The 72089-nt window shown below is 39.6% G+C and overlaps 2 protein-coding genes and 1 long non-coding RNA gene across 6 annotated transcripts in view; 1 reads left to right on the top strand and 2 right to left on the bottom strand.

Annotated features, from left to right (window-relative positions):
• LOC133572251 (uncharacterized) overlaps positions 1 to 9871 on the bottom strand; it is a 107494-nt gene extending 97623 nt beyond the window's left edge. Inside the window, exons 1-2 of the long non-coding RNA XR_009810514.1 lie at positions 9784 to 9871; positions 3900 to 4058 (exon numbers count right to left, since the gene is read on the bottom strand). This is a non-coding gene — a long non-coding RNA (uncharacterized lncRNA). The remainder of the gene's footprint in view (positions 1 to 3899; positions 4059 to 9783) is intronic.
• The window catches only part of syt6a (synaptotagmin VIa), a 188316-nt gene extending 166298 nt beyond the window's left edge, over positions 1 to 22018 (top strand). For all 3 annotated transcript variants that reach the window (XM_061925077.2, XM_061925059.2, XM_061925068.2), the window contains exons 4-7: positions 3924 to 4044; positions 19166 to 19337; positions 19432 to 19582; positions 20876 to 22018. In XM_061925077.2, coding sequence (XP_061781061.1) covers positions 3924 to 4044; positions 19166 to 19337; positions 19432 to 19582; positions 20876 to 20947 — 516 coding nt within the window. In that variant the 3' untranslated portion in view covers positions 20948 to 22018. The remainder of the gene's footprint in view (positions 1 to 3923; positions 4045 to 19165; positions 19338 to 19431; positions 19583 to 20875) is intronic.
• Positions 22019 to 43351: 21333 nt separating this feature from the next.
• olfml3a (olfactomedin-like 3a) lies at positions 43352 to 61377 on the bottom strand. Of its 2 annotated transcripts, none has more exons than XM_061925229.2 (3): positions 61189 to 61377; positions 56425 to 56731; positions 43352 to 45641 (listed from the first exon to the last, which is right to left on the bottom strand). In XM_061925229.2, exons 1-3 carry the CDS (start codon positions 61300 to 61302, stop codon positions 44866 to 44868), a joined length of 1197 nt encoding a protein of 398 aa, XP_061781213.1. In that variant the 5' UTR covers positions 61303 to 61377; the 3' UTR covers positions 43352 to 44865. The 2 variants fall into 2 exon arrangements, with proteins under 2 accessions (XP_061781213.1, XP_061781222.1); XM_061925238.2 differs by having other exon boundaries at positions 56425 to 56710.
• Between the last annotated feature and the right edge of the window lie 10712 nt (positions 61378 to 72089).

The following is a 72089-nucleotide window of genomic DNA, read 5'->3' as shown; positions in this document are numbered from 1 at the left end:
CATGGTAACCAGCAGCGAGAGCGATTCGGACCGAGAAAGCGACGATTTCCCCATTAATTTGAGCGAGGATGAAAGATTCGTGGATGAGGAAAGTGAGAGTGAAGGACTAGAGGGCAGTGGGAGCGATTCAGATAGGGAAGATGCTGTGAGAGGCGGGTGGGACCTGATATTCAGCTGGGAATGACTAAAACAGTAAATAAACACAAGACATATACAGGTAAAAGCCAGTAAATTAGAATATTTTGAAAAACTTGATTTATTTCAGTAATTGCATTCAAAAGGTGTAACTTGTACATTATATTTATTCATTGCACACAGACTGATGCATTCAAATGTTTATTTCATTTAATTTTGATGATTTGAAGTGGCAACAAATGAAAATCCAAAATTCCGTGTGTCACAAAATTAGAATATTACTTAAGGCTAATACAAAAAAGGGATTTTTAGAAATGTTGGCCAACTGAAAAGTATGAAAATGAAAAATATGAGCATGTACAATACTCAATACTTGGTTGGAGCTCCTTTTGCCTCAATTACTGCGTTAATGCGGCGTGGCATGGAGTCGATGAGTTTCTGGCACTGCTCAGGTGTTATGAGAGCCCAGGTTGCTCTGATAGTGGCCTTCAACTCTTCTGCGTTTTTGGGTCTGGCATTCTGCATCTTCCTTTTCACAATACCCCACAGATTTTCTATGGGGCTAAGGTCAGGGGAGTTGGCGGGCCAATTTAGAACAGAAATACCATGGTCCGTAAACCAGGCACGGGTAGATTTTGCGCTGTGTGCAGGCGCCAAGTCCTGTTGGAACTTGAAATCTCCATCTCCATAGAGCAGGTCAGCAGCAGGAAGCATGAAGTGCTCTAAAACTTGCTGGTAGACGGCTGCGTTGACCCTGGATCTCAGGAAACAGAGTGGACCGACACCAGCAGATGACATGGCACCCCAAACCATCACTGATGGTGGAAACTTTACACTAGACTTCAGGCAACGTGGATCCTGTGCCTCTCCTGTCTTCCTCCAGACTCTGGGACCTCGATTTCCAAAGGAAATGCAAAATTTGCATGGTTGGGTAACAGAGTGGACCGACACCAGCAGATGACATGGCACCCCAAACCATCACCCATCATCTGCTGGTGTCGGTCCACTCTGTTACAGAGTGGACCGACACCAGCAGATGACATGGCACCCCAAACCATCACCCAACCATGCAAATTTTGCATTTCCTTTGGAAATCGAGGTCCCAGAGTCTGGAGGAAGACAGGAGAGGCACAGGATCCACGTTGCCTGAAGTCTAGTGTAAAGTTTCCACCATCAGTGATGGTTTGGGGTGCCATGTCATCTGCTGGTGTCGGTCCACTCTGTTTCCTGAGATCCAGGGTCAACGCAGCCGTCTACCAGCAAGTTTTAGAGCACTTCATGCTTCCTGCTGCTGACCTGCTCTATGGAGATGGAGATTTCAAGTTCCAACAGGACTTGGCGCCTGCACACAGCGCAAAATCTACCCGTGCCTGGTTTACGGACCATGGTATTTCTGTTCTAAATTGGCCCGCCAACTCCCCTGACCTTAGCCCCATAGAAAATCTGTGGGGTATTGTGAAAAGGAAGATGCAGAATGCCAGACCCAAAAACGCAGAAGAGTTGAAGGCCACTATCAGAGCAACCTGGGCTCTCATAACACCTGAGCAGTGCCAGAAACTCATCGACTCCATGCCACGCCGCATTAACGCAGTAATTGAGGCAAAAGGAGCTCCAACCAAGTATTGAGTATTGTACATGCTCATATTTTTCATTTTCATACTTTTCAGTTGGCCAACATTTCTAAAAATCCCTTTTTTGTATTAGCCTTAAGTAATATTCTAATTTTGTGACACACGGAATTTTGGATTTTCATTTGTTGCCACTTCAAATCATCAAAATTAAATGAAATAAACATTTGAATGCATCAGTCTGTGTGCAATGAATACATATAATGTACAAGTTACACCTTTTGAATGCAATTACTGAAATAAATCAAGTTTTTCAAAATATTCTAATTTACTGGCTTTTACCTGTATATACTCTATTAGCCACAACACAACCAGGCTTATATTTAATATGCAACAAATTAATCCCGCATAACAAACACCTCCCCCCTCCCGATCATATAACCCGCCAATACAACTCAAACACCTGCACAACACACTCAATCCCACAGCCCAAAGTACCGTTCACCTCCCCAAAGTTCATACAGCACATATATTTCCCCAAAGTTACGTACGTGACACTTTTTGAGACTTTTATTAGTAGGTTGCACCGTGAAGTACATATTCCATACAATTGACCACTAAATGGTAACACCCGAATAAGTTTTTCAACTTGTTTAAGTCGGGGTCCACTTAATAAATTGATTCATGATACAGATATATACTATCATCATAATACAGTCATCACACAAGATAATCATCAGGGTGTATACATTGAATTATTTACGTGACATGCACATAGCGGCACGCATGTACGGGCAAGCGATCAAATGTTTGGAAGTGTACTCACGGTACCGCGTCTGCGTATCCAACTCAAAGTCCTCCTGGTAAGAGTCTCTGTTGTCCCAGTTCTCCACAGGCCAATGGTAAAGATTGACTGTCATCTTTCGGTAATGTAAACAATGAAACACCGGCCGTGTTTGTGTTGCTAAAGTCGGCCGCAATACACCGCTTCCCACCTACAGCTTTCTTCTTTGCTGTCTCTATTGTTCATTGAACAAATTGCAAAAGATTCACCAACACAGATGTCCAGAATACTGTGGAATTTTGCGATGGAACAGACGACTTAATAGCTGGCCACCATGCTGTCCCAAAATGTCCTTTTTTTTAGATCTTTAAAATAGAAACTGTAGCTGCCATTATGATGTGCAGTGATGTTTTCAAATGACCGTAAGTCTTGAACTATACAAAGTAGAGATGTCCGATAATATCGGCCGATAAATGCTTTAAAATGTAATATCGGAAATTATCGGTATCGGTTTCAAAAAGTAAAATTCATGACTTTTTAAAATGCCGCAGTACGGAGCGGTACACGGACGTAGGGAGAAATACAGAGCAGTTGCGTCTCCCAGTCAGAAGCCCCTCCCCCACACACAACACAGGAGTTGCAGCACGACTGCAGCATGAGAGGTTTACTGGCGACGCTTGATGACCTCATCAAAACGCCGCCAGCGGAGCATAACAACAAGAGTGTGTTGTTGCCGGTGCTGCAGCCGTGGCTAACAAGCCAGCTCGCTCGGTGACTGACTATCGACAAGGTTTTTCTTAAACTGTTCAACAATTTGCTCACGCATTTGTTGACAAAGTGGTGACCCTCGCCCCATCCTTGTTTGTGAATGACTGAGCATTTCATGGAATCTACTTTTATACCCAATCATGGCACCCACCTGTTCCCAATGTGCCTGTTCACCTGTGGGATGTTCCAAATAAGTGTTTGATGAGCATTCCTCAACTTTATCAGTATTTATTGCCACCTTTCCCAACTTCTTTGTCACGTGTTGCTGCCATCAAATTCTAAAGTTAATGATTATTTGCAAAAAAAAACCAATATTTATCAGTTTGAACATCAAATATGTTGTCTTTGTAGCATATTCAACTGAATATGGGTTGAAAATGATTTGCAAATCATTGTATTCCGTTTATATTTACATCTAACATAATTTCCCAACTCATATGGAAACGGGGTTTGTACATTCTGGGTGTCTCATTCAGTAAAAAAAATAACGTCATAACGTTTTTAGCATTCGATCAGACATTATTGTGAGGTTTTGTATTAGTGTTCCTAAAAATCAGATATACTATCCCCCCAGACACATGTTTTTCTCTAAATTTGGGGTCAAAATAATTGCCCAGGCCCGCTTTATATGGACACCTGCTCACCTGTGTCTTGTTGTGCGTCCCCAGGAGAGCGTGGACCTCGGTGAGATCATGTTCTCACTCTGCTACCTCCCCACTGCTGGCAGACTCACACTGACGGTCATCAAGTGCAGGAACCTGAAGGCCATGGACATCACTGGGTACTCAGGTGTGTCTTCGACCCTGGGAAAAAAAAAAAAAAATATATATATATATAAACACACAGTATATGAATGTATAATATTCACAAATATATGTACATCCATCTGAACTCTCATGACAATTATACTCTGAATTCACCAACAGTGGCCTTCTACTATATCACAGTGTAACTAGATGAAGCAATACCTGAAGGAATTGCATGTGAATGCTCCAATGCTGAAGCTGAACTTCTTTTTTATTTTAGTTTATTTCGAACATGAACACACTTACATCATAATACATCACACAATTTCATATCATTTCATTTTACATCATGCCCAAAAAGGAGTAGGAAGAAGCAAAGCTTATTTAATCCTACCCCTTTCCCACTTCAAAGCGTTTACAAAGATATAGAATCATTTACTGACCTTTATATATAATAAAATAACATCTATGAATTAGTATACAACAGTTTTGTAATATGTAATTAATTAATTAATTCAGTCATTATTAACATACTGAGATGAAGAATATCTTACTTTCAATAAGGTTGAAAGTATTTCTCATAATTCTTCTTCTTTGTACTCTGTAAGCACTATTATTTTGAACAACCTCTTAAACTGGATCATATCAGTACAATTTTTAACTTCTTTACTTAATCCATTCCATAATTTAATTCCACATACTGATATGCTAAAAGTTTTAAGTGTTGTACGTGCATATAAATGTTTTAAATTATTTTTTCCTCTAAGGTTATATTTCTCCTCTTTAGTTGAGAAGAATTGTTGTACATTCTTTGGTAGCAGGTTATAGTTTGCTTTGTACATCATTTTAGCTGTTTGCAATTTTACCAAATCACCGACCTTTAATATTTTTGACTTAATAAATAAAGGGTTTGTATGTTCTCTATATCCAACATTATGTATTATTCTAACTGATCTTTTTTGTAACACGGTTAGCGAATGTAGCGCACATTTGTAGTTATTTCCCCATATTTCTGCACAATAACTCAGATATGGTAACACTAGCGAGCAATAAAGAATATGTAGTGATTTTTGGCCCAGGACATATTTTGCTTTATTCATTATTGAGATGTTTTTTGCCACCTTATGTTGTATGTTTTGTATATGAGATTTCCAGTTCATTTGATCATCTATTAATACTCCCCAAAATCTAGTTTCTTTTACCCTTTCTATGTCTACTCCGTCTATTTGTATTTGTGTATGATGCTCTTTTCTACTATTACCAAATAGCATTATTTTAGCTTTACTGAGATTCAAAGATAGTCTGTTTTTGTCAAACCATCTTTTTAATTTGTTCATTTATTCTGTTATTATTTGTATTATCTTCTGTGTGCTCTCTCCTGAACAGAAAGCAGTTGTGTCGTCCGCAAATAAAACCAACTTTAAGTCCTTCGTAACCTTACAAATGTCGTTTATATAAAGATTGAACAATCTTGGTCCCAGTATTGATCCCTGGGGTACACCACAGGATATATCTAGCCGTGTTGACATATTTTCACCCATCTTCACATATTGCTTCCTGTTGGTTAAATAACTTCTTACCCAATTCAATACCAAACCTCTGATGCCATATCGTTCTAATTTTCGTATTAAAATATCATGATTAATTGTGTCAAATGCTTTCTTTACCATCTATTGCATTGGTAATTTCCTCTGTTATTTTGGTTAATGCTATTGATGTTGAGATATTTGCTCGGAATCCATATTGGTTCTCCACAAGCGTCCCACTTTTGTTAATAAATAAATCTAATCGACTATTGAATAATTTTTCCATGATTTTGGAGAATTGTGGAAGTAATGAAACTCTAAGTTTTCAAAATGACTAATCGTTGAAGCAGAGCACACAATTCCTGAACAGGCTGAATATTTTGAAGTTCGAACAGTTCGAATCAGATAAAACATTTGGTATTGGTGGAACTTTGAAGAATGTCCCATTGATTTCAATGGGAATTTCCCCCAAAATTGGGAATTTCGGGTAAAGCGGGAATTATTTTGAAAATGGTAACTAACTTGAATGGTTGGTGTTGGAATTTTTCAAATCGATCAAGAAATAATGAAGTAGTAACATGTTGAATTGAGAAATGGTATTACAAAATTCCTGGAATTTAGGGAAAATAGGGAATTTTTCCAGTTGTTTTTTGTCCTATTTAAGAGGAATGTTTTGACAAAGGAACGGTTAAAATGCGTTGAAAAATGTGGAAGGTGTAGTCGCCAGAAAAACGGGTGGAAAAAGGGCTTTGGAAAAACCAGGAATTCTGGAAAATCCTGGAATTTTTTGGAACTTGGAAAAAAAGGTAGTTTGAATGTCCAGGATGGTGGAATGTGTTGAAGGTGGAACGGTTTGAATCGGTTGAAAAATGTGGAAATGGTGGTAGTTTGGCAAAAAAACTGGCCAATTCATTTTGAATGGGAAAATGTCCCGGAAAAACTGGAATTCTGGGAAATCTGGGAATTTGTCAAGGGAAAGCCTGCGATTCCCGAATAGGCTGAACAGTTTGAAGTTGGAACGGTTTGAATCGGTTGAAAAATGTGGAAATGGTGGTAGTTTGGCAAAAAATTGGCCAATTCATTTTGAATGGGAAAAATGTCCCGGAAAAACTGGAATTCTGGGAAATCTGGGAATTTTTGGAATTTGTCAAGGGAAAGCCTGCGATTCCCGAATAGGCTGAACAGTTTGAAGTTGGAACGGTTTGAATCGGGTGCAAAATCTGGAGAAGAAGAAAAATAAGTTTAAAAAACATTCACACAATAAACATGTGTCATGAACATGACTTTGATTGATTAATTGAAACTTTTATTAGTAGATTGCACAGTACAGTACATATTCCGTACAATTGACCACTAAATGGTAACACCCGAGTACATTTTTCAACTTGTTTAAGTCGGGGTCCACGTTAATCAATTCATGGGTTATATTGAAAATGGTAAATAACTTGAATGGTCTGAATGCTGAAGTTGAACTGAAATGCTGACAGAATGTAGTATAAATGTACGAATAGTTGGAATGGTTTGAATGTTGAAGAGTTTGAATTTCCAGGAAAACCGGAATTTGGTTTGGAACTTGGGAAAGTGTTCGTTTGAATGTCCAGGATGAGTGGAATGTGTTGAATGGGTTGGAAAATGTGGGAATTTTGCAATTTGGAAAAATGTCCCATTCATTTCAATGGGAACTTCCTGGAAATTTGGGGAAAAGCGGGATTTTATCGAAAATGATTAGGAGCATGAATGTCCTGAATTAACTGAATTGGTTGGTGTTGGAATTGTTTAAATCGGTCAAGAAATGTTGAAGTAGTGACAGTTTTTCAATTGAGAAATGGTATGACGGTAAAAGCGGGAATTTTTTTGAAAATGATATAAAACTTGAATGCACTGGTTGGTGTTGGAATTTTTCAAATCGGTCAAGAAATGTTGAAGTAGTATAACATGTTGAATTGAGAAATGGTATTACGGAATTCCTGGAATTTAGGGAAAACCAGGAATTTTTCCAGTTCAAAAAACTTTGTTTTTTTGTCCTAATTAAGAGGAATGTTTTGACAAAAGAACGGCTAAAATTAGGGATGTCCGATAATGGCTTTTTTGCCGAAATCAGATATTCTGATATTGTCCAACTCTTAATTACCGATATCAACCGATACCGATATACCGGTATTCAGTCGTGGAATTAACACATTATTATGCCTAATTTGGACAACCAGGTATGGTGAAGATAAGGTCCTTTTTAAAAAATAAAAATAAAATAAAATAAGATAAATAAATTAAAAACATTTTCTTGAATAAAAAAGAAGGTAAAACAATATAAAAACAGTTACATATAAACTAGTACCGGTAATTAATGAAAATGAGTTAGGTTAGTACATACTTGCCAACCTTGACACCTCCGATTTCGGGAGGTGGGGGGCGGGGGCGGGGGGCGTGGTTAAGAGGGGAGGAGTATATTTACAGCTAGAATTCACTGAAAGTCAAGTATTTCTTATATATATATATATATATATATATATATATATATATATATATATATATATATATATATATATATATATATATATATATAAGAAATACTTGACGAAATACTAAGTCAAGTATTTCATATATATATATATACATATATGTATATACATATACATATATGTATATATATATATATATATATATATATATATATATATATATAAGAAATACTTGACTTTCAGTGAATTCTAGCTATAAATATATATTTATTTTATTATATATATATATATATATAAGAAATACTTGACTTTCAGTGAATTCTAGCTATAAATGTATATTTCTTTTATTATATATATATATATACATATATATATATATATATATAAAATAAATACTTGAATTTCAGTGTTCGTTTATTTACACATATACACACACATAACACTCATCTACTCGTTGTTGAGTTAAGGGTTGAATTGTCCATCCATATTTTTCGAACCATGCTGAATACCCTCTCTGATGATGCATTGCTGTGTGGCACGCACAAAAGTGCTTTCATCAAATGCACTAGATGGCAGTATTGTCCTGTTTAAGAGTGTCACAACATTGCTGTTTACGGCAGACGAACTGATTTACGGTAGACAAAAACGTGACTGCTGTTGTTGTGTGTTGTTGCCGCGCTGGGAGGACGTTAATGAAACAATAAACCCACATAAGAAACCAAGAACTCGCCCTCCATCATTCTACAGTTGTAACGTGATTGGGCGGGTACGCTGTTTATATTGTGGGTTAGCGGACAAAATTTGAATTTCGGGAGATTTTCGGGAGAAAATTTGTCCCGGGTGGTTTTCGGGAGAGGCGCTGAATTTCGGGAGTGTCCCGGAAAATCCGGGAGGGTTGGCAAGTATGGGTTAGTACTATTAGTGGACCAGGAGCACGCACAATCATGTGTGCTTACGGACTGTATCCCTTGCAGACTGTATTGATATATATTGATACATAATGTAGGAACGAGAATATCAATAACAGAAAGAAACAACCCTTTTGTGTGAATGGTTGAAAAATGTGGAAGGTGTAGTCGCCAGAAAAAAGGGTGGAAAAGGGGCTTTGGAAAACCCAGGAATTCTGGAAAATACTGGAATTTTTTTGAACATGGAAAAAAAGGTCGTTTGAATGTCCAGGATGGCGGAATGTGTTGAAGGTGGAACGGTTTGAATCGGTTGAAAAATGTGGAAGTTTGAAAAATGGCCAATTCATTTTGAATGGGAAAAATGCGCCGGAAAACCTGGAATTCTGGGAATTTTTGGAATTTGTCAAGGGAAAGCCCGCGATTCCCGAATAGGCTGAACAGTTTGAAGTTGGAACGCTTTGAATCGGGTGAAAAATGTGGAAGGTAGAGAGCACCAAAATCTGGAGAAGAAGAAAGAGAAGTTTAAATTTTTTTTTTGCAGCATTCTCACAATAAACATGTGTCATAAACATGACTTTGACATTCAAATATCTACACATCGTAATCTCAAATCTATATAAAAGAATCACTTCACACTTCTTCAGACGTGTTCTTTTCAGTTTTACCCCACAAAAGTAACAATGGGCAACATTCAGTCCCCATTATGACGTCATCAAAACCCACGCATGCGCCTTTTTTTCAACGTCGGCGAGTTAAGCAGGCGACATATTAGGACATTTAAATAGCGCTTGAAACAACTCAAAATACGTCCTGAGTGTTGTTAGCGTTCATGTAAAACAACACAGCAAGTTATCTTCGTTGTCGAACATCATTTAGATTCGTAGCGTACCCGAAGAAGACAAATAAGGACGTTTCTTCCACGGCGGCGCCGCTCCTACTGCTGCTGGCCTCTGCAGGCATCACTAATCGATCACCAGGTACACGAGAGCTCGATCAAAACACGCATTTTTACTGTCTTTGAACTATTTTTACATGACTTTGAATATGTCAATACTTCTTCAGGCATGTTATTTTCAGTTTTACCCCACAAAAGTAACAACAATGGGCAATATTTAGTCAAATCACAGCTCCGACTCGCACCATTATGACGTCATCAAAACACACGCATGCGCCGTTTGTTCAACAAATTAGGACATTTAAAATGGCGCTAGAAACAGTTCAGAATACGTTCAGAATATGTTGTTGGCGTTTATGTAAAAACAACACAGCAAGTCCTCTTCGATGTCGAAACATTATTTAGATTCGTAGCGTACCCGAAGAAGACAAATCAAGACGCTTCCATGGCGGCACAGCTCCTGCTGCTGGCCTTTGCAGGCACCACTAATCGATCACCGTGTACATGACAGTTCGATCAAAACACACATCTTTACTGTATTTGAACTATTTTGACATTAAGTGTAATATGTCAATATTTCACATTACATTTTTTTATTGACTGTTTAAGAGCCTTGAATGAGTTAAGTCTATATCAAAATGTCCCTTAAATTGCGTGTTTTTGTGTCTGTACTGTCCGATCACATAAGCACATGACCTTATTAGTTAATAATAATAATAATAATAATATGCTAGCACGCTAACATTAAAATGCTAACTATTTTTTGCTAATTTTACACTTTTTTTCTCGAATTCCGCAGCCATACGACTTAGTCATATGTTTTCTTTTTTTTTTCATTTCATTTATTTATTTATTTCAGGCAATGACATACAAAAATACTAATAATAATTTTTAAAAAAAGTACAAAGCTGACAACATATAATAATATAAATTAATATAGTGCAAAAGGTAATGTATAGTATGTATATAGTTTGCCTGAAAGGGAGTGGGAAGAAGATAACTTACTTTTTATTATACTTATTACTTGGTATGTGAAATATTAATTGATTGATTAAAACTTTTATTAGTAGATTGCACAGTTCAGTACATATTCCGTAGAATTGACCACTAAATGGTAACACCCGAATACGTTTTTCAACTTGTTTAAGTCGGGGTCCACGTAATCAATTCATGGTACAAATATATACCGTATTTTTCTGAGTATAAGTCGCACCGGAGTATAAGTCGCACCTGCCGAAAATGCATAATAAAGAAGGGGAAAAACATATATAAGTCGCACTGGAGTATAAGTCGTATTTTTTGGGGACATTTATTTGATAAAACCCAACACCAAGAATAGACATTTGAAAGGCAATTTAAAATAAATAAAGAATAGTGAACAACAGGCCTAATAAGTGTACGTTATATGAGGCATAAATAACCAACTGAGAACGTGCCTGGCATGTTAACGTAACATATTATGGTAAGAGTCATTCAAATAACTATAACATATACAAACCCCGTTTCCATATGAGTTGGGAAATTGTGTTAGATGTAAATATAAACGGAATACAATGATTTGCAAATCATTTTCAACCCATATTCAGTTGAATATGCTACAAAGACAATATATTTGATGTTCAAACTGATAAACTTTTTTCTTTTTTTTTGAAAATAATCATTAACTTTAGAATTTGATGGCAGCAACACGTGACAAAGAAGTTGGGAAAGGTGGCAATAAATACTGATAAAGTTGAGGAATGCTCATCAAACACTTATTTGGAACATCCCACAGGTGAACAGGCAAATTGGGAACAGGTGGGTGCCATGATTGGGTATAAAAGTAGATTCCATGAAATGCTCAGTCATTCACAAACAAGGACGGGGCGAGGGTCACCACTTTGTCAACAAATGCGTGAGCAAATTGTTGAACAGTTTAGGAAAAACCTTTCTCAACCAGCTATTGCAAGGAATTTAGGGATTTCACCATCTACGGTCCGTAATATCATCAAAGGGTTCAGAGAATCTGGAGAAATCACTGCACGTAAGCAGCTAAGCCCGTGACCTTCCATCCCTCAGGCTGTACTGCATCAACAAGCGACATCAGTGTGTAAAGGATATCACCACATGGGCTCAGGAACACTTCAGAAACCCACTGTCAGTAACTACAGTTGGTCGCTACATCTGTAAGTGCAAGTTAAAACTCTCCTATGCAAGGGGAAAACCGTTTATCAACAACACCCAAAAACGCAGTCGGCTTCGCTGGGCCCGAGCTCATCTAAGATGGACTGATACAAAGTGGAAAAGTGTTCTGTGGTCTGACGAGTCCACATTTCAAATTGTTTTTGAAAACTGTGGACGTCGTGTCCTCCGGACCAAAGAGGAAAAGAACCATCCGGATTGTTATAGGCGCAAAGTGGAAAAGCCAGCATGTGTGATGGTATGGGGGTGTATTAGTGCCCAAGACATGGGTAACTTACACATCTGTGAAGGCACCATTAATGCTGAAAGGTACATACAGGTTTTGGAGCAACATATGTTGCCATCCAAGCAACGTTACCATGGACGCCCCTGCTTATTTCAGCAAGACAATGCCAAGCCATGTGTTACATCAACGTGGCTTCATAGTAAAAGAGTGCGGGTACTAGACTGGCCTGCCTGTAGTCCAGACCTGTCTCCCATTGAAAATGTGTGGCGCATTATGAAGCCTAAAATAGCACAACGGAGACCCCCGGACTGTTGAACAACTTAAGCTGTACATCAAGCAAGAATGGGAAAGAATTCCACTTCAAAAATGTGTCTCCTCAGTTCCCAAACCGTTACTGAGTGTTGTTAAAAGGAAAGGTGATGTAACACAGTGGTGAACATGACCTTTCCCAACTACTTTGGTACGTGTTGCAGCCATGAAATTCTAAGTTAATTATTATTTGCAAAAAAAAATAAAGTTTATGAGTTTGAACATCAAATATCTTGTCTTTGTAGTGCATTCATGGGTTGAAAAGAATTTGCAAATCATTGTATTCCGTTTATATTTACATTTAACACACACATTAGAAATACATTTGATTATTTACATTTGGTTATTTACAATCCGGGGAGGTGGGATGTGGTGGGGGGAGGGTGTTAGTCAAGGGTTGAAGTTGACTGGAGGTGTTGTTTTAGTGCGGTTTTGAAGGAGGATAGAGATGCACTTTCTTTTACACCTGTTGGGAGTGCATTCCATATTGATGTGGCATAGAAAGAGAATGAGTTTAGACCTTTGTTAGATCGGAATCTGGGTTTAACGTGGTTAGTGGAGCTCCCCCTTGTGTTGTGGTTATGGCGGTCATTTACGTTAAGGAAGTAGTTTGACATGTACTTCGGTATCAGGGAGGTGTAGCGGATTTTATAGACCAGGCTCAGTGCAAGTTGTTTTACTCTGTCCTCCACCCTGAGCTAACCGCTAGCATGCTTATGTTAGCATGCTAGCATGATATCATTAAAGTGCTAGCTTTTTGAGCTAATTTTGCAACCATTTACCCTAGAGTCATATAACTTGGTATGTGACACTTGTTAACTGATAGCATGCCAACATTAGCATGATAACTTTTTAGAGCCAAGTTTGTCACCGTTTACTCCAGAGTCATGTAACTTGGTATGTGTTAGCATGCTAGCAAGCTAATATTAGCATGCTAACTTTTTTTCTCCTTATGTTTCCTCTACTTTCGCAGCCATACGCCTTACAGCCATGTTACTTGATATATTTTTAGATAACTGTAGTGGTTTTTCTTTGCTTAGTGGCCTTGTGGTTAGAGTGTCCGCCCTGAGATCGGTAGGTCGTGAGTTCAAACCCCGGCCGAGTCATACCAAAGACTATAAAAATGGTACCCATTACCTCCCTGCTTGGCATTCGCATCAAGGGTTGGAATTAGGGGTTAAATCGCCAAAAATGATTCAATGCTCACTGCTCCCCTCACCTCCCAGGGGGTGGAACAAAGGGATGGGTCAAATGCAGAGGGTAATTTCACCACACCTAGTGGTCATATAACTTGGTATGTGACACATGGTAACTGATAGCATGCTATCGTTAGCATGATAACTTTTTTGAGCAAATTTTGCCACCGTTTACTCCAGAGTCTTATAACTTTGTATGTGACACTCGTTAAGTGTTAGCATGCTAGCAAGCTAATATTAGCATGCTAACTTTTTTCCCCTTATTTTTCCTCTACTTGCGCAGCCATACACTTTACAGCCATGTTACTTGATATATTTTTAGCTAACTGTAGTGGTTTTTCTTTGCTTAGTGGCCTTGTGGGTAGAGTGTCCGCCCTGAGATCGGTAGGTCGTGAGTTCAAACCCCGGCCGAATCATACCAAAGCCTATAAAAATGGTACTCATTACCTCCCTGCTTGGCATTCACATCAAGGGTTGGAATTAGGGGTTAAATCGCCAAAAATGATTCCCGAGCGTGGCCACCGCTGCTGCTCACTGCTGCCCTCACCTCCCAGGGGGTGGAACAAAGGGATGGGTCAAATGCAGAGGGTAATTTCACCACACCTAGTGGTCATATAACTTGGTATGTGACACATGCTAACTGATAGCATGCTATTGTTAGCATGATAACTTTTTTGAGCAAATTTTGCCACCGTTTACTCCAGAGTCTTATAACTTTGTATGTGAAACTCGTTAAGTGTTAGCATGCTAGCAAGCTAATATTAGCATGCTAACTTTTTTCCCCTTATTTTTCCTCTACTTGCGCAGCCATACACTTTACAGCCATGTTACTTGATATATTTTTAGCTAACTGTAGTGGTTTTTCTTTGCTTAGTGGCCTTGTGGGTAGAGTGTCCGCCCTGAGATCGGTAGGTCGTGAGTTCAAACCCCGGCCGAATCATACCAAAGACTAAAAAAATGGTACCCATTACCTCCCTGCTTGGCATTCGCATCAAGGGTTGGAATTAGGGGTTAAATCGCCAAAAATGATTCAATGCTCACTGCTCCCCTCACCTCCCAGGGGGTGGAACAAAGGGATGGGTCAAATGCAGAGGGTAATTTCACCACACCTAGTGGTCATATAACTTGGTATGTGACACATGCTAACTGATAGCATGCTAACGTTAGCATGATAACTTTTTTGAGCAAATTTTGCCACCGTTTACTCCAGAGTCTTATAACTTTGTATGTGACACTCGTTAAGTGTTAGCATGCTAGCAAGCTAATATTAGCATGCTAACTTTTTCCCCCTTATTTTTCCTCTACTTGCGCAGCCATACACTTTACAGCCATGTTACTTGATATATTTTTAGCTAACTGTAGTGGTTTTTCTTTGCTTAGTGGCCTTGTGGGTAGAGTGTCCGCCCTGAGATCGGTAGGTCGTGAGTTCAAACCCCGGCCGAATCATACCAAAGACTATAAAAATGGTACCCATTACCTCCCTGCTTGGCATTCGCATCAAGGGTTGGAATTAGGGGTTAAATCGCCAAAAATGATTCCCGAGCGTGGCCACCGCTGCTGCTCACTGCTCCCCTTCTTCCCAGGGGGTGGAACAAAGGGATGGGTCAAATGCAGAGGGTAATTTCACCACACCTAGTGGTCATATAACTTGGTATGTGACACATGCTAACTGATAGCATGCTAACGTTAGCATGATAACTTTTTTGAGCAAATTTTGCCACCGTTTACTCCAGAGTCATATAACTTTGTATGTGACACTCGTTAAGTGTTAGCATGCTAGCAAGCTAATATTAGCATGCTAACTTTTTCCCCCTTATTTTTCCTCTACTTGCGCAGCCATACACTTTACAGCTATGTTACTTGATATGTGTGATAGAATGCCATCGTTTGCACACATGCTAAGTGTTAGCATTTTTAATGTACCCGTGCTAACGTTTCAGGCTAGCTCTGTAGCTCGTTTTGTACAGCTACACCTAAAACTCACGGATTCGTACACTCGGCGCCACCTTAAAAGTACGGGAATTTTCTCGTTAATAATAATATGCAAGACATGTAATATCAAGCCATTGTGGACTAATATTTTTTTTGTGTCGCACCACTGATACCGCTTGAGAAATGTGACATTTAAATGTCACGCTTTAAGCCCTAATTTAGATTTAATGGGACATGTCTTCAATGATTGATGATGTCATGTGTTTGAAATGATTATTTTCATTTGTGCATCAGAGACCAGAATGTGTATGAGGTCAATGTGTGTTTTTTTTGTTTTTTTTACGAAAGCTTTTTCCGCCACTTAATGTGTGTAACTGAATTTTATGCGTTTGTAGTGATGGGTTGATGAGGCGTCATGAAGCGTTTTGAAAACATTGCAAAACTGTATTGATACTGTGTCGATACTGTGTCACTAAATACTGACATCTGCTGGACATTAAAAATCCCTACAGGCAACCTATGGACCGACTCAACTGACACTGATTTTATGCCCTAGTACAGGGGTCACCAACCTTTTTGAAACCAAAAACTACTTCTTGGGTACTGATTAATGCGAAGGGCTACCAGTTTGATACACACTTAAATAAATAAATATATTGTCATTTGTAAGTTACCCGTAAGTGTGATTTAAACAAGAATACCTAAATAAATAAATTTATATATATAAAAAAATGGGTATTTCTGTCTGTCATTCCGTCGTACATTTTTTTTTTCCTTTTACGGAAGGTTTTTTGTAGAGAATAAATGATGAAAAAAAAACACTTAATTGAACGGTTTAAAAGAGGAGAAAACACGAAAAAGATTCAAATAAAATTTTGAAACATAGTTTATCTTCAATTTCGACTCTTTAAAATTCAAAATTCAACCGACAAAAAGAAGAGAAAAACTAGCTTATTTGAATCTTTTTGAAAAAATTAAAAGAATTTATGGAACATCATTAGTAATTTTTCCTGATTAAGATACATTTTAGAATTTTGATGACATGTTTTAAATGGGTTAAAATCCAATCTGCACTTTGTTAGAATATTTAACAAATTGGACCAAGCTATATTTCTAACAAAGACAAATCAGTATTTCTTCTAGATTTTCCAGAACAAAAATTTTAAAAGAAATTCAAAATACTTTGAAATAAGATTTAAATTTGATTCTACAGAATTTCTAGATTTGCCAGAATATTTTTTTTGAATTTTAATCATAGTAAGTTTGAAGAAATATTTCACAAATATTCTTCGTCGAAAAACCAGAAGCTAAAATATTTATTATTCTTTACAATAAAAAATAAAAAAATTTACTTGAACATTGACTTAAATTGTCAGGAAAGAAGAGGAAGAAATTTAAAAGGTAAAAAGGTATATTTGTTTAAAAATCCTAAAATCATTTTTAAGGTTGTATTTTTTCTCTAAAATTGTATTTCTAAAAGTAATAAGAAGCAAAGTAAAAAATAAATGAATTTATTTAAACAAGTGAAGACCCATCCATCCATCCATTTTCTACCGCTTATTCCAAGTGAAGACCAAGTCTTTCAAATATTTTCTTGGATTTTCAAATTCTATTTGAGTTTTGTCTCTTTTAGAATTAAAAATGTCGAGCAAAGCGAGACCAGCTTGCTAGTAAATAAATACAAGTCATTGTATTTCATTTAGGATTATTTCATATCTTCATTTAAATAAAAATATATTTGTATCTTTTTTAGATACAGTCAATAAATAATGTGAACATGTATCATAACATGGAAATTTAAGAGAACGTGTTGTGGATGATTGTGGACTGGGAATTTTTTTAATCTAATTTTTTTACACATTTTTATAAAAAAAGTTTTTCCGACGTATTACATTTTAGACGATTTCTCTTCTTAGTTATTATTTCTCCGGCTGTAGAAAAGACACGCTCACAGGGCGCAGAGGAGGCGTCAGTGCGACACAGTTCGCGTATCGGTCACGTGACCAAAACAGCTCATGATCGGTCACGTGACTTTCTAAAAGCGGTACGCGCACCGACACAGGGTTTTGCTCTATGAGCTCGACGCATGCGCCGATGCATCGGTGTTGCCGGACCCATCACTATGCGTTTGTATTTTGTGATTTTTTTTTTACATGAAACTATGCTGACAATTTCATAGAAACTTTTTTTTGGAGTATAATGCTAAGTAAATAAACAAGTTTATAAAAACTCAGTGCAGAATATTGTTGTCTAATTATTCCTTGCTTTAAAACTCAGGATCGACTTCTGGTATAAAAAAAAACAAAAACAAAACGTGTCACGTGACTGCAAATTTGAGACCTCATTGGCTGGTTCACAGTGTGGCGCATATTTGTAACAGTGTTAAAGTTTTTTATACTGGTACCCTCAGTGTAACCTGTATCGCTGTTGATGAAGTATGCGTTGCATTCACCCGTGTGTGTGTGTACCGAAGCCGCACATATCTTGTGACTGGGTCTGAACGATGTTAGAATGGATGAAAAGCGGACGTGACGACAGCTCGTAGAGTACGTTAAAGGCAGTGCATTTAAGGCACGCCCCCAAGACTGTGGTCCGGTTGGACTACGAGATATAATGACTGTTGAACACCTTCGTTCGATAATGAAGGTTGCCTCAGCTCAAAGCCTGAGCCCAGACATTAATGAACTAGCATCTAAGAAAAGATGGCAGGTATCTGGTTTGGGCACATCAGATTAGATCAGTGTGTTGCAAACTGAGCAGTTTAAAGTCCTGAATGGTTGGTTTATTCATTATTTTATTTTCAAATTTATTAGCCTGTGGAAAAAGTTAATGTTGATATTTACCTCAGAAGGCTGCAAATAGAAAAGAGGCATTCCATTTTTATTTAAATTGTATTTTATATGCCATTGATATTTTTTTAATTATTATTTTTATTAGAAACTCGATTTTGCATGTCACTATAAAGTTATATAAGCCTTGCTTGTTCAATATTCAATGCAAAACTTGTTTGGGTCCCTATTAAAAGGTTCATTTGTTCAACCTTGGCCCGCGGCTTTGTTCAGTTTTAAGTTTTGGCCCACTCTGTATTTGAGTTTGACACCCCTGCTCTATAAGCTCGACGCATGCGCTGATGCATCGGTGTTGTCAGACCCATCACTATTAAATATGTTCTTACCTGCTACCCTGGTCCGGAAAAGTCAGTTTGCATCCCGGGAGAACAATCCTCGCAGTAAGTTGCGAAAACCACGTCATGACACGAATAAGTGTTTGATGCGCTTTCCTCAGTCTTTTTTGCCACTTGTGCCAGCTTTTTTGAAACATGTTGCAGGCATCAAATTCCAAATGAGGTAATATTTGCAAAAAATAACAGTTTTCCAGTTGGAACGTTAAATATCTTGTCTTTGTATATAAGTTGAAAACGATTTTCTAATTATTGTATTCTGTTTTTATTTACCATTTACACAACGTGACTGGTTTTGTAGATCAAAAATGTCTATTACATTTTGAATTGTCCTTTCCTGCTTCCAACCAGATCCTTACGTGAAAGTGTCGCTTATATGCGACGGCCGGCGTCTGAAGAAGAAGAAAACGAGCATCAAGAAGAACACTTTGAATCCCACCTACAACGAGGCCATCATCTTCGACATCCCGCCTGACAGCATGGACCACGTCAGCCTGCACATCTCCGTCATGGACTACGACTTGTACGGGAACACACGAAACGGCCTCCGTTTAGCAGAACTCTTCGGGAATATTTCGAGAGCAGTCATTTCACGCGAAGGTGGTCTTCTCCCGCAGGGTCGGTCACAACGAGGTCATCGGCGTGATGCGGGTGGGCTGCAAGGCCGAGGGTCTGGGCAGGGACCACTGGAACGAAATGTTGGCTTACCCTCGCAAACCCATCGCACACTGGCACCCCCTGCTGGAGTCCAAGAAATCGGAGAAGGAGGTGAGCGCATTCCTCACATTAAAAAGCCGGCGCATTAAAAGTCCCCCCAAAACTGGGAGTCACATGCAAATTGTTACTTTTTAATAACTAAATGTCATTTAAGACATCTAAACTTTTTAATTTAAAAATTACATTTTAATGAGGAGGATACAATAGCTCAGTGGTCCACAGTACTGGTCCGTGGACCGATTGGTACAGGGCCGCACAAGAAAAAATAAATAAATAAATAAAAAATAAAAATAATATACATATATATATATATATATATATATATATATATATATATATATATATATATATATATATATATATATATATATATAATAAAATAAATATATATATATATACACACATTTTTTTTTGTCATAAAGAAATACAATCATGTGTGCTTACGGAATGTATCCCTGCAGACTGTATTGATCTATATTGATGTATAATGTATGTATTGTGTTTTTTATGTTGATTTAATAAAAAAAATAAAAAATAAAAATAAATATATATATATATATATATATATATATATATATATATATATATATATATATTTTTTTTTTTTTTTAATTAAAATAAAATAAATTATATCTATATATATTTTTTTAATTTTTAATTAAAATTAAAAAATAAATTTATGTATATATATCATTTTTAATTTTAATATAAAAAATAAATAAATATATATATATATATATATTTTTTTTAAATTAATTTGATATATATATACATATAATTTTTAATTTTAATTAAAAAAATAAATATATATATATATATATATAAAAATAATTTTTTATTTTAATTAAAAATTAAAAATTAATTATATATATACATATACATATATATATTTCATTTTTAATTTTAATTAAAAAATATATATATATATGTATATATTTTTATTATTAAATCAACATAAAAAACACAATATATACATTATATATCAATATAGATCAATACAGTCTGCAGGGATGCATTCCGTAAGCACACATGATTGTATTTCTTTGACAAAAAAAACCAACAAAAAAAAAAAAAATTATATATATATATGTAATTTATTTTTATAAATTTTATTTTATTTTATTTATTTATTTATTTTTTTTCCTTGTGCGGCCCTGTACCAATCGGTAATTAATTTCATAAATAAATGAATGTTATTTGATTTATTTTTTGGGTGGTGTTGTGTACCAGGCTTCATTTTTCCACAATTCTTTAGCTTATTGATGGCGGACTAAAATGGACGTGTGTGTGTGTGTGTGTGTGTGTGTGTGTGTGTGTGTGTGTGTGTGTGTGTGTGTGTGACAGTGGAAAGCGAGGACGGCGAGCTTTGACAGCCAGGGCTCCTGCCCCTCCCCTCGCCCCCCAGCGACACCCTGAGAGGCGCCACCTGAGACCCCCCCCCGCCACCCAGTGTGGGGGTAAGCGGCGGTAGTGCCGCTGTGTTTCCTGCCTCCTGCTGCTCCACTTCCTGTCTGTCTGACTGTGTACTCACCCCCCCAACCAGGCTCCTTCCTCCCACTCCCACCTTCAGCAGGTCAGGTCTGACGTTTGGGCGTTTGAGGGCATCGCGGTGGGCGGTCCCTCCTGGCTTTCCAGAAGGTTAAACCGAGCGCATAGTCCTTGTCGACGGGAAGGTCCGGGGTCACCGCGGGAGATTTCTTCGTCTGAAACAGGAAGTCAGAGGAGACAAAAAATAAAATAAGTGTTGCGTATAACAAAAACAAAAGTAAAAAAAAACAAATTTTTTGTGTTTCATGATGAGTTTGCAGTTAAATCAACATTATTATGTAATATTTCATTTTCCCGCACTAAGCGACTTTGCAGCCAAAATGGAAGATGTGTAATTGTTTTGTTTAAATTGATTTAAACAATCTTAATATTAATAAAAACTTAATTCAATTAAAAAAAATAGGCTATGACCCATAACACTGAATCAGTGCCATTTACTTTATCTCCTTTTTTGAAACCCTAAATCTGACAATACACATATTTAAATTCAATGATCCTGAGCCAAAGATAACAGGTAGTGAGTTTTTAAATAAAATAAAATAAACAGAAATGACAAATATGTACAACAGGAAAACGTAACAATGAAATAATGTGCTGCATTGTCATAGTTCAGGGGTCGGCAACCTTTACCAGTCAAAGAGCCATTTTGACCAGTTTCACAAATTATAGTAAACAATGGGAGCCGCAAATTTTTTTTGAAATTTTAAATGAAATTACACTCTATACCAAAGTTTTCTTTTTGCTTTGTGCCATGTATAAACCAGGGGTCTCAGACACGCTGCCCACACCTTTATTTGGAATTTGAAAGCTGGTGTGGCATGCGAGTTTTAAATGAATGGCGCTTGTCAGCATATAGCACCCACTACAACCAGCATGCCTGATCAGCCACACGTTGTACGGTGTTTCCGCTTGCTCACGTAGGGTGACAGCAAGGCATACTTGGTCAACAACCACACAGGTTACACTGACGGTGGCGGTATAAAAAAAAACTATAACACTCTTACTAATAATGCGCCACACTGTGAACCCACACCAAACAAGAATGACAAACACATTTCGGGAGAACATCTGCACAGTAACACAACATAAACACAACAGGACAAATACCCAGAATCCCATGCAGCCCTCAGTCTTTCCTGGCTACATTATACCATACTTGCCAACCCTCCCGAATTTTCCGGGAGACTCCCGAAATTCAGCGCCTCTCCCGAAAACCTCCCGGGACAAATATTCTCCCGAAAATCTCCCGAATTTTCAGCCGGAGCTGGAGGCCACGCCCCCTCCAGCTCCATGCGGACCTGAGTGAGGACAGCCTTTTTTCACCACGGGAGGACAACAGGGTGACAAGAACTAAATCATCCAGACTAGAGATACATTGTATTATTATGTTTATCTTACCTAAAAATAAATATATTTATTAATTTAAAAAAAAAAAAAAAAACTAAATACATTTTTACTATATTTAGCTAAAAACATCAAAATTAATTGTATTTTTATTTTTATTTTTTCTGACTCCTTATTACATCCAGCCATAGAATTTTACATTAAAATAAACATATTTGAAATAATTAATTTTAAATTATCATAATAATTCATTTAAAATGACCATATTTAATTATTAAAATAATTGCTTATTTATCAACAACTTTAGTATTTTATTCACTACATTTTGAAGCTCTCAGAAGCCAAGTTATGTTATATTCATGTTATATTTATTTATGCACGTTTGAAGTATCAATTATCCAAACACAGTTTTGTTTGCATATTTTCAGGATATATATATATATATATATATATATATATATATATATGTATATATATGTGTATATATGTGTGTATATATATATATATATATATATATATATATGTATATATATGTGTATATATATATATATGTGTATATATATGTATGTATATATATATATATATATATATATATATATATATATATATATACATACATATATATACACATATATATATATATATATACACATATATATACATATATATATATATATATATATATATGTATATATATGTATGTATATATATATATATATATATATATGTATGTATGTATGTATGTGTATATATATATATACATATGTATGTATGTATGTATGTATGTATGTATGTGTATATATATATATATATATATATATATATATATATATATATGTATATATATATACAAATGTATGAAATACTTCACTTGGTGAATTCTAGCTGTCAATATACTCCTCCCCTCTTAACCACGCCCCCAACCACGCCTGCCCCACCCCCGACCACGCCCCCACCCCCCACCTCCCGAAATCGGCGGTCTCAAGGTTGGCAAGTATGCATTATACACCCCCGCTACCAAACCCCGCCCACCTCAACCGACGCACAGAAGGGCCGGGGGGGTTGATGTGTGAGGAAGCAGGGTTGGGGTGGGGGCGGGGTTTGGTGGTAGCAGGGGTGTATAATGTAGCCCGGAAGAGTCAGGGCTGCATGGGATTCTGGGTGTTTGTTCTGTTGTGTTTATGTTGTGTTAAGGTGCAGATGTTCTCCCGAAATGTGTTTGTCATTCTTGTTTGGTTTTGGTTCAAAGTGTGGCGCATTATTAGTAAGAGTGTTAAAGTTGTTTTATATGGCCACCGTCAGTGTAACCTGTGTGGCTGTTGACCAAGTATGCCTTGCTGTCACGTACGTGTTCAAGCAGAAGATGCATATTGTATAACAAGTGTTGGGCTGGCACGCTGTTAATACAGATTGTAGAGAGTGCCAATTGTTGTACCATCATGGCACGCCCTTATTATAGCTGTAAGGGTGAAAATCGGTGAATATTAATCCCGGGAGTTTCCTGCGAGAGGCACTGAAATCCGGAAGTCTCACGGGACAATTGGGGGGTTCAGCAAGTAAGCTGCTGAGCCGCATCAGAGTGATCAAAGAGCCGCATGCGGCTCCGGAGCCGCGGGTTGCCGACCCCTGTCATAGTTGAAATATGATACATCATAAAATAACTTACTTTTCTTCGTTTCGCATGGCCTGCAGAGGATGTGAATGATGCAACTTCCTGTGGACCATGTGACCTGTGACTTTTTTTTTTAGTATAATTATACTTTGGACAAGAAGTGACACGAATATGTAAAAAAAAAAAAAACACATGTAGGTTTTCAATGGTTATATTTCATGGTAAAGTCTAATAACTATTTTTCCAATGTTCAAAGTAGTTTAAATCCATCTTTTAAATTGTACTTATTAAATATGCAATCCCATTAATTGCGTGATGAAATGAGCACGTACAGTTAACTTTATCCTGCTTTTATACATTTAATAATGGCACTGGTTGGGTGGAAACGCCCATAAATAAATGAGCACAACTCGTCACTTTCCCCGGGCGTTTTTTTCCCCTCCTTGGTGGTTTCTCCATCGTTTTGTACATTTTCGTGTATATTTTCATGTACAGTTGTGTTTCTTTCCCGGTAACCAGAGCGCGCATGTTTGAGCCTACACAGTGTGGCGTAACCAACGGTGATGTTTGGGGAACGAAACAATCCCTCTTCTGATACATCACACGGACGCACTAAAAAAGTGTGCAAAAAAAAAAAAAAGGAACGAAATAGAGCAGTTTGGTAGCAGCAGAACATGGCGGCGACCAACATAAAAAGTAGCGACATTGCCAAATTGTACGCACACGACGGCGCAGCAACGTCACTAAACACATGCAACTTCATAAAAAGCAACGACGTCTGAAAGACACACGGAACCCTCAAAACACAAAGCAAGTACAAACCTCGTTTCCATATGAGTTGGGAAATTGTGTTAGATGTAAATATAAACGGAATACAATGATTTGCAAAACCTTTTCAACCCATATTCAGTTGAATATGCTACAAAGACAACATATTTATTATTTTTTTGCAAATAATAATTAACTTAGAATTTCATGGCTGCAACACGTGCCAAAGTAGTTGGGAAAGGGCATGTTCACCACTGTGTTACATGGCCTTTCCTTTTAACAACGCTCAGTAAACGTTTGGGAACTGAGGAGACACATTTTTGAAGCTTCTCAGGTGGAATTCTTTCCCATTCTTGCTTGATGTACAGCTTAAGTTGTTCAACAGTCCGGGGGTCTCCGTTGTGCTATTTTAGGCTTCATAAGGTCTGGGCTACAGGCAGGCCAGTCTAGTACCCGCACTCTTTTACTATGAAGCCACGTTGATGTAACACGTGGCTTGGCATTGTCTTGCTGAAATAAGCAGGGGCGTCCATGGTAACGTTGCTTGAATGGCAACATATGTTGCTCCAAAACCTGTATGTACCTTTCAGCATTAATGGCGCCTTCACAGATGTGTAAGTTACCCATGTCTTGGGCACTAATACACCCCCATATCATCACACATGCTGGCTTTTCAACTCTGCGCCTATAACAATCCGGATGGTTCTTTTCCTCTTTGGTCCGGAGTACACAAGGTCCACAGTTTCCAAAAACAATTTCAAATGTGGACTTCGTCAGACCACAGAACACTTTTCCACTTTGTATCAGTTCATCTTAGATGAGCTCAGGCCCAGCGAAGCAGACGGCGTTTCTGGGTGTTGTTGATAAACGGTTTTCGCCTAGCATAGGAGAGTTTTAACTTGCACTTACAGATGTAGCGACCAACTGGAGTTACTGACAGTGGGTTTCTGAAGTGTTCCTGAGCCCACGTGGTGATATCCTTTACACACTGATGTCGCTTGTTGATGCAGTACAGCCTGAGGGATGGAAGGTCACGGGCTTAGCTGCTTACGTGCAGTGATTTCTCCAGATTCTCTGAACCCTTTGATGATATTACGGACCGTAGATGGTGAAATCCCTAAATTCCTTGCAATAGCTGGTTGAGAAAGGTTTCTCTTAAACTGTTCAACAATTTGCTCACGCATTTGTTGACAAAGTGGTGACCCTCGCCCCATCCTTGTTTGTGAATGACTGAGCATTTCATGGATTCTACTTTTATACCCAATCATGGCACCCACCTGTTCCCAATTTGCCTGCACACCTGTGGGATGTTCCAAATAAGTGTTTGATGAGCATTCCTCAACTTTATCAGTATTTATTGCCACCTTTCCCAACTTCTTTGTCACGTGTTGCTGCCATCAAATTCTAAAGTTAATGATTATTTGCAAAAAAAAGTTTGAACATCAAATATGTTGTCTTTGTAGCATATTCAACTGAACATGGGTTGAAAATGATTTGCAAATCATTGTATTCCGTTTATATTTACATCCAGCACAATTTCCCAACTCATATGGAAACGGGGTTTGTACAAAGAAAGCGAAAGTTAGCATGCTCCTAGGAAGCAATACCAATTTAACAATTTGTAATTTCCTTGTTTTAGGGGTCTGTGTGTGTTTTGGACAGCCACAATAAAACTGCGCTCAGGAGACCAAATCCCAAAACGTTATTAATTAAAAGGTGAAAATGAGTACAGGCTTTTCGTTGATAGCGACAAATATTCACTCTCTGTGTGGGGAAAAAAACACACTACGTTTCCCGTAGTAGCACAAACGTAGCAAAACTCTCCCCAGGGAGTGGAAACGTTGCAAAGAGGTTGCGTTTTTTACGTTGAAAAAAAAAAATGATTCAAAGTGCGCTTTGTATTTACGTAACTCGTACGATGTTTTGTATCATTAGCGTTTGTAACAATGTTTTCAGCACAACTTAGCTCGGATGCTAACAGGACACATTTTTAAGAGGGAAAGAACTGTTTGGACAAAAGGCTCACACTCGACCGTAGTGATTAAAAAAAGTGGTAGGTTGTTTTATTTAAGGGGGTGTTTGCAACCTTTCTGCGGATGGCTTGCGGGCGCTAGTGATGGGTCGATGAGGCGTCATGAAGCGTTTCGACACATTGCAAAACTGTATTGATACTGTGTCGATACTGTGTCACTAAATACTGACATCTGCTGGACATTAAAAATCCCTACAGGCAACCTATGGACCGACTCAACTGACACTGATTTTATGCCCTAGTACAGGGGTCACCAACCTTTTTGAAACCAAAAACTACTTCTTGGGTACTGATTAATGCGAAGGCCTACCAGTTTGATACACACTTAAATAAATAAATATATTGTCATTTGTAAGTTACACGTAAGTGTGATTTAAACAAGAATAGCTAAATAAAAAAATCTATGCACATAAAAAAATGGGTATTTCTGTCCGTCATTCCGTCGTACATTTTTTTTTTCCTTTTACGGAAGGTTTTTTGTAGAGAATAAATGATGAAAAAAACACTTAATTGAACGGTTTAAAAGAGGAGAAAACACGAAAAAATTTAAAATAAAATTTTGAACCACAGTTTATCTTCAATTTCGACTCTTTAAAATTCAACCGACAAAAAGAAGAGAAAAACTAGCTTATTTGAATCGTTTTGAAAAAAATTAAAAGAATTTATGGAACATCATTAGTAATTTTTCCTGATTAAGATACATTTTAGAATTTTGATGACATGTTTTGAATTGGTTAAAATACAATCTGCACTTTGTTAGAATATTTAAAAAATTGGACCAAGCTATATTTCTAACAAAGACAAATCAGTATTTCTTCTAGATTTTCCAGAACAAAATTTTTTAAAAGAAATTCAAAATACTTTGAAATAAGATTTAAATTTGATTCTACAGATTTTCTGGATTTGCCAGAATATTTTTTTTTGAATTTTAATCATAGTAAGTTTGAAGAAATATTTCACAAATATTCTTCGTCGAAAATACAGAAGCTAAAATATTTATTATTCTTTACAATAAAAAATTTTTTTTTTACTTGAACATTGATTTAAATTGTCAGGAAAGAAGAGGAAGAAATTTAAAAGGTAAAAAGGTATATTTGTTTTAAAATCCTAAAATCATTTTTAAGGTTGTATTTTTTTCTCTAAAATTGTATTTCTAAAAGTAATAAGAAGCAAAGAAAAAAATAAATGAATTTATTTAAACAAGTGAAGACCCATCCATCCATCCATTTTCTACCGCTTATTCCAAGTGAAGACCAAGTCTTTAAAATATTTTCTTGGATTTTCAAATTCTATTTGAGTTTTGTCTCTTTTAGAATTAAAAATGTCGAGCAAAGCGAGACCAGCTTGCTAGTAAATAAATAAAATTTAAAAAATAGAGGCAGCTCACTGGTAAGTGCTGCTCTTTGAGCTATTTTTAGAACAGGCCAGCGGGCGACTGATCTGGTCCTTACGGGCGACCTGGTGACCGCGGGCACCGCGTTGGTGACCCCTGCCCTAGTATATACAATAATATAAACCAAGTCATTGTATTTCATTTAGGATTATTTCATATCTTCATTTAAATAAAAATATATTTTTATCTTTTTTATATACAGTCAATAAATAATGTGAACATGTATCATAACATGGAAATCTAAGAGAACGTGTTGTGGATGATTGTGGACTGGGAATTTTTTTAATTTTATTTTTTTACACATTTTTATAAAAAAAAAAAAAAAAAGTTTTTCCGACGTATTACATTTTAGACGATTTCTCTTCTTAGTTATTATTTCTCCGGCTGTAGAAAAGACACGCTCACAGGGCACAGAGGAGGCGTCAGTGCGACACAGTTCGCGTATCGGTCACGTGACCAAAACAGCTCATGATCGGTCACGTGACTTTTTAAAAGTGGTACGCGCACCGACACAGGGTTTTGCTCTATGAGCTCGACGCATGCGCCGATGCATCGGTGTTGCCGGACCCATCACTAGCGGGCGCTAACTTTCCAATGTGTTTTAAGCATTATATACCGCCCGGAATGACGTAGAAAGGCTCGTCCAAACGCGCGTTAGCTATGTGTGTTGTTGGAATTTTTCTTGGTGCAATCGTGCAACATAAAACACATATAACACAGAATAGGTAATAAAAAGAGCTGTGACTGATAACTAACTGTAGCTAATGATAGCGATTTGGCTAGCTGATGTTAGCTATCATCAAAGACAATTACAACCTGGCCTGAAAATGCTCTAAGGTACAGCTCCCGCGTTCCTCTATTTATTCAGGAGTTCCACAGTCAACATCACAGAGGCCGCGGTCACATATAACATGCAAAGCAGGTCCAGTACGCACAATACGTGACGGAATGTGCTGGGGCCATGTGATTTCGCCTTGCCTCTGCTTCGTCTGCGTGCTGTCGCCTTATCTTCGTTGAGGTCCTTGAAGTCCTTGGCTAAAACAAAGATAACATCGGCAACTGAGGCCACCTAACTTTCCAATGTGTTTTAAGCATTATATCCCGCCCGGAATGACGTAGAAAGGCTCGTCCAAACGCGCGTTAGCTATGTGTGTTGTTGGAATCAGAATCAGAATAGTTTTTATTGCCATTGTTTGAGAACGGGTTCACAAACTAGGAATTTTTCTTGGTGCAATCGTGCAACATAAAACACATAAAACACAGAATAGGTAATAAAAAGAGCTGTGACTGATAACTAACTGTAGCCAATGATAGCGATTTGGCTAGCTGATGTTAGCTATCATCAAAGACAATTACAACCTGGCCTGAAAATGCTCTAAGGTACAGCTCCCGCGTTCCTCTATTTATTCAGGAGTTCCACAGTCAACATCACTGAGGACGTGGTCACATATAACATGCAAAGCAGGTCCAGTACGCATACTTGCCAACACTCCCGGATTTTCCGGGAGACTCCCGAAATTCAGCGCCTCTCCCGAAAATCTCCCGAAATTCCATGCGGACCTGAGTCCGCTAACCTACAATATAAACAGCGTACCTGCCCAATCACGTTATAACTGTAGAATGATGGAGGGCGAGTTCTTGGTTTCTTATGTGGGTTTATTGTTAGGCAGTTTCATTAACGTCCTCCCAGCGTGGCAACAACACACAACAACAGCAGTCACTTTTTTGTATACCGTAAAGCAGTTCGTCTGCCGTAAACAGCAATGTTGTGACACTCTTAAACAGGACAATACTGCCATCTAGTGCATTTGATGAAAGCACTTTTGTGCGTGCCACACAGCAATGCATCATCAGAGAGGGTGTTCAGCATGGTTTGAAAAATAGTGACAGAGAATAGAACAAGGATGGACAATTCAACCCTTAACTCAACAATGAGTAGATGAGTGTTATGTGTGTGTATATGTGTAAATAAATGAACACTGAAATTCAAGTATTTATTTTATATATATATATATATATATATACATATATATATATATATATATATATATATATATATATATATATATATATATATAAATATAATTTAAAAAAAATATATATATACATATATATAGCTAGAATTCACTGAACGTCAAGTATTTCTTATATATATATATATATATATATATATATATATATATATATATATATATATATATATGAAATACTTGACTTGGTGAATTCTAGCTGTAAATATACTCCTCCCCTTTTAGCCACGCCCCCAACCACGCCCCCATCCTACCCCGACCACGCCCACCCCCGCCCCCTCCCCCCACATCCCGAAATCGGAGGTCTCAAGGTTGGCAAGTATGCCAGTACGCACAATACGTGACGGAATGTGCTGGGGCCTTGTGATTTCGCCTTGCCTCTGCTTCGTCTGCGTGCTGTCGTCTTATCTCCGTTGAGGTCCTTGAAGTCCTTGGCTGTTAGCGGGCTAAAACAAAGATAACATCGGCAGCTGAGGCCACACCTCAGACAGTACGTTTTTGTCCTTGCACAGACAGAAAAAGTACAGCTAGAGCAACGGATGTTAAGCATACTAAGGTTGTGTGATAATATATACATGATTATTCTAACAATCATTGAATTCAATGTCTATCGTAACAACATGACTGCAAATTGGCAACGGGAAATTTGGACCGACGAGCAATTTGTATTACCGTATTTTTCGGACTATAAGTCGCAGTTTTTTTTCATAGTTTGGCCGGGCTCCAGTGCGACTTATATATGTTTTTTACCTTCTTTATTATGCATTTTCGGCAGGTGTGACTTATACTCCGGTGCGACTTATACTCCAAAAAATACGGTAAATATAATTAGTAACTTTGAAAAACAGACATTTAAAAATTGGACTTTGAGCAAGTTGCAAACAGCCCGTTGTACAAACGATCTGGGATAGGCGGCCCCGAAAGGAACGGGTGAATGGATGGATCTGGAATAGTGATTGGACAAAGACTGTCAGTGTTGGTTTTTTGTTTGACCGGTGGCCAAAAAAAATACAACAAATGCGAGAAATATCTGGTAGCAAATCAGCTTTGGTTTGGCGTTTGTAACTTGTTTACTGGTGCCCTGACCCCTGGTGGACAAAACACATACCTGATACATGGAAACCGTCATTGTATCACAACCTATATCATACTTGCCAACCCTCCCGGATTTTCCGGGAGACTCCCGAAATTCAGCGCCTCTCCCGAAAACCTCCCGGGACAAATTTTCTCCCGAAAATCTCCCGAAATTCAGGCGCTTTCCCACAAAATAAACAGCGTACCTGCCCAATCACGTTATAACTGTAGAATGATCGAGGGCGAGTTCTTGGTTTCTTATGTGGGTTTATTGTTAGGCAGTTTCATTAACGTCCTCCCAGACCCAGCGCGGCAACAACATACAACAACAGCAGTCACGTCTACCGTAAAGCAGTTTGTCTGCCGTAAACAGCAATGTTATGACACTCTTAAACAGGACAATACTGCCATCTAGTGCATTTGATGAGAGCACTTTTGTGCGTGCCACACAGCAATGCATCATCAGCATGGTTAGAAAAATAGTGACAGAGAATAGAACAAGGATGGACAATTCAACCCTTAACTCAACAATGAGTAGATGAGTGTTATCTGTGTGTATATGTGTAAATAAATGAACACTGAAATTCAAGTATTTATTTTATATATATATATATATATATATATATATATATATATAAAATAAAAGAAATATATATTTATAGTTAGAATTCACTGAAAGTCAAGTATTTCTTGTATACATATATATGTATGTGTGTATATATATATATATATATATATATAATATGAAATACTTGACTTAGTGAATTCTATAACCACGCCCCCAACAACCCCCCCCCCCCCCCCCCCCCCCCCCGACCTCCCGAAATCGGAGGTCTCAAGGTTGGCAAGTACGACCTAAATTTAATGCGTTCAAAGTCAGGAATATCACGACAAAAGGGATCGGGCGAAGAGGCGTCTCATCAGATTCTACAAGAGTTAGTTTTAAAAGTTGATTAAGTGGATAAAACCAACAAAATTATAAAACTAACACTTTTTTTCCCCGATTCTGAAAACTGGAAAACAGGTCTGCTGCCCCCAAGTGGCCATAAAATCGGAAAAATACATTTTAATAAGCGTGATGTAAACACACCCTGGAAAGCTCATCGACAAAAGGAACTTTGATGTTTTCTTGGCAGGTATTTATCGTTTTGCTAAACCAGGCCCCCCCTATCTGCCGCTTCTGGACGTGGCTGCATGAAGCTTGCATAAATCAACAGCACGTCTCCAGTGGGTCGACTTTCCAGGCTTTGGGACGCGCGCAGATGTTTCCGGCAGGGTCTGTTTTAGACATTTACCGCAGCGTCGGCGAGACGGGGGTCAGCCCAGTCAGTCGGGTGGGCGCCTTAAGAGCGCTGACATTTTGTCTAATTGGTGCTCGTTAAGAGGCAGCGGGCAATGCGTTTCTTTGTTGGTTTTTTTACCTTTTATTAGCGAGCGTCCACAACCTCAACGCCTTATTGTCATATTAAGGCAAACACACAGCATAAAACCACGTACTAGACCGGAGCCTCTCAGAAGACCAGCACAATCCATCAGAACTTTCCCAATGGTTGCAGACGAGCACAACATAGCCCGCCAATTATTTCGAATACTGAATGTCGAGCAAAAAAAATCTGGTAAAAACAAACCAAAAGTCGTAATTACGATAAGAAACTATTTCCCCTAAAATAGGTACAGTGTGAACGCGACACGAGTGTTCTTTGCGCAGAAAATCTTGGACCTACGCACAGAGTAAGAGCATCCAAAATATTTGGTACTTACCGTATTTTTCGGAGTATAAGTCGCACCGGAGTATAAGTCGCACCCATACTTGCCAACCTTGAGACCTCCGATTTCGGGAGGTGGGGGTGGGGGGCGTGGTTGGGGGCGGGGCTAAGAGGGGAGGAGTATATTTACAGCTAAAATTCACCAGGTCAAGTATTTCATATATATGGGTATGTATGGGGGCGGCATGGCGTAGTGGGTAGAGCAACCGTGCCAGAAACCTGAGGGTTGCAGGTTCGCTCCCCGCCTCTTACCATCCAAAAAATCGCTGCCGTTGTGTCCTTGGGCGGGACACTTCACCCTTTGCCCCCGGTGCCACTCACACCGGTGAATTGAATGATGAATGATAGGTGGTGGTCGGAGGGGCCATTGGCGCAAATTGCAGCCACGCTTCCGTCAGTCTACCCCAGGGCAGCTGTGGCTATGAAAGTAGCTTACCACCACCAGGTGTGAATAAATGATGGGTTCTACATGTAAAGCGACTTTGGGTACTTAGAAAAGCGCTATATAAATCTCAGGTATTATTATTATATATATATATATATATATATATATATATATATATATATATATAAGAAATACTTGACTTTCAGTGAATTCTAGCTATATATATATTTATTTTATTATATATATATATATATATATATATATATATATAAAAGAAATACTTGAATTTCAGTGTTCATTTATTTACACATATACACACACATAACACTCATCTACTCATTGTTGAGTTAAGGGTTGAATTGTCCATCCTTGTTCTATTCTCTGTCACTATTTTTCCAACCATGCTGAACACCCTTTCGCAGGTACCCAGAAAGGTTTCGAGTACCACCAAAAAACCGGAATCTCTGAAGACAGTATAAAAATCTGTGTTAAAGGTGTACAAATACTGTTTGTATAATAAGCATGTTTATTTTTTAAATGAGGGTTAAGAGTTCAGTACTAAAACAAAAAGAAAAGAATGTGGCTTAAGTACAGTTCTTTAATTGAGCTGCTGCATTTTTTGGTTGGGTTGTTTATTTATTTTGAGTAACTTCTATACATTTCTAAAAGGGCAATAATGTAATAGAGTTATCTATGTTTGTCTGTTGCCATCTCCTGGTGAATGTTGGCTATAGCGTACTGGGGTTACTTTTTGGTTGGCCAACGATTTACGTGGTGTTGCGCACCTGACGTCACTCAGGACCGCATGGAGCTGGAGGGGGCGTGGCTTCCAGCTCCGCCTGAATTTCGGGAGATTTTCGGGAGAAAATTTGTCCCGGGAGGTTTTCTGGAGAGGCGCTGAATTTCGGGAGTCTCCCGGAAAATCCGGGAGGGTTGGCAAGTATGGTCGCACCTGCCGAAAATGAATAATAAAGAAGGAAAAAAACATATATACCGTATTTTCCGCACTATAAGGCGCACCGGATTATAAGGCGCACCTTCAATGAATGGCCTATTTTAAAACTTTGTTCATATATAAGGCGCACCGCATTATAAGGCGCATAGAACAGACGCTACAGTAGAGGCTGGGGTTACGTTATGCATCCCGTAGTTGCGAGACCCGTTGTGGCTCAATATTGGTCCATATATAAGGCGCACCGGATTATAAGGCGCACTGAGAAAATTGGAGGTTTTTAGGTGCGCCTTATAGTGCGGAAAATATGGTAAGTCGCACTGGAGCCCGGGCCAAACTATGAAAAAAACTGCAACTTATAGTCCGAAAAATACGGTAATTATTACGTAATGATAGGGGTGTAACGGTACGTGTATTTATATTGAACCGTTTCGGTACGGGGGTTCCGGTTCGGTGTACCGAACGAGTTTCCACACGGACATATTAAGTAGCGTAACGCACGTTGTGTGAACAATGCACACCGAGGCATGCGAGCAGCTAACGGGCTAGGATAGACCGACCATACGTCCTCTTTTCACCGGACATGTCCTCTTTTGCGGAGCTGTCAGGGCGGAGTTTCTTAAATGCCTCAAATGTCCGGCATTTTGAGTTAGTGTTGCGTGTATTTTCAATGTACGTTCAGGGCATACTTGCCAACCTTGAGACCTCCGATTTCGGGAGGTGGGGGGTGGGGGCGTGGTCGGGGGTGGGGTGGGGCGTGGTTGGGGGCGTGGTTAAGAGGGGAGGAGTATATTGACAGCTAGAATTCACCAAGTCAAGTATTTCATACATATATATATATAGATATAGATATAGATATAGATATAGATATAGATATCTACATCCTGAAAATATGCAAACAAAACTGTTTAGATAATTGATACTTCAAACTTGCATAAATAAATATTAAGGAATATAACATAACTTGGCTTCTGAGAGTTTCAAAATGTAATGAATAAAATGCTAAAGTTGTTGATAAACAAGAAATTATTTTAATAATTAAATATGGTCATTTTAAATGAATTATTATGATAATTTAAAATCAATTATTTCAAATATGTTTATTTTAATGTATAATTCTATGGCTGGATGTAATAAGGAGTCACAAAAAATTAATTTTGATGTTTTTAGCAAAATATAGTAAAAATGTATTTTTTTAATTTATTTTTTTAAATTAATAAATATATTTATTTTTAGGTAAAATAAACATAATAATACAATTTATCTCTAGTCTGGATGATTTAGTTCTTGTCACCCTGTTGTCCTCCCGTCGTGAAAAAAGGCTGTCCTCACTCAGGTCCGCATGGAGCTGGAGGGGGCGTGGCTTCCAGGTCCGACTGAAAATCGGGACATTTTCGGGAGAATATTTGTCCCGGGAGGTTTTCGGGAGAGGCGCTGAATTTCGGGAGTCTCCCGGGAAATTCGGGAGGGTTGGCAAGTATGGTTCAGGGTTAAGAAGGGGTTGAAAACAAAACAAATTGTGCGCACGCAGCAGCATTGGTGAGGGAGGGGCAGAGACAGAGACAGAGAGAGAGTTATGATAAACGCGCATGCGTCGCCAGGCTCTGCTTTTTATCCATAGATTTATCAGATTTAATTTTTTAATATCAATAGCAGGGGTGTCAAAAGTTTTAAAGGCCACATAACATAACAACATAACAAAAGTGAAATAAAAAAAGCTTAAAGGTCAAATGTAATTTAGAAAAAATTTGCAATGTTGACAAATGTTTTTGCTTTCAAACTGTCATTGTTCAAAACATAATATTGAATCAAAATCAATGTTATTATGAATTATTGACCTATCCAAGATTCCCATTACTTCACATCAAATATTCCACTAAGAAAAATATTTTTGGTGGAAGATTTTGCAAATTTGGTAAATAAATAACCCCAAAATTTGTTGTTTTCTTACTGTACCGAAAATGAACCGAACCGTGACCTCTAAACCGAGGTATGTACCGAATCGAAATGTTTGTGTACCGTTACACCCCTACGTAATGCTTACAAGTAACGGTTGTTTACCAATAAGCTTGTTTTATACTTATGCTTTGAAGTACTTGGCGTAGATTGTGTAATTCTACGGCGAAAACACTAGGGGGCTCTGTTTTCTGCGCATCAACTCACTGAGTAACCATGACAACTATTGGTTTTTTTTTTAGCTTCCTGCGTCGCAAAAGAACTATGGCGACTGAAGGTAGAGAACACGGAACTACAAAACCCACAACCAGTGAAGTTGGCACGTTGTGTAAATGGTAAATAAAAACAGAATACAATGATTTGCAAATCCTTTTCAACTTATATTCAATTGAATAGACTGCGAAGACAAGACACTTAACGTTCAAACTGGTAAACGTCTTTATTTTTTTGCAAAAATTAGCTCATTTGGAGTTTGATGCCTGCAACATGTTTCAAAAAAGCTGACACAAGTGGCAAAAAAAGACTGAGAAAGTTGAGGAATGCTCATCAAACACTTATTTGGAACATCCCACAGGTGAACAGGCTAATTGGGAACAGGTGGGTGCCATGATTGGGTATGAAAGCAGCTTCCATGAAATGCTCAGTCATTCACAAACAAGGATGTCAACAAATGCGTGAGAACAACATTTCTCAACCAGCTATTGCAAGGAATTTATAGATTTCACCATCAACGGTCCGTAATATCATCAAAAGGTTCAGAGAATCTGGAGACTGGAGGCTGAAAACCAACATTAAATGCCCATGACCTTCGATCCCTCAGGTGGTACGACATCAAAAAGCGACATCAGTGTGTAAAGGATATCACCACACGGGCTCAGGAACACTTCAGAAAACCACTGTCAGTAGCGACAGTTGGTCGCTACATCTGTAAGTGCATGTTAAAACTCTACTATGCAAAGCCAAAGCCATTTATCAACAACACCCAGAAACGCTGCCGGCTTCGCTGGGCTCGAGCTCAACTTAAGCTGTACATCAAGCAAGAATGGGGAAGAATTCCACCTGAAAAGCTTCAAAAATGGGTCTCCTCGGTTCCTAAACGAGTGTCGTTAAAAGGAAAGGCCATGTAACTGTCAGGACTTGGACTATGGTGTGGTTTGTTCTCCCGTGGTGCAAATGAACATTTGGACCAGACATGGCGTGAAGGTGAAGACATGATTTATTTAAACACTATAACTACAAAAAAGAACAAACTAAAGGCGCGCACAAGGCGGAAGTACAAACTTGACAAATGAAACCAATACTTGCACGTGGGCAAAAAAAAAAACTAAGGACATGAACAAAAGTCGCTAACTGTGGCATGAATAGAAACAACTTGCTTGGACATGGCATGAAGTGCGCAGAGGTAAACAAAGTGTGAAGCAGAGAGTCAGAGGTATGATGTCGCCAGACAGACAGCCTGGCAACTGGAAGCTTCAATAATAGTGACATGATTAAAGACAGGTGCGTGAGTCGTGAGGGCAGGTGAAAACTAATGGGTTGCTATGGTGACAAACAAGAGTGCACAATGAGTCCAAGCGTGGAACAGGTGAAACTAATGGGTAACTATGGAAACAAGACAAGGGAGTGAAAAGCCAGAAATTAAAGAGTCCACAAAACAAAACATGACATGACTAAAACAAAACATGATTACACAGACATGACAGTAACACAGTGGTAAAAATGCCCCTGTGACAAGTTAATGATTATTTGCAAAAAACAAATTAAGTTTCTCAGTTTGAACATTACTGTCTTTGCAGTCTATTCAATTGAATATAAGTTGAAAAGGATTTGCATATCATTGTATTCTCTTTTTATTTACCATTTACACAACGTGCCAACTTCACTGGTTTTGGATTTTGTCATTTATGTGCTACGGCAGTCACTTTATGTGAGATTTTATTGCAAGTGAAAAAAGACATTCCGGAAGGTAGTTCCGGGAAAAAAAATCTAAATCAGGATTCTTATTTAATCCAACATTTTTTTTTACCTCATCTGTCAGCAGCCTGTTGGTAACAAGGCTTTGTTATTCTTTACGTAGCTAAATAGTTTGAATGGAATTGTCACCTCAAGATCGGAATCAAATTGCAGTTCAAGTCGTATCCTCGCAGAAAACAATGTACAAAACGTTTTGGTCGGATTGTTTTGCGTGCTTGAAAAACAAATCGTGTAGCCAAGCAGACCATTGACACGTTACGCTCTTCCAGTTCTACGATCCTCCAAACCTTGAAGGGTACGTTTTGTTTCCCGTCAACTTCCATTTGGGCTACCAAACCTTAACCCTTCCCGGGAAATTGTAGGTCCGATTCCAAGTTGTTTGCTGAACCGTTCAAATCCCATCGTCTTTGTACATTCTCCCGGACTGTTATCTTTTAGCTCCGTATGATTTCTTGATACGATAGCACTGACATTTCTTATTGGACATTTTGTATTTGTAACAAAGATCCACATGTGCGATATCGTGAAGAGTTGCGTTGTTATTTAGCTCCGATAATTTGTTGTAGACATTCTATGGAGCACACTGTTTTCCTTCCATGTTGGTGTTCTGTGACATGATCTTTCTTTTGATTAAAGGATCTTGTAAGCAAAGCCGGCTTGTGTTTGTGTGTTTTGGGGCCGTAACGACGACGCGAGATGAGGCGACACAGCGGGGATGCTCGACGACATCCAATTAAAGCCTTCCTATCGTGTGGTGTATTGGAGGAATAACGCATATATTAGAATAACAAGCCGGAGTATGTGATATTTGCCCCGGTTTGATTAGCGAAGAAGCAAAAATAAGGAATTATGAAACTATATTCAGGTCAGCGTTTAACATAGCGCGCCTATTCAGCCCTCAGGGGGCAGCATATTAGCAATGAGCAGAATGGAAGACAACTTAAAGTCTTCATTGGAATCCTTGACGAGACCAAGACAACAATCAACCGTTTCTGTAGACGTCCATAAAGACATGGTAAAGGGTTGGTCATGTTCAGCAACATGAGCGTCCATCCATCCATCCATCTTCTTCCGCTTATCCGAGGTCGGGTCGCAGGGAAGCCCAGACTTCCCTCTCCCCAGCCACTTCGTCCAGCTCTTCCCGGGGGATCCTGAGGCGTTCCCAAGCCAGCCGGGAGACATAGTCTTCCCAATGTGTCCTGGGTCTCCCCCGTGGCCGCCTACCGGTCGGACGTGCCCTAAACACTGCCCTCGGGAGGCGTTCGGGTGGCATCCTGACCAGATGCCCGAACCACCTCATCTGGCTCCTCTCCATGTGGAGGAGCAGCGGCTTTACTTTGAGCTACCCCCGGATGGCAGAGCTTCTCACCCTATCTCTAAGGGAGAAACTCATTTCGGCCGCTTGTACCCGTGATCTTGTCCTTTCGGTCATAACCCAAAACTCATGATCATAGGGGAGTATGGGAACGTAGATCGACCGGTAAATTGAGAGCTTTGCCTTCTGGCTTAGCTCCACAATGGATCGATACAGCGTACGCATTACTGAAGACGCCGCACCGATCTCACGATCCACTCTTCCCTCACTCGTGAACAAGACTTTGAGGTACTTGAACTCCTCCACTTGGGGCAGGGTCTCCTCCCCAACCCGGAGATGGCACTCCACCCTTTTCCGGGCGAGAACCATGGACTCGGACTTGGAGGTGCTGATTCTCATCCCAGTCGCTTCACACTTGGCTGCAAACCGATCCTGTGAGAGCTGAAGATCCTGGCCAGATGAAGCCATCAGGACCACATCATCTGCAAAAAGCAGAGACCTAATCCTGCAGCCACCAAACCAGATACCCTCAACGCCTTGACTGCGCCTAGAAATTCTGTCCATAAAGGTTATGAACAGAATCGGTGACAAAGGGCAGCCTTGGCGGAGTCTCATCCCAGTCGCTTCACAGTCGGATAGCCTTAGAAGACGTTTACGCTCTCATCAGTCCATGGTTACAGAAGGTCGTATGCCCTGACAAGAATGGTTTCGCTCTACTGTGGTGTAAAAACAACAGCTGCTAAGATGCAAAGAAGCGACACCTCTGCCACCCGGCGGAGGAAACTCATTTCGGCCGCTTGTACCCGTGATCTTGTCCTTTCGGTCATAACCCAAAACTCATGACCATAGGTGAGGATGGGAACGTAGATCGACCGGTAAATTGAGAGTTTTGCCTTCTGGCTTAGCTCCTTCTTCACCACAATGGATCGATACAGCGTCCGCATTACTGAAGACGCCGCACCGATCTCACGATCCACTCTTCCCTCACTCGTGAACAAGACTCCGAGGTACTTGAACTCCTCCACTTGGGGCAGGGTCTCCTCCCCAACCCGGAGATGGCACTCCACCCTTTTCCGGGCGAGAACCATGGACTCGGACTTGGAGGTGCTGATTCTCATCCCAGTCGCTTCACACTCGGCTGCGAACCGATTCACTGAGCATGAGCACGAGCGTCGTCTATGGTTATTGTCATTCATCAGGTCGTTGCATTTTTAGGGCATCGAATCCATCGCACCCCAAAAAGGGACAAGCGGTAGAAAATGGATGGATGAATCGATCGCAACTGGATCGTTCAGATAGCCTTAGAAGACGTTTACGCTCTCATCAGTCCATGGTTACAGAAGGTCGTATGCCCTGACAAGAATGGCTTCGCTCTACTGTGGTGTAAAAACAACAGCTGCTAAGATGCAAAGAAGAGACACCTCTGCCAGCACAACAACGGTCGTTAGGAAGGAAATCCCCCACGTTAGCATTGTGGTCCAAAACAGATGTCCCTGTATCTTAACAGCTGTCCTTGTGGAAGCTCGATTTGCCGAATTAGTTTCTTGGAACAGGCTTTGTAAATAGAACAGTTTGTATATTCAAGCAAAGTTCTCTATAAGAAACACTAAATCAGTCTGATTTCTCAAATAATTCAGCTCCAATGAAGCATCCTACAACACATGGAAACACCTTGACTGTTATCAACAACTACAGACCAATTTCAAATCTACCATTCGTAAGTACAATAATTGAGAAAGTTGTCCTCCAACAACTAAATCACTTCTTGGCTTCTACTGGCTGCCACAACAACTTCCAGTCAAGATTTCGACCTCTTCATAGCACACTTAAAGTTATAAATGACATCCGACTAAACACAGACTCTGGCAAAACTTCAGTATTACTGCTATTGGACCTCAGTGCTGCATTTGACACTGTCGACCACTCAATACTTTTGGACAGGTTGGAAAACTGGGTGGGGATCTCAGGCACAGTTTTAAGATGGTTCAAGTCAAATCTACAAGATAGGAACTATTTTGTTTCCAATGGTGACTTTGTATCAGAACCAACCAAGTTCCCCAAGGTTCAATCTTGGGGCCGACTTTATTTAACATCTATATGCTCCCACTAGGACAAATCATGCAAAATAATAACATTGCCCATCATTGCTATGCCGATGACACCCAAATCTACGTATGTAGCGCTATCACCAAATGACTATCGCCCCATAGCTCTTCTGTGCCAGTGCATTGAGCAAGTCAAACACTGGATGTGCCAAAATTTCCTACAACTAAATGAAGATAAAACTCAGATCATTGTTTTTGGTGCTAAAAAAGAAAGGTTTAAAGTCATCCAACACCTTCAATCACTCCATCAATCCATCCATCTTCTTCCGCTTATCCGAGGTCGGGTCGCGGGGGCAGCAGCCTAAGCAGGGAAGCCCAGACTTCCCTCTCCCCAGCCACTTCGTCCAGCTCTTCCTGTGGGACCCCGAGGCGTTCCCAGGCCAGCCGGGAGACATAGTCTTCCCAACGTGTCCTGGGTCTTCCCCGCGGCCTCCTACCGGTCGGACGTACCCTAAACACCTCCCTAGGGAGGCGTTCGGGTGGCATCCTGACCAGATGCCCGAACCACCTCATCTGGCTCCTCTCGATGTGGAGGAGCAGCGGCTTTACTTTGAGCTCCTTCCGGATGGCAGAGCTTCTCACCCTATCTCTAAAGGAGAGCCCCGCCACCCGGCGGAGGAAACTCATTTCGGCCGCTTGTACCCATGATCTTGTCCTTTCGGTCATAACCCAAAGCTCATGACCATAGGTGAGGATGGGAATGTAGATCAACCGGTAAATTGAGAGCTTTGCCCTCCGGCTCCTTCTTCACCACAACGGATCGATACAGCGTCCGCATTACTGAAGACGCCGCAACGAGCCGCCTGTCGATCTCACGATCCACTCTTCCCTCACTCGTGAACAAGACTCCGAGGTACTTGAACTCCTCCACTTGGGGCAATATCTCCTCCCCAACCCGTAGATGGCACTCCACCCTTTTCCGGGCGAGAACCATGGACTCGGACTTGGAGGTGCTGATTCTCATCCCAGTCGCTTCACACTCAGCTGCGAACCGATCCAGTGAGAGCTGAAGATCCTGGCCAGATGAAGCCATCAGGACCACATCATCTGCAAAAAGCAGAGACCTAATCCTGCAGCCCCCAAACCAGATCCCCTCAACGCCTTGAGTGCGCCTACAAATTCTGTCCATAAAAGTTATGAACAGAATCGATCAATCACTGTCCCTGAAAACCTCAAATAAGGCCAGAAATCTTGGGGTTATTTTAAGTTCTGATTTACATTTCGACAGTCACATCAAATCAGTAACAAAATCGGCCTCCTATCACCTCAAAAATGTAACAAGGCTTAGAGGGCTCATGTCAGCTCAAGACTTAGAAAAACTTGTACATGCCTTTATTACCAGTAGGCTAGACTATTGTAATGGTCTCCTTGCGGGTCTTCCCCCAAAAAAACTGTCAGGTAGCTAAAGCTTGTTCAGAACGCTGCTGCTAGAGTTCTAACAAAGACCAAAAAATGTGAGCACATTACACCAATTCTTTAAATCCTTACATTGGCTCCCTGTACATCAGAGAATTGATTTCAAAATCCTCCTGCTCACATATAAATCACTACATTGTCTAGGGCCGAAGTATATCACTGATATGCTCCCACTATATGATCACTAAGATCTTCTGAGACCAATCTGTTAGCGGTTCCCAGAGTAAACTCAAATCAAGGGGGAGCATCATTCAGTCACTATGCAACAAATAGCTGGAATAAACTTCCTGAAGATGTCAGACTTTCCCCAACTCTGACTACTTTTGGCTTTCGAGAAACCGGACTAACACACCTTGATTATGCGATTGAAAAGTAGATCTCTTGAGTGGGTGTGGGCTGCCGAGGAAGACCCTTTATATGCCAGTCTCAACAATCGACAAAAAAGGGAACAACTGCCTGATTATTTGCTTCACAAATTAAAAGAATACATTTTGAATTGCATCGATTGGAGAAAAAAAAACAGATTTATTTCATTCGGATTCCCGAATGAATACGAATTAGATGAAAGAGAATGAAGCAGGTACGGTACAGGCCAAACGTTTAGACACACCTTCTCATTCACAACACAACTGATGGTCCCAACCCCATTGGTAAAGCAAGAAATTCCACTAATCAACCTTTATAAGGCACACCTGTGAAGTGAAAAACCATTTCAGGTGACTACCTCTTGAAGCTCATCGAGAGAATGCCAAGAGTGTGCAAAGGGTGTCTATTTTGGAGAAACTAGACTCTTTTGGCTCATAGGACTTCGGAGGCAGCAGACAGGTACCGACAGGCCAAGCGATGTGCGGCTTCAGCGGTCGCGGAGGCAAAAACTTGGACATGGGAGGAGTTCGGAGAAGCCATGGAAAACGACTTCCTGGCGGCTTCGAAGCGATTCTGGACCACCATCCGCCGCCTCAGGAAGGGGAAGCAGTGCAATGTCAACACCGCGTATGGTGGGGATGGTGTTCTGCTGACCTCGACTGCGGATGTTGTGGATCGGTGGAGGGAATACTTCGAAGACCTCCTCAATCCTACCAGCACGTCTTCCTATGAGGAAGCAGGGCCTGGGGGATCTGTGGTGGGCTCTCCTATTTCTGGGGCTGAGGTTGCAGAGGTAGTTAAAAAGCTCCTCGGTGGCAAGGCCCCGGGGGTGGATGAGATCCGCCCGGAGTTCCTTAAGGCTCTGGATGTTGTGGGGCTGTCTTGGTTGACAAGACTCTGCAACATCGCGTCAACATCGGGGGCGGTACCTTTTTAAAATAATGTTCACAAAGTGCATTGAGCAGTTTGTGTTAAATATGACCACGTCTGTTGACATTTTGCGTTGGTTGGATTTTTTTTTCTTTTTTTTTCTCCATGACTATGGAAGGTTGTTTGCATTGGGTCATATAAGTAAATGCTGCCCACACTTTCATTTTGAGTATATTTAAAGGCCATTGACCTGTATTGCCTATGTTATCCACTATATGGCAACAAAATGACATTATTAGAGTTGTCAGATGCCGAATTTGGCCCGTGGTGTAATGTTTGGGCCCTCTTTAGTGTTTATCGAACCTCACAAAGATGTTTTCTAACTTCTACTCTTTTACTTGCCAAAGAAACTCGTGGACAAAACAAAGCTAACTCAGTTTCTTCTTGGCGTTCATCCGGTAGAGGATCTGGTATCCGTCGTCCCAGCTGTAGACCTGTCTCTCCTCCGCGTTGTACTTCAGGCTGGCGTGGGCTCCGTACCGCCGAGGGAAGTAGAAGAGCGGCGCCTCCTCGCTCGCCACCTTGTCGTTGACGTCAAAGACGCACTGGACACGCGAGCGACTTGGCAGGCGAGTGTTGTATACCACGTAGACGCTCCCGCACGCCACAAACGCCGCCTCCGACTTGTCCCTGGGGCAGGGGGTCTCCCAGATGTGCTCGATGTCCAGCGTGACGGGGTCCATCTTTGCCAGGTTGATGTTGGCCTCGCTCTCGCCGCCGGCGTAAAGGAGCCACAGGCCGTGGTCGTCCACCGCGACGTCTGCCAGCGTCTCCGGGTTGAGGCCGTAAACGACGGAGCGACTCTCCACGGGGAGGATGGCGGCGTCCGCCGGCTCGCCACTCAAGAGGTCGTATTTGACCACACGCACGTCCGCCCCCTGCTGGACGTAGTACAAGTAGCCGTTGTAAACAGCCACGCCGCTCCCCCTCCAGGAAGAGGGCAGCCGGATGGAACGGGCGCCGGCGCCCCCTGGCGATTGCGTGAAGGCCTTCACAGACGCAAACTGGTAGACGGTGTCGCCCGCTGTCCCGTTAAAGACGTAAACCTTGGACGACCTTGGGTCCCGGAGCCATACGCCCTTCGGAGCGCCCACCCGCTTCAGGATCTTCACGGAGCGGATGGAAGAGATGATTTCCACGCAATCTGCGTAGAACACAAAAAAAGCCAATAAATGATGAATTTAAAAAAAAATCTGAATTCTGAATTTGGACTAATCATGATTAGTCACATGATCACTCATTAAAGGTTTATTTTCTCTATGTCAAAGACCTATACTTGCCAACCTTGAGACCTCCGATTTCGGGAGGTGGGGGGTGGGGGGTGGGGGGCGGGTGCGTGGTGGGGGGCGGGGCTAAGAGGGGAGGAGTATATTTACAGCTAGAATTCACCAAGTCAAGTATTTCATACATATATATATATATAAGAAATACTTGACTTTCAGTGAAATCTAGCTGTATATATATTTATTTTATTATATATACATACAATATATATATATATATATACAGTGGGGCAAACAAGTATTTAGTCAGCCACCAATTGTGCAAGTTCTCCCACTTAAAATGATGACAGAGGTCTGTAATTGTCATCATAGGTACACTTCAACTGTGAGAGACAGAATGTGAAAAAGAAATCCAGGAATTCACATTGTAGGATTTTTAAAGAATTTATTTGTAAATTATGGTGGAAAATAAGTATTTGGTCAATAACAAAAATTCAACTCAATACTTTGTAATATAACCTTTGTTGGCAATAACAGAGGTCAAACGATTACTATAGGTCTTTACCAGGTTTGCACACACAGTAGCTGGTATTTTGGCCCATTCCTCCATGCAGATCTTCTCGAGAGCAGTGATGTTTTGGGGCTGTCGCCGAGCAACACGGACTTTCAACTCCCTCCACAGATTTTCTATGGAGTTGAGGTCTGGAGACTGGCTAGGCCACTCCAGGACTTTCAAATGCTTCTTACGGAGCCACTCCTTCGTTGTCCGGGCGGTGTGTTTGGGATCATTGTCATGCTGGAAGACACAGCCACGTTTCATCTTCAAAGCTCTCTCTGATGGAAGGAGGTTTTGGCTCAAAATCTCACGATACATGGCCCCATTCATTCTTTCCTTTACACGGATCAGTCGGCCTGTCCCCTTAGCAGAAAAACAACCCCAAAGCATGATGTTTCCACCCCCAAGCTTCACAGTAGGTATGGTGTTCTTGGGATGCAACTCAGTATTCTTCTTCCTCCAAACACGACGAGTTGAGTTTATACCAAAAAGTTATATTTTGGTTTCATCTGACCACATGACATTCCCCCAATCCTTTGCTGTATCATCCATGTGCTCTCTGGCAAACTTCAGTCTGGTGCAGGTCTACAATTCTTCGACAGCTCTTTGGTCTTGGCCATAGTGAAGTTTGGAGTCTGACTGTTTGAGGCTGTGGACAGGTGTCTTTTATACAGATAACGAGTTCAAACAGGTTCCATTAATACAGGTAACGAGTGGAGGACAGAAGAGCTTCTTAAAGAAGAAGTTACAGGTCTGTGAGAGCCAGAGATCTTCCTTGTTTGAAGTGACCAAATACTTATTTTCCACCATAATTTACAAATAAATTCTTTAAAATTGTGAATTCCTGGATTTTTTTTCACATTCTGTCTCTCACAGTTGAAGTGTACTTATGATGAAAATTACAGACCACTGTCATCATTTTAAGTGGGAGAACTTGCACAATCGGTTGCTGAGTAAATACTTTTTTGCCCCACTATATATATATATATATATATATATATATATATATATATATATATATATATATATATATATATATATATATATACATATATATATATATATATATATATATATATATATATATATATATATATATATATATATATATATATATATATATAAATACAAGAAATACTTGAATTTCAGTGTTCATTTATTTACACATATACACACACATAACACTCATCTACTCATTGTTGAGTTAAGGGTTGAATTGTCCATCTTTGTTCTATTCTCTGTCACTATTTTTCGAACCATGCTGAACACCCTTTCGCAGGTACCCAGAAAGGTTTCGAGTACCACCAAAAAAACTGAATCTCTGAAGACAGTATAAAAATCTGTGTTAAAGGTGTACAAATACTGTTTGTATAATAAGCATGTTATTTTTTTTTTTTACAAACGAGGGTTAAGAGTTCAGTATTAAAAAAAAAAAAAAAGAATGTGGCTTAAGTACAGTTTTTTAATTGAGCTGCTGCATTTTTTGGTTGGGTTGTTTATTTCTTTTGAGTAACTTCTATACATTTCTAAAAGGGGAATAATGTAATAGAGTGATCTATGTTTGTCTGTTGCCATCTCCTGGTGAATGTTGGCTATAGCGTACTGGGGTTACTTTTTGGTTGGCCAACGATTTACGTGGTGTTGCGCACCTGACGTCACTCAGGTCCGCATGGAGCTGGAGGGGGCGTGGCTTCCAGCTCCGCCTGAATTTCGGGGAGATTTTCGGGAGAAAATTTGTCCCGGGAGGTTTTCGGGAGAGGCGCTGAATTTCGGGAGTCTCCCGGAAAATCCGGGAGGGTTGGCAAGTATGCAAAAACCTCACTGTCAGAATAATTGTATCTAAGTCAGTGGTTCTTAACCTGGGTTCCATCGAACTCTAGGGGTTCAGCGAAGGTCACGACACACCCGACTCATCGTGTGAATAAAAACTTCTCCCTATCGCCGTTTATGGATACCCCCAAACAATGTTCCCTTTCATTTTCCATCTGATTTGCAGGTGTGTTCAAACCCCGTTTCCATATGAGTTGGGAAATTGTGTTAGATGTAAATATAAACGGAATACAATGACTTGCAAATCATTTTCAACCCATATTCAGTTGAATGCGCTACAAAGACAACATATTTTTTTGTTTTTTGCAAATAATAATTAACTTAGAATTTCATGGCTGCAACACGTGCCAAAGTAGTTGGGAAAGGGCATGTTCACCACTGTGTTACATGGCCTTTCCTTTTAACAACACTCAGTAAAACGTTTGGGAACTGAGGAGACACATTTTTTAAGCTTCTCAGGTGGAATTCTTTCCCATTCTCGCTTGATGTACAGCTTAAGTTGTTCAACAGTCCGGGGGTCTCCGTTGTGCTATTTTAGGCTTCATAATGCGCCGCACATTTTCAATTGGAGACAGGTCTGGACTGCAGGCGGGCCAGTCTAGTACCCGCACTCTTTTACTATGAAGCCACGTTGATGTAACACGTGGCTTGGCATTGTCTTGCTGAAATAAGCAGGGGCGTCCATGGTAACGTTGCTTGGATGGCAACATATGTTGCTCCAAAACCTGTATGTACCTTTCAGCATTAATGGCACCTTCACAGATGTGTAAGTTACCCATGTCTTGGGCACTAATACACCCCCATACCATCACACATGCTGGCTTTTCCACTTTGCGCCTATAACAATCCGGATGGTTCTTTTCCTCTTTGGTCCGGAGGACACGACGTCCACAGTTTCCAAAAACAATTTGAAATGTGGACTCGTCAGACCACAGAACACTTTTCCACTTTGTATCAGTCCATCTTAGATGAGCTCAGGCCCAGCGTAGCCGACGGCGTTTCTGGGTGTTGTTGATAAACGGTTTTCGCCTTGCATAGGAGAGTTTTAACTTGCACTTACAGATGTAGCGACCAACTGTAGTTACTGACAGTGGGTTTCTGAAGTGTTCCCGAGCCCATGTGGTGATATCCTTTACACACTGATGTCGCTTGTTGATGCAGTACAGCCTGAGTGATCGAAGTAGTACCAAAGTACCAATGTCTACATGTCTTTTCCTAATAATACATATTGTCGTAAAATGTCATGTTTTTGTCAAATTAATTTGTTTATGTCGCTTTCTATTTGTTTAATAAAAAAAAAAAAATGATATAATAATAACTGTGATACATTCAATCACGATAACCGCGATATGAAATGTTCATATCATTATATCCCTAAAATGGTACACGCTGCCGGCTTTTCAGGTTCGATTCCCGGCCAGCGCCCCCAGCACCCAGGCATTGGCGTTGGGACAGGTAGGGCGTAAAACCCAATTAAGATCAATAGAGCATGTGAGTGACTTGATCTTCCATTTACAAAATAAAAGCCTCTTGTTAGAATAATTGTTTGTAAGCTATCACAAAAAACTTTGTGTTGAAATGAGTTCCAGGCAAAAAGCCAAAGAGCTGTCTTTGAAACCAACCAAGAAGAAGGCTTGTAAAACTCCATTGGAACTTCACAGCGGAGAGATGACAGGATCTGCCCAATTTCCAGACGAACTCTTTTTTAAATATTTTACGAACTCTTTTTGAACTATTTCATGGAACTCTTAATGAAGTATTTTACCACCTCTCCTTTTGAACTGTTCGGTAACCAAAGGCAAGGCTGTTTACGACCCACTTCCCTCCGAAAGCAGCTGTGGTCAGGTAGGGGGAAAAAGTCAAATAAAGAAGGAGGAATGCAATCTTTTGGGAGAGCGTGCTGAGACATTGAGAGGTTACAGGTCGACGGCGACTCTCCTCAATATATTGAGTCCAAATTGAATTCTGTCTCTGTTTAATTCTTTGCCTCTGGTCTTGTTTAATAGATGTCATCAGTGTTTGAACCTGACACCTCTCTCCAATTATCTTCGTCTTTCAATGGGCGTCCTTTATTTAATAACCGGCTGGAATTACAACACTTCAATCATCTCTTGCCTCTAAACGTGAAAAGTTGGAGGAAAACTGAAGAACTGGAAAATTGTGGTGTTCAAAACCTAGCGAACATTTTGTTCTCGTTTCGTTTCGATCCAAAGCCTTGAGGGGGAACGAGGCTGACAGAATTCGACATAAAAGCGGAGCGGAAAAAAACAGAAGAAGCTACTCAGACGTGACCGGGAGGCAAATGATCATCGGACTCGCAAACAAAAAGTGCCTCCTCACAAGGGGATCATTTTGGGGTCGCTTGACAATGAAACTGACCTCAGGCCAGCAGCTCCAACTTACCAGGAAAAAGTCCAACCTCATTTGGAATTCTACGAGTGGCTTCCTTTAATGTGTGCTTTATTCCCTTATGAGAGTCGTTTTATTTTGTGGACGCTCCCAAAGGAACTCCGCAATCTTTTGCAACTTAGCGCTTGGAGGCAATGAAGAGCTTTTTTGATATTTCACCCCATTTTCGGCTGAAGCAAATAATAAATGAACTGTTGAAAATACCTTTGTGTGCCTGGGAATAAGAAATCAGGACAACTAATTGTGGAGGGGGGCGTGGCCTGCGGGCCTGCCGTGGAACGGGGTGTGCCAGGCCCGGCCTCGAAGACAGGGACAGGTGAGTAGATCATACTTGCCAACCTTGAGACCTCCGATTTCGGGAGGTGGGGGGTGGTTGGGGGGCGTGGTTAAGAGGGGAGAAGTATATTTACAGCTAGAATTCACCAAGTCAAGTTTTTCATACATATATGTATATTTATATATATATATATATATATATATATATATATATATATATATATATAAGAAATACTTTCAGTGAATTCTAGCTATATATATATATATATATATATATATATATATATATATATATATATATATATATATATATATATATATATATATATATATATATAAATAAGAGAAATACTTAAATTTCAGTGTTCATTTATTTACACATATTGTCATGTCTGTGTAATTTTGTTTTGTTTAGTTATTGGACTCTTTAGTTCCTGGCTTTTCACTCCCTTGTCTTGTTTCCATGATTACCCATTAGTTTCACCTGTTCCCCGTTTGGACTCATTGTGCACTCTTGTTTGTCACCATAGCAACCAAATCCTATCGTTGGTTTGGAGGAAGAAGCTTGCCGTCGTCGCTCCTGCTGTCCCCGCCCCCGGAGGCGCGGGGTGGATCACCGCCACCTGCGGGCTGTGTGTCGGGCCCCACCCGGATTAATTGCGGCCTTGGACGTGCTGGCCCCCGCCAGGTTCGGTCTTGTGAACGCAAGATCTTTGACAAACAAAACTTTTATCCTGAAGGATTTCTTCACTTCCCGCGGACTGGACTTCCTCTGTGTGACGGAGACATGGCTGAGAGCCGGTGAGTCCGCCCCTCTTAATGAACTTCTGCCTCCGGAGTGTTCCTACTTTAATTCCCCACGGCCGTCCGGTCGAAAAGGAGGAGGATTAGCAGTCGTTTTTAAAAATGACTTTAAATGCCGTCAGATCCGCCTACAATCCTCCTTTTCAAGCTTCGAACTGTGCATGTTTGAACTGGGTCTTTCTGATGTCGTCCTGTGTGCCGTCATCTATCGACCACCCAAGTACCACAAAGACTTTATAACTGACTTTTCTGAATTTCTGGCTGAAATCCTGCCCAAATATGATCGTGTCCTTATTGTGGGTGATTTTAATATTCACACCTGCTGTCCAGACGAGCCGCTTTCCAGGAGCTTCCTGAATATAATCGACTCATTTAACTTTGTACAGTCTGTGTGTGGTTCTACACATGAACGCGGGCATACACTCGATTTAGTGCTCTCGTATGGTTTGTGTGTTTTTAATTTGGACATTTGCGACGCTGTGTTCTCTGATCACATGCCGATCCTGTTTGATATTGCCACGCAGTGTCCAGTTAAATTGTGCGCACCGCCCCAACGCTCTCGCATGTTTAATTCTTCGTCTCCTGCTCGGTTCTCCTCTATTTTTTCGACTCGTTGTGATGATAATTCTGCAGCATCTGTGTGTCTGAATACTGAAGAGTTGGTTTCTGGGTTCAACTCTATCTGTTTACAAACACTGGACACGATCGCCCCTTTCAAATGCCGCCGCGCTAAAACCACGCCTCAGCCCTGGTTGAATGACGTCACTCGGGCTGCCAGGCGCGTATGTAGAAGAGCAGAGAGAAAATGGAAAAAAGACAGGCTGCATGTGTCCTTTGCCATTTTTAAAGAAAGCCTGTTTTCCTTTCAGATGACTGTAAAAGCAGAAATGAATATATATCTATCTCAGATTATATCTTCTAACTGTAACAACCCCAGAGTTCTGTTTAAAACTATTAACACTGTCATTGATGCTCCCAAATCTGCTGGTTTTGATGCTTCTTTTGAATTCTGTGAAAATTGTCTCCATTTTTTCACTGACAAAATTGTGTCAACTAGAGCCAGTCTATCTCAGCCTTCATATGACCCTTCTGTTCCCCTGCATTTCTCTTCTGTTTTCCATCAGTTTGAGCCGGTGTCCTTTTCTTTTTTAAGTGACACAGTTAGTCATATGAAGCCCTCTGGTTCTCCTGCAGATGCCCTCCCACCTCGCCTGTTTAAGGAGGTACTTGCTACTATTGGACCAAGTGTCCTTAACATTATCAATAGTAGCCTCTCTTCTGGAATAGTTCCAGTAGAGTTTAAACATGCAGTGGTACGACCTCTACTTAAAAAACCCAGCCTCGACCCCTCTCTCCTCTCTAACTTCAGACCTATCTCTAATCTTCCATACATTTCCAAAATATTAGAGAAGGTTGTCTACAGTCAGTTGTTGCCCTTCTTAGAGGATAATGGTATCACTGAGCTGTTCCAGTCCGGTTTTAAAGCCCTCCACAGCACAGAGTCAGCGCTTCTAAAAGTTTTTAACGATGTCCTCCTGTCCACTGATTCTGGTAAATATGTTGTCCTGGTGCTTTTAGATCTGTCTGCTGCGTTCGACACCGTCGACCACGCCACCTTAATCACTCGTCTTGAGAACTGTGTGGGCATTAAGGGCGCCGCCCTCAACTGGTTCCGGTCGTACCTAACCGACAGGAGTTTTTGTGTAAAAGTAGACAGTTTTATGTCGTCCACAGCTCCTTTACCACATGGGGTCCCCCAGGGCTCAATCCTTGCCCCAATTTTATTTGCACTTTACCTTCTCCCCCTTGGTTCTATTTTTAGGAAGTACAGTATTGCATTTCATTTTTATGCCGATGATTGCCAGATTTATTTTCCCATGGCACAAAATAACACGGTTCAACGTCTTATTGACTGCCTGCACGACATCAAAGTCTGGCTTTCAGCTAACTTCCTGAGCCTAAATGAAGATAAAACAGAAGTTATGTTGTTCGGTCCAAGTCGCTCTCCCTCCCCCAACGTTGACCTCGGCACTCTGACCCCGTATCTCAGCGACTCTGTCACAAACCTGGGGGTAAAGTTTGACTCAGATTTTAAATTCGAAAAACAAATCAGCAGCGTCGTTCAAAAAAGCTTTTATCAATTACGCCAAATAGCGAAAGTGAAACCGCTTCTATCAAGACATGATCTTGAGAAATTAATCCACGCTTTTATCTCGACTCGTCTTGACTACTGCAATGCCCTGTATGTTGGCATTAGCCAGGCCTCCCTCGCCCGCCTGCAGCTCGTGCAGAACTCTGCTGCTCGTCTGCTAACACAGACCCGCAGACGTGAGCACATCACCCCTATTTTAGCGTCCCTTCACTGGCTCCCTGTGCGTTACCGAATACATTTTAAACTCCTTTTATTTGTTTTTAAATGTCTAAACAACCTCGCGCCAACCTATCTCTCCGACCTCCTTCAGCCTTACTGCCCCACCCGATCCTTAAGATCAGCCGATCAGCTGCTGTTGACGGTCCCTGACACAAGGCTGAAGCTTAGAGGTGACAGAGCTTTTGCCGTTGCTGCTCCCAAGCTCTGGAACGACCTACCCCTGAGTGTTAGACAAGCCTCCTCTCTTCCTGTTTTTAAATCTCTCTTAAAAACATACTTTTATTCCATGGCTTTTAACACTGAGTGATATCCATCCTGCAATGGCGCCCCATAATACACCTGCTGTGATCCTGTTTTTATGTTTTTATGTTTTTATTAATTCTATTTTAATTATTTATTTTTTATCGTGTTCTGTTTGTATTGTGTTGTGTTTGCTCGGTACTCGTTTTATCTTTTAACCTGTTCATTGTACAGCACTTTGGCTACCCCTGTGGTAAATTTTAAATGTGCTCTATAAATAAAGTTGATTTGATTTGATTTGATTTAAATAAATCATGTATTTACCTTCACGCCATGACCAGTCCAGCTTTACTTGCATCTCGGGAAAACAAACACACCAAAGTCCAAGTCTTGACACATATACACACACATAACACTCATCTACTCATTGTTGAGTTAAGGGTTGAATTGTCCATCCTTGTTCTATTCTCTGTCCCTATTTTTCTAACCATGCTGAACACCCTCTCTGATGATGCATTCTGCTTCGTCTCCTTGTTGTGTGCACAGTTGTGCACTGCACTCTCTAAAAGCCCTAGGTGTTATTGTCACATATGCATGTACAGTAGATGGCAGTATTGTCCTGTTTAAGAGTGTCACAACATTGTCGTTTACGGCAGACAAACTGCTTTACGGTAGAGGAAAACGTGACTGCTGTTGTGTGTTGTTGCCGCGCTGGGAGGACGTTAATGAAACTGCCTAACAATAAACCCACATAAGAAACCAAGAACTCGCCCTCGATCATTCTACAGTTATAACGTGATTGGGCAGGCACGCTGTTTATATTGTGGGAAAGCGGACGTGAAAACAGGCTGTCGACACGTCACTCAGGTTTGCCTGAATTTCGGGAGATTTTCGGGAGAAAATTTGTCCCGGGAGGTTTTCGGGAGAGCGGCTGAATTTCGGGAGTCTCCCGGAAAATCCGGGAGGGTTGGCAAGTACGGAGTAAATGGCCCAAGTGGGCATTGTTATCTAATCACTTGTCGCCTTTATTAGCAGCAGGCGGCATGAGACACACAGTGGGAGTTGGAGTGGGCGCCAGAGAGATAGAAAGAGAGACAGACGCAAACAAAGACATTTTGCCGGAAAGCAAAAACCTGGCACTATTGATGAAAATAAAACAGTGTTACACCCTGAATTCCGGGCTCTCCTGGCAGTGTGTGGTAGCCCGAAGAACCCACTAGAGGGCAACCTCTACACTAGTTCACATTCACAGCCGATTCAAATCATCGAAAATACCTCAATTGTTTCCCCAATAGTATTTTCTAATAACGAGTCTTGAGCAAACTAATTAGGAGTCTTTGTTTGTTTACTTACTACTAAAAGACAAGTTGTCTCGTATGTTCACTATTTTATTAAAGGACTAAATTGCAATAATAAACATATGTTTCATGTACCCTAAGATTTTTTTGTAAAAAAACAAAAAGTAAAAGTAAAAGTACCACTGATAGTGTGTTGAAATTACTCTCTGCGTTCGACCCATCCCCTTGTTCCACCCCCCTGGGAGGTGAGGGGAGCAGTGAGCAGCAGCGATGGCCGCGCTCTGGAATCATTTTGGTGATTTAACCCCCCAATTCCAACCCTTGATGTTGAATAAAGCCAATAATGCCATTTTTTTTGTTAGAAAAGCATCGAAATACATGGTACCAAAATGTTGGTATCGGGACAACCCTAGTCCTTATTTTTGTAAACATCAAAGGAATTTAAATGTTTTTTGGAAAATAGACACTTTAACCTGTCAGGTTCAAAAAGCAAGTAATTAAACTGAGACAGAATTCAATTTGGCTCACCACGCTCTGGCGAAAGATTGTACGCCGCCTCTTTTATTTGAACTTTCCCTGATTACATGGCAACAGCTGTTTCTAAGGGAGGGGGGTCATAAACAGCCGCGGCCTTTGGTTACAGAAAAGTTCAAAGAAAAGGTCGTAAAACAGTTCAAAGAAGCGGTGCCTGGAGGGGAGTCAGGCCCTGCTTCCTCTCCGCTTTGTAGACAATATATTTCTGTTCATTACAATACATGAAAGAAACAGAACACCTTCGTGTTGCTTCCCATCCTACACAGTGGAGTTTTACAAACCTTCTTCTTGGTAGGTTCAAAGACAGCTTTTGTGATAACTTAGATACAATTATTCTGACAAGATCCCTCTGGGAAGTTTGCACATGTAGCAAAAAGTTCTCTCACCAGACACTCTGGAGGGAATCTCCTCCCAGCCCTGGTCCTGGTCTCCTCGGCTCTCCTCCTGGCTCCACACTCCCTGCTCCACCACCCGGTCCGCCTCCTTAGCGCAGGCCCTCGGTGACGTCTGGCTCTCCACCGAGTCCATGTCTCTTTCCACGAGCTCCACCCGGGCCGCCGCCGCCGCCAAGTCTTTGGACAGCCCGTGGTGTTGCTGCCTCAGGGCTTCCATGGTCTCGGTGGACTGTTTGCGCAGGTCCTGCACCTCCACCTGGTGGTGACGCCATTGCTCCTGCCACAGGTGCACGTGGCCCTGGTAAACATGACAACCATAGACAGTCTGACCAAAACAATCATTCAAATCCATCAAGAGGGTCAACCGCGAGACAGTGTGATGAATTCAAATGAAAGGACTCACATGGAAAGGCGTAACAAAAGAAAAACCAAACAATTGAAATATTTAACAGTGAGGACAGCAAAATAATAACATTATACTTTTAGTATTCAGAAATACACACAGCAGATCCCACTTGACTTTTTGTTTGTTATATATGGTTTTCTCCACCAAAATAATCTGTTTATTGTCTTCTTCTCCAGAATCCCTTGACTAATTCCAAAAATTCCCAGATTTCCCAGAATTCCAGGTTCTCCGTGACATTTTTCCCATTCAAAATGACTTGGCCATTTTTCAAACTTCCACCATTCCCACAGTTTTCGTCCGATTCAAACCATTCCACCTTCAACACATTCCACCATCCTGGACGTTTAAATGACCCTTTTACCCAAGTTCAAAACAATTCCCAAATTTCCCAGATTTCGAGGTTTTCCGGGACATTTTTCCCATTCAAAATGACTTGGCCAATTTCCAAACTTCCACCATTTCCACATTTTTTAACCGATTCAAACCATTCCACCTTCAACACATTCCAACATCCTGGAAATTTAAACTACCCTTTTTCCTAAGTTCAAAACAATTCTCAGAATTCCTACCATTCCAGGTTTTCTGGGACATGTTTCCCATTCAAAATGACTTGACCATTTTCCAAACTTCCACTATTCCCACAGTCTTCATTCGATTCAAACCATTCCACCTTCAACACATTCCACCATCCTGGAAATTTAAAATACCCTTTTCCCCAAGTTCAAATTAATTCCCAGATTTCCCACAATACCAGGTTTTCTGTGACATTTTTCCCATTCAAAATGACTTGGCCATTTTCCAAACTTCCACTATTCCCACAGTCTTCATTCGATTCAAACCATTCCACCTTCAACACATTCCACCATCCTGGAAATTTAAAATACCCTTTTCCCCAAGTTCAAATTAATTCCCAGATTTCCCACAATACCAGGTTTTCTGTGACATTTTTCCCATTCAAAATGACTTGGCCATTTTCCAAACTTCCACCATTTCCACAGTTTTCAACCAATTCAAACCGTTCCACCTTCAACACATTCCACCATCCTGGAAATTTAAAATACCCTTTTTTCCCCAAGTTCAAAACAATTCCTAGATTTCCCAGAATTCCAGGTTCTCCGGGACATTTTTCCCATTCAAAATGACCTGGCCATTTTCCAAACTTCCACCATTTCCACAGTTTTCAACCGATTCAAACCATTCCACCTTCAACACATTCCACCATCCTGGAAATTTAAAATACCCTTTTCCCCAAGTTCAAAACAATTCCCAGATTTCCCAGAATTCCAGGTTTTCCGTGACATTTTTCCTATTCAAAATGACTTGGTCATTTTCCAAACTTCCACCATTTCCACATTTTTCATCCGATTCAAACCATTCCACCTTCAACACATTCCACCATACTGGAAATTTAAAATACCCTTTTTCCCCAAGTTCAAAACAATTCCCAGATTTCCCAGAATTCCAGGTTCTCTGTGACATTTTTCCCATTCAAAATGACTTGGCCATTTTCCAAACTTCCACCATTTCCACAGTTTTCAACCGATTCAAACCATTCCACCTTCAACACATTCTACCATAAAGTAAATTTAAAATACCTTTTTTCCCCAAGTTCAAAACATTTCCCAAATTTCCCAGATTTCAAGGTTCTCCGTGACATTTTTCCCATTCAAAATGACTTGGCCATTTTCCAAACTTCCACCATTCCCACAGTTTTCATCCGATTCAAACCATTCCACCTTCAACACATTCCACCATCCTGGACGTTTAAATGACCCTTTTACCCAAGTTCAAAACAATTCCAAGATTTTCCAGAATTCCAAGTTTTCCGGGACATTTTTCCCATTCAAAATGATTTGGCCATTTTCCAAACTTCCACCATTTCCACATTTTTCAACCGATTCAAACCATTCCACCTTCAACACATTCCACCATCCTGGACGTTTAAATGACCCTTTTACCCCAAGTTCAAAACAATTCCCAGATTTCCCAGAATTCCGGGTTTTCCGGGACATTTTTCCCATTCAAAATGACATAACCATTTTCCAAACTTCCACCATTTCCACATTTTTCAACCGATCCAAACCATTGCACCTTCAACTCATTCCACCATCCTGGAAATTTTAACTAACATTTTTCCCAAGTTCAAAACAATTCCCAGATTTCCCAGAATTACAGGTTTTCCGTGACATTTTTCCCGTTCAAAATGACTTGGCCATTTTCCAAACTTCCACCATTTCCACAGTTTTCAACCGATCCAAACCAGTCCACTTTCAACACATTCCACCATCCTGGACGTTTAAATGACCCTTTTACCCAAGTTCAAAACAATTCCAAGATTTCCCAGAATTCCAGGTTTTCCGGGACATTTTTCCCATTCAAAATGATTTGGCCATTTTCCAAACTTCCACCATTTCCACATTTTTTAACCGATTCAAACCGTTCCACCTTCAACACATTCCACCATCCTGGACGTTTAAATGACCCTTTTACCCCAAGTTCAGAACAATTCCCAGATTTCCCAGAATTCCGGGTTTTCCGGGACATTTTTCCCATTCAAAATGACATAACCATTTTCCAAACTTCCACCATTTCCACATTTTTCAACCGATCCAAACCATTGCACCTTCAACTCATTCCACCATCCTGGAAATTTTAACTAACATTTTTCCCAAGTTCAAAACAATTCCCAGATTTCCCAGAATTACAGGTTCTCCGTGACATTTTTCCCGTTCAAAATGACTTGGCCATTTTCCAAACTTCCACCATTTCCACAGTTTTCAACCGATCCAAACCAGTCCACTTTCAACACATTCCACCATCCTGGACGTTTAAATGACCCTTTTACCCAAGTTCAAAACAATTCCAAGATTTCCCAGAATTCCAGGTTTTCCGGGACATTTTTCCCATTCAAAATGACTTGGCCATTTTCCAAACTTCCACCATTTCCACAGTCTTCATCCGATTCAAACCATTCCACCTTCAACACATTCCACCATCCGGTAAATTTAAACTACCCTTTTTCCCCAAGTTCAAATTAATTCCCAGATTTCCCAGAATTCCAGGTTCTCCATGACATTTTTCCCATTCAAAATGACTTGGCCATTTTCCAAACTTCCACCATTTCCACATTTTTCAACCGATTCAAACCGTTCCACCTTCAACACATTCCACCATCCTGGAAATTTAAAATACCCTTTTTCCCCAAGTTCAAAACAATTCCCAGATTTCCCAGAATTCCAGGTTCTCCGTGACATTTTTCCCATTCAAAATGACTTGGCCATTTTCCAAACTTCCACCATTTCCACATTTTTCAACCGATTCAAACCATTCCACCTTCAACACATTCCACCATCCTGGACGTTTAAATGACCCTTTTACCCAAGTTCAAAACAATTCCAAGATTTCCCAGAATTCCAGGTTTTCCGGGACATTTTTCCCATTCAAAATGACTTGGCCATTTTCCAAACTTCCACCATTTCCACAGTCTTCATCCGATTCAAACCATTCCACCTTCAACACATTCCACCATCCGGTAAATTTAAACTACCCTTTTTCCCCAAGTTCAAATTAATTCCCAGATTTCCCAGAATTCCAGGTTCTCCATGACATTTTTCCCATTCAAAATGACTTGGCCATTTTCCAAACTTCCACCATTTCCACATTTTTCAACCGATTCAAACCGTTCCACCTTCAACACATTCCACCATCCTGGAAATTTAAAATACCCTTTTTCCCCAAGTTCAAAACAATTCCCAGATTTCCCAGAATTCCAGGTTCTCCGTGACATTTTTCCCATTCAAAATGACTTGGCCATTTTCCAAACTTCCACCATTTCCACATTTTTCAACCGATTCAAACCATTCCACCTTCAACACATTCCACCATCCTGGACGTTTAAATGACCCTTTTCCCCAAGTTCAAAACAATTCCCAGATTTCCCAGAATTCCAGGTTCTCCGTGACATTTTTCCCATTCAAAATGACTTGGCCATTTTCCAAACTTCCACCATTTCCACATTTTTCATCCGATTCAAGCCATTCCACCTTCAACACATTCCACCCAAAATTCAAATTAAATCAAATTCTATTTTTTTTTAATTTTAGGAGAATAAAGCTGTGACATTTTAAAAAGAAAAAAACAAAACACTGAGATTAAACTTGAAATATTTCAATATTAATTTGTTTTTCGCCAGAGTCTTGACCAATAGTCGTCGTGCACGTGTGCAGTGTCAAAGTAACATGGCCAACTAGTGGCCTGGCATGCATATTACACCCTTTCCACTCCTTTTTGCAGCTGTGTGCAAACAGGAAGTGTTGTTGAAGAATAGAAAGAAAAAAAAAGGATCATACCTCAACAGCCAACAGTCTATTCTCCAAATAGTCCATGAGGGCCTGGTGGTAGACCTGGGCCCTACACAGGGTCCAGCCGGTGGACAGCAGCAGCAGAAACAACACCGGCTTCATTGTGCTCTCATCGGGAGTCCTTCTGGAACTTCTCACTCCAAGCGAGTGGGATCAAGACGGAGACTTTCCGGGTCCTTGAGCCTGGTTCTCTCCTGGAATGTTTTCTCAGGGAGGAGCCTGCTGGAGGAGACCTCACACAGTCATGTTCCCTCTTCCTCTTCATTTCATAGGAATTGAAGGGACAAGCGGTAGAAAATGGATGGATGGATGACTTTGCTCAGTCCACAAAAAAATGTTCCTCCATTTTTCCATCATAGTGCTTTATCATTAGAATTACAAACCCCGTTTCCATATGAGTTGGGAAATTGTGATAGATGTAAATATAAACGGAATACAATAAAATCTTTTTCAACCCATATTCAATTGAAAATGCTACAAAGACAACATATTTGATGTTCAAACTCATAAACTTTATTTTTTTTTGCAAATAATAATTAACTTAGAATTTCATGGCTGCAACACGTGCCAAAGTAGTTGGGAAAGGGCCACTGTGTTACATGGCCTTTCCTTTTAACAACCCTCAGTAAACGTTTGGGAACTGAAGCTTCTCAGGTGGAAATCTTTCCCATTCTTGCTTGATGTACAGCTTAAGTTGTTCAACAGTCCGGGGGTCTCCGTTGTGCTATTTTAGGCTTCATAATGCGCCACACATTTTCAATGGGAGACAGGTCTGGACTGCAGGCGAGCCAGTCTAGTACCCGCACTCTTTTACTATGAAGCCACGTTGATGTAACACGTGGCTTGGCCATTGTCTTGCTGAAATAAGCAGGGGCGTCCATGGTAACGTTGCTTGGATGGCTCCAAAACCTGTATGTACCTTTCAGCATTAATGGTACCTTCACAGATGTGTAAGTTACCCATGTCTTGGGCACTAATACACCCCCATACCATCACACATGCTGGTTTTTACACTTTGCGCCTATAACAATCCGGATGGTTCTTTTCCTCTTTGGTCCGGAGCACACGACGGCCACAGTTTCCAAAAACAATTTGAAATGTAGACTCGTCGGACCACAGAACACTTTTCCACTTTGTATCAGTCCATCTTAGATGAGCTCAGGCCCAGCGAAGCCGACGGCGTTTCTGGGTGTTGTTGATAAACGGTTTTCGCCTTGCATAGGAGAGTTTTAACTTGCACTTACAGATGTAGCGACCAACTGTAGGTACTAACAGTGGGTCTCTGAAGTGTTCCTAAGCCCATGTGGTGATATCCTTTACACACTGATGTCGCCTGTTGATACAGTACAGCCTGAGGGATCGAAGGTCACGGGCTTAGCTGCTTACGTGCAGTGATTTCTCCAGATTCTCTGAACCCTTTGATGATATTACGGACCGTAGATGGTGAAATCCTTAAATTCCTTGCAATAGCTGGTTGAGAAAGGTTTTTCTTAAACTGTTCAACAATTTGCTCACGCATCTGTTGACAAAGTGGTGACCCTCGCCCCATCCTTGTTTGTGGAAGACTGAGCATTTCATGGAATCTACTTTTATACCCAATCATGGCACCCACCTGTTCCCAATTAGCCTGTTCACCTGTGGGATGTTCCAAATAAGTGTTTGATGAGCATTCCTCAACTTTATCAGTATTTATTCCCAACTTCTTTGTCACGTGTTGCTGCCATCAAATTCTAAAGTTTGAACATCAAATATGTTGTCTTTGTAGCATATTCAACTGAATATGGGTCCAAAAGGATTTGCAAATCATTGTATTCCGTTTATATTTACATCTAACACAATTTCCCAACTCATATGGAAACGGGGTTGGTATAAGATTTCATGGGATTTATTGATTAGGAGTGAGAGATTGTTTGGTAAACGTATAGCATGTTCTATATGTTATAGTTATTTGAATGACTCTTACCATAATCTGTTACGTTAACATACCAGTTGGTTATTTATGCCTCATATAACGTACACTTATTCAGCCTGTTGTTCACTATTCTTTATTTATTTTAAATTGCCTTTCAAATGTCTATTCTTGGTGTTGGCTTTGATCAAATACATTTCCCCCAAAAATGCGACTTATACTCCAGTGCGACTTATATATGTTTTTTTCCTTCTTTATTATTAGGGGTGTCCGACAATGGCTTTTTGCCCATATCCGATATTCCGATATTGTCCAACTCTTAATTACCGATACCGATATCAACCGATACTGATATATACAGTCGTGGAATTAACACATTATTATGCCTAATTTGGACAACCAGGTATGGTGAAGATAAGGTACTTTTAAAATAAATAAATAAATAAAATAAAATAAGATAAATAAATTAAAAACATTTTCTCGAATAAAAAAGAAAGTAAAACAATATAAAAACAGTTACATAGAAACTAGTAATTAATGAAAATGAGTAAAATGAACTGTTAAAGGTTAGTACTATTAGTGGACCAGCAGCACGCACAATCATGTTAAAAAAAATTATAAAATAAGATAAATAAATGAAAAACATTTTCTCGAATAAAAAAGAAAGTAGAACAATATAAAAACAGTTACATAGAAACTAGTAATTAATGAAAATGAGTAAAATTAACTGTTAAAGGTTAGTACTATTAGTGGACCAGCAGCACGCACAATCATGTTAAAAAACATTATAAAATAAGATAAATAAATTAAAAACATTTTCTTGAATAAAAAAGAAAGTAAAACAATATAAAAACAGTTACATAGAAACTAGTAATTAATGAAAATGAGTAAAATGAACTGTTAAAGGTTAGTACTATTAGTGGACCAGCAGCACGCACAATCATGTTAAAAAACATTATAAAATAAGATAAATAAATTAAAAACATTTTCTCGAATAAAAAAGAAAGTAAAACAATATAAAAACAGTTACATAGAAACTAGTAATTAATGAAAATGAGTAAAATTAACTGTTAAAGGTTAGTACTATTAGTGGACCAGCAGCACGCACAATCATGTTAAAAAACATTATAAAATAAGATAAATAAATTAAAAACATTTTCTTGAATAAAAAAGAAAGTAAAACAATATAAAAACAGTTACATAGAAACTAGTAATTAATGAAAATGAGTAAAATGAACTGTTAAAGGTTAGTACTATTAGTGGACCAGCAGCACGCACAATCATGTGTGCTTACGGACTGTATCCCTTGCAGACTGTATTGATATATATTGATATATAATGTAGGAACCTACCAGAATATTAATAACAGAAAGAAACAACCCTTTTGTGTGAATGAGGGAGGGAGGTTTTTTTGGGTTGGTGCACTAATTGTAAGTGTATCTTGTGTTTTTTATGTTGATTTAATAAAAATAATAATTTTTTTTTAAACGATACCAATAATAAAAAAAAAAAACGATACCGATAATTTCCGATATTACATTTTAAAGCATTTATTATTACTATTATTATTATTATATATATTATCGGACATCTCTATTTATTATGCATTTTCGGCCGGTGCGACTTATACTCGGGTGCGACTTATACTCAGAAAAATACGGTAAAAACGTTAAAGGGACAGCAAGTGTAACATGAATCTAATTATTAAATACAAACTTGGATCTTTCTCTGTCCTGATACCAATATTTTGATACCAAAATGTATTTCGATACTTTTCTAAATAAAGGGAACCACAACAAATGACATTATTGCCTTTATTTTAACAAAAAAATCTTAGGGTACATGAAACATATGTTTATTATTGTAATTTAGTGCTTAAATAAAATAGTGAACATACTAGACAACTTGTCCTTTAGTAGTAAGTAAACAAACAAAGGCTCCTAATTATGTTTTAAACAATGAAATACTATAGAATGGAAACAACTTGCAAGAAAAGTGTGTTTCTTTGGTCGACAGTTCTCAAGTGTCCTTAATGCAAACACACCTGTGCAGCTACCTCACCTCCGGTGTGGCCAAAAGGGAATGTCAAAGCAGCCGCATTTCCGTTTTTTACCAGTTGGGTGCAAAAATCATGTCATCGTAATTACTCATTTCAGGTGAATGTCAGCCACACCCACAATCTGGTTGCGAGTAGACCACGTTTGCTTCCTTATGGTTACCAAACACTAATTATGACGTAACGCAACTTGGAATCAAAACGACACAATAGTCACCCGACCGGAAAAACTACGAATCTGTGAGCAATTTAATGTTTGCAACGTCCTCAAGGTAACATTTTCGTAACAAAAATATAACAAGGACACCACCGGCTAGCTTCTGTTACCATTAGTGGCTTAATAGAACACATTTGCTTGACAATCGTCTGTATTTTTCACGTTTACAAAGTTTATGAAATAAAATGATTGACAGCTGTCACTCAAACAACAGCAGTCCAAGAGAAGCAACGAGCAATTTGCAGTCATGTTGTTGTTATGGTAAACTAGAAGAGAGAATTCTTGAAGGAATTGCTGACAGAATGTAGTAGAAATGTACGAATAGTTGGAATGGTTTGAATGTTGAAGAGTTTGAATTTCCAGGAAAACCGGAATTTGGTTTGGAATTTGGGAAAGTGTTTGTTTGAATGTCCAGGATGAGTGGAATGTGTTCAATAGGTTGAAAAATGTGGGAATTGTGCAATTTTCCAAACTTCCACCATTTCCACAGTCTTCATCCGATTCAAACCATTCCACCTTCAACACATTCCACCATCCGGTAAATTTAAACTACCCTTTTTCCCCAAGTTCAAAACAATTCTCAGATTTCCCAGAAATCCAGGTTTTCCGTGAAATATTTCCCATTCAAAATGATTTGGCCATTTTCCAAACTTCCACCATTTCCACATTTTTTAACCGATTCAAACCATTCCACCTTCAACACATTCCACCATCCTGGAAATGTAAACTACCCAATTTTTCCAAGTTCAAAACACTTCCCAAATTTCCCAGAATTCCAGGTTCTCCATGACATGTTTCCCATTGAAAATGACTTGGCCATTTTCCAAACTTCCACCATTTCCACATTTTTCAACCGATTCAAACCATTCCACCTTCAACACATTCCACCATCCTGGAAATTTAAACCACCCTTTTCCCCAAGTTCAAAACAATTCCCAGAATTCCCAGAATTCCAGGTTCTCCGTGACATTTTTCCCATTCAAAATGATTTGGCCATTTTCCAAACTTCCACCATTTCCACATTTTTCTACCGATTCAAATCGTTCCACCTTCAACACATTCCACCATCTGGTAAATTTAAACTACCCTTTTTTCCCAAGTTCAAAACAATTCCCAGATTTCCCAGAATTCCAGGTTCTCCGTGACATTTTTCCCATTCAAAATTATTTGGCCATTTTCCAAACTTCCACCATTTCCACAGTTTTCAACCGATTCAAACCATTGCACCTTCAACACATTCCACCATCCTGGAAATTTTAACTAACGTTTTTCCCAAGTTCAAAACAATTCCCAGATTTCCCAGAATTCCAGGTTCTCCGGGACATTTTTTCCATTGAAAATGACTTGGCCATTTTCCAAACTTGCACCATTCCCACAGTTTTCATCCAATTCAAACCATTCCACCTTCAACACATTCCACCATCCTGGACGTTTAAATGACCCTTTTGGAAAAATTGCCCATTCATTTCAATGGGAACTTCCTGGAAATTTGGAAATTTGGGGAAAAGCGGGATTTTATCAAAAAATTATTGGGAGCATGAATGTCCTGAATGAGCTGAATTGGTTGGTGTTGGAATTGTTTAAATCGGTCAAGAAATGTTGAAGTAGTAACAGTTTTTCAATTGAGAAATGGTATTACGGTAAAAGCGGGAATTTTTTTGAAAATGATATGAAACTTGAATGTTCTGAATGACTTAAATTGGTTGGTGTTGGAATTTTTCAAATCGGTCGAGAAATGTTGAAGTAGTAACAGTTTTTCAATTGAGAAATGGTATGACGGAATTTCGGTAAAAGCGGGAATTTTTGGGAAAATGGTACAATACTTGAATGTTCTAAATGAGTTGAATTGGTTGGTGTTGGAATTTTTCAAATCGGTCCAGAAATGTTGAAGTAGTAACATGAGAAATGGTATTAAGGAGTTCCTGGAATTTCTGGAAAATCGGGAATTTTTGCAATCCTGATTAAAAGGAATGTTTTACGGTGCAACGGTTGAAATGGGTTGAAAAATGTGGAAGGAGTAACTATCCAAATGTTGAAGAGTTTGAATTTCCAGGAAAACCGGAATTTGGTTTGGAACTTGGGAAAGTGTTCGTTTGAATGTCCAGGATGAGTGGAATGTGTTGAAGGGGTTTGAATAGGTTGAAAAATGTGGAAATGGTGAATGTTTGGAAAAAAAGGCCAATTAATTCTGAATGGGAAAAATGTCCTGGAAAACTGGGAAATCTGGGAATTTGTCAAGGGAAAGCCCGCCATTCCCCGTTTAAAGCTGAATAGGTTGAAAAATGTGGGAATTGTGCAACTTGGAAAGATGTCCCATTCATTTCAATGGGAACTTCCTGGAAATTTGAGAATTTGGGGAAAAGCGGGATTTTATCGAAAATGATTAGGAGCATGAATGTCCTGATTGAGCTGAATTGGTTGGTGTTGGAATTGTTTAAATCGGTCAAGAAATGTTGAAGTAGTAACAGTTTTTCAATTGAGAAATGGTATTACGGTAAAAGCGGGAATTTTTTGGAAAATTATATAAAACTTGAATGTTCTGAAACACTTAAATTGGTTGGTGTTGGAATTTTTCAAATCAGTCCAGAAATGTTGAACTAGTAACATGAGAAAATGGTATTAAGGAGTTCCTGGAATTTCTGGAAAACCTGGAATTTTTGCAGTCCTGATTAAGAGGAATGTTTTGATGGTGCAACGGTTGAAATGGGTTGAAAAATGTGGAAGGAGTAACTATCCAAATGCTGAAGAGTTTGAATCTCCAGGAAAACTGGAATTTGGTTTGGAACTTGGGAAAGTGTTTGTTTTGAATGTCCAGGATGAGTGGAATGTGTTGATGTTAGGTTGAAAAATGTGGAAATGGTGAATGTTTGGAAAAAATGGCCAATGAATTCTGAATGGAAAAAATGTCCCGGAAAACTGGGAAATCTGGGAATTTGTCAAGGGAAAGCCCGCCATTCCTCGTTTAAGGCTGAATAGGTTGAAAAATGTGGGAATTGTGCAACTTGGAAAGATGTCCCATTCATTTCAATGGGAACTTCCTGGAAATTTGAGAATTTTGGGAAAAGCCGGATTTTATTGAAAATGATTAGGAGCATGAATGTCCTGAATGAACTGAATTGGTTGGTGTTGGAATTGTTTAAATCGGTCAAGGAATGTTGAAGTGGTAACAGTTTTTCAATTGAGAAATGGTATGACGGGATTTCGGTAAAAGCGGGTATTTTTTTGAAAATGGTATAAAACTTGAATGTTCTAAATTGGTTGGTGTTGGAATTTTTCAAATCGGTCCAGAAATGTTGAAATGGTAACATGAGAAATGGTATTAAAGAGTTCCTGGAATTTTGGGAAAACCGGGAATGGCGGGCTTTCCCTTGACAAATTCCCAAATTTCCCAGAATTCCCAGTTTTCCAGGACATTTTTCCCATTCAAAATGAATTGGCCATTTTTCCAAACATTCACCATTTCCACATTTTTCAACCTATTCAAACCCCTTCAACACATTCCACTCATCCTGGACATTTAAAGTACCCTTTTTCTAAGTTAAACATTTTTTTTCCAGGATTTTCCAGAATTCCTGGTTTTCCAAAGCCCTATTTGCACCCCTTTCTTCTGTCGACTACTCCTTCCACATTTTTCAACCCCATTTTAACCGTTCCACCGTCAAAACATTCCTTTTAATCAGGACAAAAAAACAAAGTTGTTTTTTGAATTACAAAAATTCCCGGTTTTCCTGGAATTCCAGGAACTCCTTAATACCATTTCTCATGTTACTACTTCAACATTTCTTGACCGATTTGAAAAATTCCAACACCAACCAATTTAATTCATTTAGAACATTCAAGTGTTATACCATTTTCCCAAAAATTCCCGCTTTTACCGAAATCCCGTCATACCATTTCTCAATTGAAAAACTGTTACTACTTCAACATTTCTTGACCGATTTAAACGATTCCAACACCAACCAATTCAGTTCATTCAGGACATTCATGCTCTTAATCATTTTCAATAAAATCCCGTTTTTCCCCCAAATTTCCAAAATTCCGGGAAGTTCCCATTGAAATGAATGGGACATTTTTGCAAGTTGCACAATTCCCACATTTTCCAACTTATTCAGCCTAATCGGGAAATGGCGGGCTTTTCCTTGACAAATTCCCAGATTTCCCAGAATTCCCAGTTTTCCGGGATATTTTTCCCATTCAAAATGAATTGGCCATTTTTCCAAACAGTCACCATTTCCACATTTCTCAACCTATTCAAACCTCTTCAACACATTCCACTCATCCTGGAAATTCAAAGTACCCTTTTTCTAAGTAAAACATTTTTTCCAGGATTTTCCAGAATTCCTGGTTTTCCAAAGCCCTATTCCCACCCTTTTTTCCTGTCGACTGCTTTTTCCACATTTTTCATCCCACTTTTCCCCAAAATTTCCAAAATTCCCGGAAGTTCCCATTGAAATGAAAAAGCAATTTTTGCAAGTTGCACAATTCCCACATTTTTCAACCTATTCAGCCTAATCGGGAAATGGCGGGCTTTCCCTTGACAAATTCCCATATTTCCCAGTTTTCCGGGACATTTTTCCCATTTAAAATGAATTGGCCATTTTCCCAAACATTCACCATTTCCACATTTTTCAACCTATTCAAACCCCTTCAACACATTCCACTCATCCTGGAAATTATAAGTACCATTTTTCTAAGTAAACATTTTTTTTTCCAGGATTTTCCAGAATTCCTGGTTTTCCAAAGCCCTATTTCCACCCTTTTTTCTGTCGACTACTCCTTCCACATTTTTCAACCCCAATTTAACCGTTCCACCATCAAAAAAATCCTCTTAACCAGGACAAAAAAACAAAGTTGTTTTTTGAATTACAAAAATTCCCGGTTTTCCCGGAATTCCAGGAACTCCTTAATACCATTTCTCATGTTATTACTTCAACATTTGTGGACCGATTTGAAAAATTCCAACACCAACCATTTTAATTCATTTAGAACATTCAAATGTTATACCATTTTCCAAAAAATTCCCGCTTTTACCAAAATCCCGTCATACCATTTCTCAATTGAAAAACTGTTACTACTTCAACATTTCAACCTATTCAAACCCCTTCAACACATTCCACTCATCCTGGAAATTCAAAGTACCCTTTTTCTAAGTTAAAACATTTTTTTCCAGGATTTTCCAGAATTCCTGGTTTTCCAAAGCCCTATTTCCACCGTTTTTTTCTGTCGACTACTCCTTCCACATTTACATCCCGCTTTTCCCCAAAATTTCCAAAATTCTGGGAAGTTCCCATTGAAATGAATAGGGCATTTTTGCAAGTTGCACAATTCCCACATTTTCCAACCTATTCAGCCTAATCGGGAAACGGCGGGCTTTTCCTTGACAAACTCCCAGATTTCCCAGAATTACCAGTTTTCCGGGACATTTTTCCCATTCAAAATGAATTGGCCATTTTTCCAAACATTCACCATTTCCACATTTTTCAACCTATTCAAACCCCTTCAACACATTCCACTCAACCTGGACATTTAAAGTACCCTTTTTCTAAGTTAAATATTTTTTTTACAGGATTTTCCAGATTTCCTGGTTTTCCAAAGCCCTATTGCACCCTTTTTTCTGTCGACTACTCCTTCCACATTTTTCAACCCCATTTTAACCGTTCCACCATCAAAAAATTGCTCTTAATAAGGACAAAAAAACTAAATTGTTTTTTGAATTACAAAAATTCCCGGTTTTCCCAGAATTCCAGGAACTCCTTAATACCACTTCTCATGTTACTACTTCAACATTTCTGGACCGATTTGAAAAATTTCAACACCAACCAACTTAATTCATTTAGAACATTCAAGTATTGTACCATTTTCCCAAAAATTCCCGCTTTTACCGAAATCCCGTCATACCATTTCTCAATTGAAAAACTGTGACTACTTCAACATTTCTTGACCGTTTCAAACGATTCCAACACCAACCAATTCAGTTCATTCAGGACATTCATGCTCCTAATCATTTTCAATAAAATCCCGATCATCCCCAAATTTCCAAAATTCCGGGAAGTTCCCATTGAAATGAATGGGACATTTTTCCAAGCTGCACAATTCCCACATTTTCCAACCTATTCAGCCTAATCGGGAAATGGCGGGCTTTCCCTTGACAAATTCCAAGATTTCCCAGAATTCCCAGTTTTCCAGGACATTTTTTCCATTCAAAATAAATTGGCCATTTGTTCAAACATTCACTACTTCTACATTTCTCAACCTATTCAAACCCCTTCAACACATTCCACTCCTCCTGGACATTCAAAGTACCCTTTTTCTAAGTTAAAACATTTTTTTCCCAGGATTTTCCAGAATTCCTGGTTTTCCAAAGCCATTTTTTCCAACATTTTTCAACCCATTTTAACCGTTCCACCATCAAAACATTTCTCTTAATCAGGACAAAAACACAAAGTTGATTTTTGAAATGCAAAAAAAAAAATTCCCGAAATTCCAGGAACTACTTAGTCATGAAAATAAAGAAAACGCATTGAAATGAGAAGGTGTGTCCAAATTTTTGGCCTGGACTGTATATAAAATATGTATTTCTGTTTCTGGTCATAACATTGAAAAAATGTGAAAAAGTGGAAAGGATCTTTTTAAAAGCACTGTTAATAATAATTTATGATGTAAGTATCAAAATGCAGATGAAAATAAACCGTTGTTTGACATTTGTG

Source organism: Nerophis lumbriciformis, linkage group LG01 (assembly GCF_033978685.3).
Source record: "Nerophis lumbriciformis linkage group LG01, RoL_Nlum_v2.1, whole genome shotgun sequence".
Taxonomy (NCBI): Eukaryota; Metazoa; Chordata; class Actinopteri; order Syngnathiformes; family Syngnathidae; genus Nerophis; species Nerophis lumbriciformis.
Note: the sequence above shows the minus strand (reverse complement) of the source record. Positions and strands in the feature narration are given on the sequence as shown.

Bases quoted from the DNA above. Each gene is read 5' to 3' on its own strand.
- olfml3a (XM_061925229.2), bottom strand. From the start codon at position 61,302: ATGAAGCCGGTGTTGTTTCTGCTGCTGCTGTCCACCGGCTGGACCCTG. The intron at 56,732-61,188 runs GTATGATCCTTT...CATGTTTACCAG, and splicing joins ATAGACTGTTGGCTGTTGAG to GGCCACGTGCACCTGTGGCA. The intron at 45,642-56,424 runs GTGAGAGAACTT...TGTTCTACGCAG, and splicing joins GATTCCCTCCAGAGTGTCTG to ATTGCGTGGAAATCATCTCT.